Source organism: Pelobates fuscus, chromosome 10 (assembly GCF_036172605.1).
Source record: "Pelobates fuscus isolate aPelFus1 chromosome 10, aPelFus1.pri, whole genome shotgun sequence".
In the NCBI taxonomy this organism is placed as follows: domain Eukaryota; kingdom Metazoa; phylum Chordata; class Amphibia; order Anura; family Pelobatidae; genus Pelobates; species Pelobates fuscus.
Window position 1 is genome coordinate 63,224,235 of NC_086326.1, and position 72,089 is coordinate 63,296,323.

Sequence of the window (72,089 nt, forward strand, 5' to 3'; positions counted from 1 at the left end):
GAGCCTTGTTACTCGCACAGGGCATATCAGTCCTTGAGAGGACTTCTCCCCCATTATGGCTTGAATTAGAAAATGCCTGTTTTACCCATGGAATGGTGGAACATGCCCTCTGGGCTGGCTCCATAAAGACTGATAGAAATAACAATATGTTGCGCTACACTAAAATTTACTCTGCTTATGGAGACAGGTCACCCCAAAACTTATGGATGCTAATGACTTACTGTACGCAGCTTCCTTACAGATCATTGCCTCACTCACGACAGACCTGAACTTCGACCCATGGATAATACAGGGTGCCCTTTACGTAAGTTATCTATAGAACGATACAGGCATTAAGCCATTTCTAGAGCTTCACATGGCTCATTCCTTACCACCCAGGGAAATATTCACTTATCTATGCATCAGAAATATTCTGCATGAAAACAAAATTAAAGCTACGGATACCCAACTACTACCACCTTTTGTCCTAAAATGCATGGTTAAACTACCAAACACCAAAGCTCTGTCCTTCTGTTATAACCCTCTCATGACCCTAGGAGACAACTAGAAACTATATGCTGCACTGGGAGAAAGATTTGAATAAACAAATCCCACTGTCAGTTTGGAACCAAGCACAGAGGAAAACTAAAAAGGCCTCTAGAAGCTTAGCTCACTGGGAGGCATTCTGCATAATCACTATGCCATGGTACATGGTGCCCGCGAAGTTCCAACATATATCCTGGCACGTCTGCCATGTGCCGGAGGTGTTCTGGACAAGTGGGCACCCTACAACACATTTTTGAGGTTCCCTGCACATTACAACATTTTGGCAGGAACTTGAGGTCTTCCAGGATGCCTTGAAGGTTAACATCCCCATGCACCAAGAATGTGATCTCTTACACATATTTCCCACTCTGGTATCTGAAGACATCATTTATGTAGTATAGAAAGAAAGAGGCTACTGGTCGGCAACTCGAAAACGGATTGCCCTCCAAATAGACCTTATATCCTTTAATTTACAAAAAGGCTTGTGCTGCAGGTACCCACTAAAGGGAGTCTTTGCATGCAGTGAGCCAAAACAAAAAACTCTTTAATAATCCCTCTTGAGGAAAAAAGCAAAAAAAAAAAAAGTGTTATATGTACAAGTGTAAGTTAAAATTGAGGACCTAGTGGGGTACGGGTCATAGCTACGCCTGGCTATTACTATAGCGAACACAAAAACTAAGGAGATATAAGTGTGGCTTCAAACATATGCCGAATACTCCACTAGAATAGTTGTGTCAGAAAGACCAAGGTTACAGAGTATGCAGCAACAGTTGCTAAAACATCTGATTATATTTTGTATCAACTGGTAGAAGCTGCAAAATGTACACCCAAAAATGCAAAATATAAATACAATAATGTACCCAGAAACGCCAAATATATATACAATAGTACTTTAGTATATATTTAAGTAGATTTTAGACATCACTTGTTATGTGGGAAACGGGTACAATTGTAAGGGGTATGAAACTGGAGATGGCTTAAAGGCTGTAGATTACAATGCAGTTGTACCTTAAGATGCAATAAACTTTTGTCCCCTGCATAAATGCGAATCTTTCAAAAGGCTCTAATATCTCTTAAAATATATTATCGATATATATCACAATTGTGTGAGGATACCTGGAGATAATTTAAGAGCTGTTGGGTTACAAATGCAGTTCAAAATATAAATATACCTTTAAATGCCATAAATTTATTTCAGTGCAAAGAGCAAATCTTGATTTTTAAGGCAGAAGGTATATGCAAACCCATGTTAAATCATAAAGGAAAGCATAGAAATAAATTATGTAACCATATGTACAAAGATGCCTAAACAGCTAAATGTGATTTGGGGGTAGGAATCCCTAGCATCTTGTACATATCGTATACATATATTCAAATGGTCTTTAGCGTGCTCAGGATCGTAGAAATGTCACAGCCCCAGAATTGTCCAAACAAGAAAATTAAAAAGTAAAGATGAATCCGCTCATTGTGAGCTGCTCAACGCGCGTTTCGGCGATACACGTCGCCTTTGTCAAGAGCCGTTTGCAGAGTGGATGGCGCCTCGTTTTCGAGATGCCGATAAAGTTTTTTCCAACGAACTATTGGAAAATATGGAGGTTCCCTCTGATATTCATCAGAGTTTTAACAAACTTAACAAAACCTATAAACAACAAATAAGGGCCAGCTGGGAGATTTCCTCCTTGGATTTCTATTTGAAAAAGAGTATGATTCCAAGAGGGCTCAGAGTCCACACGGTTCCCTCCTCCCATGCTGAAAACCAAGAAATGGTTAAGGAATGGGAACTAGCAGCAGGACTTTGTTCCAATACATTTATGCAAATTATCTGTAAATATGAAAAACTTAAATTGGAGGCTACGGATAAACAACTTGAATCTGAATTGAGTAATATCCATCAATTTCAGTCTGACCCCACATTTAATCAATTAGAACTTAAACTGAAGCAGAACTTAGACAAATATCAACAAGTGATTAAAGTTAGAAAACATCAAAAATTTCTAAGGGATTTGAAAGATTATGAAACCGGCAACGTCTACAGTACGTTTAAACGCCGCCTAAGAACCAACTCCGAAAACGCATTAACTTCGGATTATGACTCATCCGACAATGATTCGGAGAACAGATCACGGACACAAGTCTGTCCATCAGATTCTGATTCTAACACCTCTAACCAGGGCAGCTCTAGGGGCATTTTGAAAAAAGGGGTGAATTTTTTAGAGATGGGCCACTTGGACGACCCAATACCACGCCAACCCCCATACCACACACGAAACAGGGGCAGGGGGGGGAGAAGCACCACAAGGAGACGACGGTACTAACAAATAAACTCCAAATTATCAACCTTTCCATGCACCCTCTAACCCCTCAGGAAACAAGTGTTTTATCGAAGGGCCTCTCCTTTGTGCCTGTTCCACCCTTTAATAAGTTTATATGGGTAAAAGATTTACATCTATTTGTTAGAAAACTTGCTTTATGCAAGTATCATCAAATCAAACTGGATAAAAAACTAAAAGATTTAGGCATTCTTGACAAGGACTATGATTGTCTAATGACTCTGATATCTCTCCTTGACGAGAACGATACTGACACCACTACCTATCAGACGAATTTGAAACCCCCGAGTCGATTTACACCAAATCTGGGTAGTTTCAAAAATATCGAATTTTTCCTAGAATCAGTGAAGTTTGCTATTGATAATATTCACCATAAGGATTTGGACATACAGCCAAATATGAACCTCACGAGATCGGAGAACAAAGCTCTGCAAGCACTCAAAGGAGATACTACAATCACTATCAAAACAGCCGACAAGGGAGGGAATATTGTCATTTTAAACACTACTGATTACATCAAGATGTCTCTCAAGATACTTGAAAACAGAGACACATACCAACCTCTTGAAAAAGATCCTACGAACACATTTCTTCAGGACTATCGAGTGATTTTGGATATGGGCCGCAGTAGAGGGGTGCTATCCAGGGAGGAATATGATTTTATTCTTAATAAACTACCTAGGATAGCTACCTTCTACTGCCTGCCCAAAGTCCATAAAAATCGAACTAATCCCCCCGGACGCCCCATAGTATCCGGTGTTGACAACCTCACCCAAAACGGCAGTATCTACCTTGATAGGGTTCTCCGCCCATTCGTGGAAAAATTACCCTCCTACATACAAGATACCAAGCAGACTTTGGTCCGCCTTTCAAGTTTAGAAATCCCTGAGTCTGTGTCACTCTGCAGCCTCGACGTGGAGGCTCTATACTCCTCGATTCCACACAAGGGGGGTATCCAACATGTGAAACATTTCCTGGATAAAAGGGGCCCTGCTTTCAGTGACCATTCCCTTTTTACCCTAGAGCTCCTCGAATTTATTCTTAGCCACAACTACTTCCTCTTCAACGAGAAATTCTATCATCAGGTACAGGGCACTGCGATGGGGACGGCTTGTGCCCCATCGTATGCCAACCTCCATCTGGGCTGGTGGGAGGAAGTAGTTGTGGCGACAAATTCAGCCTTTGCACCATTTAGACCCTTTATCCATCATTGGGCTTGTTATATTGACGATATTTTGATCTTGTGGACAGGCAGTGAGGATCTATTCAAAAGCTTTGTATCACTTCTCAACACTAATAACTTGAACTTATTCTTTACATCGGAATTTGGGGGAGATACACTGAACTTTTTAGACCTCACAATTACATTAAGGGGAGACTCCATCAGCCCCACATTATATAAAAAACCAACATCCTCTAATAGCCTCCTACGGTGGGAAAGCTTTCACCCCCAACCACTCAAACGGGGGATCCCCACCGGACAATATATTAGAGCCCGCAGGAATTGCAGCAATATCGAAGATTTCAAAGTACAAGCTGATGCACTACGACAGCAGTTTAGGGATAAGGGCTATCCGAACAAATGCCTCAAACAGGCTTACAAAAGAGCTCTAGAGGCAGATAGGAATAGCCTTCTATTACCCAAGAAAGTGGAGTTCTCCACTAAACCGAAACCACCACGTTTGATAGCCACATTTGATTCAGGCTGGGAGGCCGTCAGAACTGTTTTTCAAAAGTTCTGGCCGTGCCTTTTGGATGATACCCACCTCAAAAGGGTCCTGGGACCTAGAGTCGAAATGACCGCCCGTAGAGGGAAAAACCTCAGAAACATCCTCGTTCCGAGTCATTTTCACTCCCCCCCTATACGTACCTGGCTACACAATACCACGGTGGGATCATATCAATGTGGCCACTGTGTGGTTTGTAAGTTTATTAAACGTGACTCCAAAATCATCTCCGATAGCACTGGAAAAAGATCGTTTAAGATCAAATCTTTTTTCAACTGCAATACCGCAGGCCTAGTATATCTCCTCACATGTTCCTGTCATTTGCAATACGTGGGAAAAACCTTTAGACCCTTTAAGGAGCGTATCAAAGAGCATGTCAGATCACCTAAACTGCTCTTTGATACCCCCATAGGTCGTCATTTAAAAGAGGTCCATGCTGGTAATCCACAGGGACTTCGTTTCTGTGGATTAGAATTGGTCCGGAAGGATAGACGTAGGGGTAACTATGACCGCTTTCTGAGACAACTGGAAAGTTTTTGGATTTTTCAACTTAAAACATTACACCCAAAAGGTCTCAATGAAGGTTTCTCTTTCGCCCCCTTTATCTAAATATACCAATTCATATATCCTGTCAAGTCATTTTGCAAAATTTACACTGTAAATACTATGTAAATACTTTGTATATATATCTACAAGTTTATTGGTCGGTTTAAAAATTCCCTTTCTTCTTATTTATTTAAGGTTAATTTCATTAACCCTCTAACAACATCTGTCAACACAACACGTCCATTCCAACAAATTCTATATGTTTCTCTGTATGTTTGAAGCTTATTACTTCTTTTTTATCTACAATGAACATTTGCTTATGTCTTTATAAGTGTTCATTTACGCCTCTTTATATACACATTTTGAACTTCCAGTTCGGTCCCTAATCATGGCAATTGTATGCCTATTATAGAATAATATCGTCCTATATAACAATTGGATCTGATGTACTTTGGTTTATATACTGAAATTTTTCCAGCCTCCTTCAAGTACTTGATCCATCTGTTCGTAAATTCGTTTATGTTGGACGACCTGTATCTCTATAGACTTACAACAGGGTCCCAATATTGCTATCCTTACTTAGTGTCCGTGTCATCGTTTGATCCATTCCGGCACTCGGTTTCCCGATTAGGGTTAACTGCAATTCAGACCTTGTATCTATTGAAGGGATTACTCCGCCCCCTCCCGTCCGTACGGACTTACCGATTAGACAGGGAGTTTTACGTCATACTGGGGGGAAGTCCTAAGACTCATTTAAAAAGAGGCGCCATCCACTCTGCAAACGGCTCTTGACAAAGGCGACGTGTATCGCCGAAACGCGCGTTGAGCAGCTCACAATGAGCGGATTCATCTTTACTTTTTAATTTTCTTGTTTGGACAATTCTGGGGCTGTGACATTTCTACGATCCTGAGCACGCTAAAGACCATTTGAATATATGTATACGATATGTACAAGATGCTAGGGATTCCTACCCCCAAATCACATTTAGCTGTTTAGGCATCTTTGTACATATGGTTACATAATTTATTTCTATGCTTTCCTTTATGATTTAACATGGGTTTGCATATACCTTCTGCCTTAAAAATCAAGATTTGCTCTTTGCACTGAAATAAATTTATGGCATTTAAAGGTATATTTATATTTTGAACTGCATTTGTAACCCAACAGCTCTTAAATTATCTCCAGGTATCCTCACACAATTGTGATATATATCGATAATATATTTTAAGAGATATTAGAGCCTTTTGAAAGATTCGCATTTATGCAGGGGACAAAAGTTTATGGCATCTTAAGGTACAACTGCATTGTAATCTACAGCCTTTAAGCCATCTCCAGTTTCATACCCCTTACAATTGTACCCGTTTCCCACATAACAAGTGATGTCTAAAATCTACTTAAATATATACTAAAGTACTATTGTATATATATTTGGCGTTTCTGGGTACATTATTGTATTTATATTTTGCATTTTTGGGTGTACATTTTGCAGCTTCTACCAGTTGATACAAAATATAATCAGATGTTTTAGCAACTGTTGCTGCATACTCTGTAACCTTGGTCTTTCTGACACAACTATTCTAGTGGAGTATTCGGCATATGTTTGAAGCCACACTTATATCTCCTTAGTTTTTGTGTTCGCTATAGTAATAGCCAGGCGTAGCTATGACCCGTACCCCACTAGTTCCTCAATTTTAACTTACACTTGTACATATAACACTTTTTTTTTTTTTTTGCTTTTTTCCTCAAGAGGGATTATTAAAGAGTTTTTTGTTTTGGCTCACTGCATGCAAAGACTCCCTTTAGTGGGTACCTGCAGCACAAGCCTTTTTGTAAATTAAAGGATATAAGGTCTATTTGGAGGGCATTCCGTTTTCGAGTTGCCGACCAGTAGCCTCTTTCTTTCTATATATTTCAAGGGGTTAAGCCCCACTATATCCTATAACCACCACAACATTGGCGGATGGATTTAATCCATTTCCTCCCAGTGGTTGTTCTTTATATCATTTATGTAGTAGCACACTGTCTAATAGCAGAAAAAAACACAATTGTACACAGATGGAAACAAACACAGGCCCATCACTCTGACCGATGTTATTACCAGACTTGACACCTCGGGCCAATATGACTTAGCCAGGGAATACTACAATACTATTAAACCAGGACTGACCTAAAACAGACATAATTCTCTCCCTAGCAGACACCAGAGTACACCCAATGTGTTTTTACAACATGCTGTTAACCCCCTAATCCCCCCACCCTATGTTTTTTGTTGTACTTTTGTTGTTACTCATGTCGCTATAATTCCATGCTCAAGTGGTATCTTTAACACAGTGTAAAATAAAACTTATAGCTGGCACAGGCAAGACGTAATCAAACATTTAAAAAAAAAATGTTCATTCTATGAAGGAATGTTGCATATTTTTTATGTGCAACAACAGTAAATGCTCGGTTTCTAAGATGTATTAAACGTGTCACCTGTTGAAACCGAAGAGGCTTAAAACTGTATTCTGCAGTTTGGTCTTGTATTCTACAATGTAATGAATGTGATAGAACCTATGTTAATTTCGCTAAACTCCGGTCCTGTACACAGCAATATATAGCTGCTATCGATACCACGTGTTTAATCTGTTGACTTCTCTATGTGTCATGTATACCTTATAATATCATAATTAAAGAAAAAATTATACATGGACAAAAAAAAAAAAAAGAATGGTGCCGTTAAAGCAGTGCTATCTGAATGCAGAACACTTACAAAGTCACTAAAAACAAGGTAAACGTGTTGACTCACCAGTTTCATTCCACAAAATTTAACATATAGCTTTTAACCCCTTGAGGATACAATGTCAGGAATAAATGTTAATCTATTTTAGAGCAACCTTTTAGAGCAGCCGTTGCAGGGTTATCTGCTAAAGTGGAAATTCAAGGTGAAAGCAAAGTGAATTTCAAATTTAACATTAAAATAGCTTAACTAGAAAAAAAAACTACTTTATAAATCAGCTATCCTTTAAGCTCAGCTGGCCATTACTTTGAATTCTCACTTTAGTAAATTAGCTTTTGAAACAAGACATTCATTTTTAAATAATATTTGGCATTGTTTAAAATATTTTTTATGGCAAAAGAAAACTACAATACCATCAATCACTGCAAGATTTAATCCTTCATATTTAGTTGGAAAGAATGGATATAAACCACTCAATTTCTTTTGATTAATGGAAATCTTTTCAGTTGTGTAGGGGTTAAACATAGATCACTACCAGCAAATAAGTCTGTTTATGTAACAGTGTTGGAGGCCTTTGAACCTTTCTTTCAAGGCACCTTTCCATTCTTTTATTCTCTCTTTTTTTGTTTTAAAGATAATGTTTCTAATTATCATTTAATGATAATATAACATTGCTAATCATTTAGATAGAAACAAAATGAATGTATCTTCACTGAAGAATAGGAGTTCTACAAGTTAAATACGTTTTGTTTGCCAACAGGCCTCTCTACCTTTATCATCCAGCTGTAGCCTTACCACTTAGTGTTTGCTGGCTACCAAAGCCTTAAACTGTGTTAGCCTTCATCAAAAATCCCAATGCAAGTAAGCTTTGAAGCATGTCTGTTCCTCTATGTCACCTACTGTTCCTGTCAGCAAACCGAGATAAAACTGATGATCTCAAGGTGTCTCATCTAATTCTTTTATTGACAGTCTTCAAACACTTGTGTAAATGAATATGCATTGAGATAGGAAAGCCAGAAATGGCACAGCAGATAACTGGCACTGTTTATATAGTGATCCTTGTTTTGTAAGATTCTAACACCAAGCTAAAAATCCTACAAATTAACACCTCACCGAGATCAAAAAGCTCTTTGTTTTAGCAATTAAGGGCATGTATTACTGAGCAAACATGAACTACTGAGGTGTTTTCTTTTTCTATCAGTTAACCACAGGGTGTGTTCTCATTCAGCAAAGAAAAAGGGTCATTTCATGTACTGCATAGTGTAAAAAATTAAAATCAACATTCTAAGTAAGGCATCTTGTGTATTTAAAACATTTGTGCTATTTATGGCAAATAAAAAATTACAAAACCTGTGCAATTATTAGACAGAAGATTTGATCGCACCATTATGGAGACTTGCTTTCCATCTGTTTATTTATTGGTCTACAGATCTTTGACATGTGATGTATTATTTTGTTATTTTTGAGTGTATATACATTGCATTCATTTATCTGCTTTCACAGTACATTAGTGTGATGTTGAGGTTTTGGTTGCTGCCTGTTTCTATCGGCCCATGCAAGAATTTAATATCCGATTACGGTAACTTTGTTTATTTCCAATGCATTCATAGTGTTATGCCAGAATGTAGTTTAATTGAACATTTTTTTATTTTTATAGGGCTAGACAACCTTTGGTAATGTAGTTCATATACAAAAACATCTAACAGATATGTAGTCTTTTTCTGCGATAATTTACTGTAATGTTGAGACTAGAATTGGTGTCATAGATGACATTTGGGTTGCGTCTTTTGACAGAAAAAGAAAGGCAAGAGAAAATGAATTCTTGCAAGAAAACATATTAAACATAAAAAAGACTGCTCCCACACTGAAAAGTCATTAAATGCATGAAACAAATCTTTAAAAATGCAATCATTGTGTTTCATTGAAAAGTTCATTTGTATGCAGTAAATAATTGATTCAAAAGATAACCCGAGGTCCACCTCATTCAGAAATTCTGATTATATGTTTCTAGTCTCAAAAGATCTCCACACGGGGCGTGGCCGGACCGTGCATGGGAGCAGACGTGTAGTGCCTGTGCTCCATGCCCTAGGCCTAATAATTAGCAACTAACTCGCGGGAAACAACTTTACCATGGTCCGGACGAAGAAGCTCCTGCACCAGGGGGCACCCTCCAATGGCTCACCTCGCAAATATAGCGGCACGATGGACAATTATGTGTCCACGCCGGCGGACCTGCGGGGAGCCGGGCCTGCTGCCAAAATGGCACCGGCCTCCCCTGGTGCTGAAAGTGCGGGAATCTCGTCGGAGGATGGGGAACAGAGCGACGCGCTGCATTTGATCCAGCAAGAACTCACCCGGATCTCGGCGAACATGCTCATGAAGGCGGACTCCAGTGGCATGCTACAAGAATTCCGGGTAGCAGTGCGAGAGGAGATCACCACACTGCGCACGGACCTGTCCGCTGTGGAGGTGAGAGTGGACGCCTTAGAGACGGAGGCACAGGCAAGCTGCTCCCAGCATAGGGCAGCCGAGATAGCAGCCACCAGGTAAGGGAACCTTCTCCTGACACTGCGGCGACAGGTGGAGGACTTGGAGAACCGCAGTCGCCGCCAGAATATCCGGAATGCGGATTACCGGAGCCGGATGCCTCACCGCTACAGGATACGGCCCGGGCTCTATTTAAGCACATCCTGGGGCGTAACTGCCCTGAAGAGATACCATTTGACTGGATTCACAGGGCCCTGGGTCCCCCAAGACAAGATGGGAAGCCCAGGGATGTTCTCTGCTGCTTGCATGCATACCGCCTCAAGGAGGCACTGATGTCCGCCACCAGAGGCACGGACAAGATTATGTTCCGGGGAGTGGAGGTGGCGCTGTTCCAGGATCTCTCCAGCCTGACCCTGGACGCCCGAAGGGCTCTGCGGCCCATAACTGCTGCCCTCAGAGAGAAGAATGTGCCCTACCGCTGGGGGTTCCCCCTTTAGCCTGCAGATAAAGCATGGTAACACTTGGCTTCATATTAGATGGCCAGATGACGTAGCCCCGACGCTGAGGACACTCCGAATTCCCCACATACGCACCCGCAATTGGCTGCTGGAAACACCGCTGGCGCCCAGTGGGAAACAGGGATCCTGGAGCCCACAGCCGGAACAACAGCAGGAGAGGGAGCCCCCCGCAAGGATGATGGGCGGCCCGGCAGACGCTGAGGAGTAAGGAACCGACTGGACTTTCATGGAGGTACTGGGGTTGGGCATCGTGGTTGGCCATAGTGGGTATGAGTGCCTAGGTTGGGTGGTGGTTGGGGACCTCCTCAATGGGCCTTCCTCGCCCCCCTACTCCCTCCCCCAATGCGGGAAGGACTTGGAACACTATGCCGGAGAAAGATGTGCCTCCCCCTTTTCTATTTTTTCCCTGTCCCCTGTCCTCCCCCCCCCTCGGGCCAGTATTCATAGCAGAATAGGAGCTCCCTCATCAGGGGTCTTGGGTGGTGGACTTATGTGACCGGTGGACTCTGGGAAGCCTTGCAGAACTTTGTGACTCTGGTGTCGGGGGTGGTGGGACAATGCTGGTGTGCCGGCGCTTCTGCTGGGGGGCGGTGGGGGTGGGGGGGCTGGTCTGTGGTGAGGGGCTTGGCTGGGGGTGGGGGGTGGAGGCGGTGGCCCGCCATACGTAGAGGAGGTAGTGGTGGGCATAGCAGACGCTCAGGGTGACAGTTTTGAGGAATGGCCCCGGGGGCGGTCTGGGGGGATGCGGGTCTCCCTGCGCCTTATAACTCCAGTTCCGAACCTAGCTTTGTAATTCGTTTTTGTTCCATTTCATTTTAGGTAGGCCGGGGGCCGTTAGGAGTTGGTCAATTCTATCTGGGTACCTTTTCACACCTAGACCAAAAGACACGGGCCCCTCTGCACGGGCACCGCGCACGTCCCCGCGGACAGACTGAGGGGTACAGACGGGAGGCTTGCGGGAGACTGAGTCAACTAAGGGTTTGGGGACTCAGACCTGTCGAGTTCCTCCCATACAGTCACGTCCTATTTACCCCGGCTGGGGTAGACCTATAAGTCACAAACCCCTCCCTCCCTAACGGACACCACCTTTCACACTTGACAGACCCCCTTAGACAGAACCTCTCCCTTTTCCTTCCCCCCCTTTTTTTTTTTTTCTCTTTCTCCACTCCCCGCTTTCCCTCCCTTCCCCTACTTGTCGACCATAGCTGGGCCACGGGATGGGGGGTTCTGCCCGGCTCCCCTGCGGCTCTGGACCAACAACGTTAGGGGGTTGAACGCCCCGGAAAGGAGGTCACACCTGCTTCGGTCCCTGTGGGCCGCTCGAGCCTCCATAGCATTCCTCCAGGAGACCCACTTCAGGGGTGGGGCAGGACCCCTTCTTAGAGACAAGAGGTTCCCAACTGGATACTTTGCGAACCACCAGGTGGCAAAGAAGGCAGGGGTGGCGATCCTAATTGCACAACACGTGCCGTTCAGCTATGTGGAGATGAAGGCGGATCCGAATGGCCGCTATCTATTCCTTAAAGGCACGATATCTGATAGAAAATACACACTGGCGTCCATATACGCCCCGAACATGGGCCAGCACCGCTTCCTTTCCAGGACCCTCCGGCAGCTAGACCAGTTCAGGGAGGGGGTCCTCCTTGTGGCGGGTGACATCAATGTCCCTCTGGACCCGCGCATGGACACCTCAAGAGGACGCAGCTCGCACTCTGACCTATGTATTCGAACGGTGGGAAAAACGCTGCGTGCAACGGGATTGGCAGATACCTGGAGAGTATTTCACCCGGAAAACAGGGACTTCTCATTTTACTCGCAAGTGCATCACGGCCACAGCCGCTTAGACTATATCCTGATCGCGCAGGAATATCTGCACCTTCTCAAGTCCTGTGACATTCAAACGGCGGTCTGGTCAGACCACGCCCCGGTCCTGGCTACGATGCGCTCACCTCTGTTTAAACCCAGCTGTCGGCAATGGAGACTGAATGAACAAGTCCTAGAGGACTCCCTACTTCAGGCGGAGACGAGAGAGGTTCTCTCTCAATACTTCGCTGACAACCATGCTCAGGATACCTCGCCTCAGATAAGATGGGAAGCCCACAAATGCGTTCTGCGTGGTCATTTCATTAAGCTCTGCTCAAGACGCAAACGAGAACAAAACACTAGATTGAAAGACCTATACGCCCAAGCTTCGCATTTGGAACAGACGCACAGGTCAGACCCGACGGAGGACAATTACCGCTCTTTACTGGAGGCGAGGAGATAACTGAAGAGCCTGCTGTCCATACGCTCCGTAAGTCCCGCAGATTCTTCTATGAGCATTCCAACAAATGTGGGCGCCTACTCGCTAGAATGCTACAAAAGAAACGACGACTGTCCCAAATAACCATCCTGTTTTACACCAAACTATACAATCTGCCGAGGGACACTGGGGGGAACGTCTCGACAGCGATTGAGCGAGATTCGGGAATACTTAGAACAACACGTGACCCGGAAGCTTACGCAGGCTTAGGCCCAAGACCTCGATGCCCCCATCACATTGGAAGAGCTCACAGGAGCCCTCAAAGCCGCAAAGATGAACAAAGCCCCGGGACCGGATGGCTTTCCCGTGCGATACATACGAACCTTCGGGGAGATACTCCTGCCGGAGCTGCTGGTGTGCCTCAATTCCATCTTGGAGGGAGGGAGGTTCCCAGAGGATACCCTCATGGCAACAGTGGCGATGGTGCCGAAAGACGGGAAAGACCCTACATCGTGCGCCGGTTATAGACCTAACTCCCTACTCAATGCGGATATCAAGCTATTCACGAAGATTCTCGCCCGCAGAGTGGGGGAAGTTGCCCCGGACCTGGTTCACCCAGATCAGACCGGGTTCATCCCGGGGCATGAGGCGAAGGATAATACGATCAGGGCCCTCAACCTCATACATGCCACCAAGGAAACTGCACGCGGAGGCCTCCTACTCTTCACAGATGCCAAGAAGGCTTTTGATAGAGTGGATTGGAAGTTCATGAGGGAAACCCTACGGGTAATGGGCTTCGGCCCCAACATCCAGACCTGGATGGCGGCCCTGTATGCGACTCCGAGGGCCCGCCTGCGGATAAACGGTGCCATGTCCCTTGTCTTTTCAATTAACAATGGGACGCTAGAACCGTTTCTGGCGGCGGTCAGACGGGACGGGGGTATCACAGGGTTCGCTGTGGGAGGTGGAGAGCATAAGGTGGCTGCATATGCAGACAACCTGCTATTTTTCATTGCAAACCCGATGGTAACACTGCCAAACCTACTCCGGGCCTTTCAGCTCTATGGGGCGCTCTTCAACTTAAAATTGAATGTGGACAAGTCCGAGGCGATGCTGCTTTGCCTACCCCCAAGCCTGACGGCCCAACTGAGGGCGAATTTCCCCTTCAGATGGTGCTCACAGCGCATTAAATACCTCGGCATCTGGCTGACGACGGACTTGACTAGACTGTTCCCCGACAACTTTCTGCCCCTATTGGCGACACTCGGGACGGACATGAAAAGATGGGGCGCGACTTGTGTATCCTGGTTTGGGAGAATAAACGCGGTCAAAATGAACCTTTTGCCGCGGCTCCTGTATTTGTTTCAGACAATTCCCATCAACCTCCCCAGGGCCTTCTTCGGCTCCCTGACCACAGCCATCAGACAATTTGTGTGGGCCGCAGGTGCAGCTAGACTCAGACACACCCAGTTGATTCGCCCAAAATGCCAAGGCGGAGTGGCTCTCCCTTTGCTCCAAACTTACTACCAAGCGACACACCTTCTCAGAGTGGTGGACTGGCACGTACCCGACACCGATAAGCAATGGAACCACCTAGAACGTGCACAAGTCAGGGAGCGAATACCTTGGGTCGCGTGGCTACTGCGGCCCATACAGACGAGGGATATCCGGAGGCACCCGCTCATAGGGGCAACTCTGCAAGTGTGGTCCACTATTCGCTACAAGATGGAACTAACTACTAACCCTACTACGTCCCCGCTGGTCCCGGTGTTTTACAACCCTGAGATTGCGGGAGGGCTCGCGCCGAGAGACGTTTCTGGACTGGGAAGCCCGGACAAACCATACTTAGGGGACTGGTGCACGGGGAGACAACTGAAACCCCTGGGAGCCTTGGCCTCCCTGACACCCCTAACTGGGCTGACCCGATTCAGATACCAACAAGTTCGGCATTTCTACCACTCTCTACCGGGCAAGCAGCTGGTACATAGGGGGTTGACCAGCTTCGAGGCCATTTGCGCGGAGGGGAGGCGCATACCGAAGGGAGTCTCCACGCTGTACTCCATGCTACTGACTGCAACTCGGAGCCCCCCGGCACCATACCAATCTAACTGGGAACGAGCCACGGGTGTCACCCTCTCAGGCCCAGACTGGAAGAAGATACACACCCTCACGCACCAGGGTACGACCAGTACGAAACTGCAAGAGATGAACTATAAGCTCATGACTTGCTGGTATAGGACGCCCACCCGACTCTTTCGAATGGGCCTGTCACCAACGGCCAGCTGCTGGAGATGTGAGTCCGACGACGGTACGGACCTTTACATCTGGTGGTCCTGCCCTCTCATAGCACCCTTCTGGCAACAAATACACGCAAAGCTAGGAGAGCTACTGGACTCAGACATCCCGATGCAGCCTCTACCGATGCTCCTTCACCACACTGCGATGCCCCTGGGGGCCTACAAGAGATCGCTGACGAGACACTTCTTGAATGCCGCCAAGAGCTTGATCCCGGCTCGCTGAAAGAAAACTACCGTCCCCCCCTTTTTGTTTTTTTTTCCTTCTTCCTCCTCTCCCTTACCATGCATGTCTGACCTTACACCAACACAGCCCGGACATATAATGGTCACTGACTTGTTAACGCAGAGTGCGGGGCCCGGACTCCCGGGCACGCACTTGAATTGTCCACGACAACACTCAGGTCATTACCTCAAGCCAAATACACGAGCGGGACGTAGGCGGAGGAAGAGATTAGTCCCCACCCAAAAAAAAAACCCTTACCCTACCTTCCCCCATAGTGACATAAAGAACACGTTCTAAAGTTCAGTTTGCGCAGTTGCGCTCGGTTGTTCAGTTAACCACAGAGGCTGGGTGGGGAAATACAGGCGGGAAAAAAGGAGTGAGCATTACCATATGTGCGGTAATATACTTGGAGTCTGTAAACTTTCTACCTGCTTATTTTTTGTATACATGTATACTATGCTTCAATAAAAATTTGCCAAAAAAAAAACCCAAAAAAGATCTCCACACACACACGCACGCACTTCATATAAATGTGATTGTAAGTTATAATATATTTAAGTAGTGGATTATATAAAGCATTCTAATTAAAGTGATTTGGGCTACTTTTATACTGTGATTGTGTCATTTTCCTTTTTTTATTGCTTTTTTATTTTTGCATGGCATCCTATTCATCACTCCAGAGACGATCTCACAAAATAATCCTAGTTGGGGATTATACCACTCACGCCTTATTCATTGAGCGGTGTCTGCTCAATTAAATGTGAGTACATTTATTTTTGTTACTCCTGGATTAGTGTACATAGTGAACACTATTGTTGTCACTTGTTGTTATTTTTGGGCTTATGGTCCCTATACCGCTGTGAGAACTGCACTGCTTACTACACTACTACACGTATCCTACAAGTGGGGATTATACCACTGTACACCCATCATACTGGAGCTGGTCTTTGCTCTATAAAATGTGAGTAGGACCATAAGACTTGCACTTTAAAAGTACAATATACTGTTGAAATATGTTGCACTATTGTCATTCATCTTTTTTTTATTTTGTATAGAAAGGAACAAAAAGACTCCTTTATGGAATTTGGCTGCTACATTTTAAAGTTTACACACTGACTTTGAATTTTTATATTTGTTACTTGTTCTTTGTTTATTTGTTTTAGTGTTTTAAAATTCCAAAAACATTTGCTCATAATTGGCACAACCTTTTTCTGTTTTGCTGCATACAAAACACTATGAGGACATGTCCTACAGGCTTGCAGAGAACAGCCACAGATTTACATTGGATTGGGGTGGGTGGAGAATTGCTGAACAGATCCCAACCGACTAAGTGAGGGAGCCATGGCCAGGCCGATGAGAGGTAGTGACCAAAAATCGCATGCCTTGTTAAGAGGTACAGCTACCTATAAAATACCACCACAATACTCAAAGAAGCAAATATAGAGCAGTTTGGGGAAGGGAAAAATCTGACCATTTTCTTTCATTTTATTTATTTCCCACCTTAATTTTTCTGTTTAATTCTATACTGTTATTCAACATGTTATGCTCTACAGGTATATGTGCTAACTCTGGAAAACTAGCAACAGATGTTCAGGATTGCCAAATGACACGATCAGTCTATTCTAAACTGTATGAAGATGTAATGTGAATGGAATAGTCGTCACTACTCATGTTACAAATGTAAAGTGTGTATTGGTATGTGATCTCTTGTATAGTTAAACATGCACTGTTACTTCTCTATCATGTACCTGTATGGCTATGTTATGCTATGTATGACAACTGAAAAAACAATAAAATACATCCATGGAAAAAAAAATTATATTTAGGAACTATATTACAAGGGAAAATTCATAAACTTCTCTTCCCTTTTTGAATATTTTTGATTTTTAAATATTTACAGTAATTACAAAACCTAGATCTGAGTAAGATTGCAAAATATAAATGTTAGCATTCCAATATAATAACTTTCTTGTGCATTCATGGCTGTCGGGAACCTCAGCTCGCAAAACTATATATGCTCATCCAAGTTCCTGAATTGTGATTGTGTTTAGAAACCCATGAAAATATGTGGGTCCTGGATGTATCTAAAATTATATATATTATATATATATATATATATATTTTAATGTTTTTGAGTTGGAGGCTTTATAGATTTGTAGTACACGCTTAATCTTTTGCAGCCACTTAACAAGTGACTATTTTATGAAAAGTCTGCCATTTCATCATGATATCATTACTTTAGTGGTTAAGCTGAAATTACCAATTTTCTTTAAGTTCAAATCTTATAAATTTGTAGGCTGATAAAAAAAATAAAAAAAATAAAAGACCACCCAGATATCTATACGATGTTTAATGTAAGATTAATCTCATCATTACCTTTAAAACTATGTGAGTACTCATTCAACGAATAATACCCAAGCCATAAGCCACTTATGCCACTAATGCATTAACATTAAGTGACTTACAGGTATTTAGGAAGTTCCTGACTTTTGACTCATCTATTTTAATCTTTCAAGATTCTTTTCTTTCAGGAAGTGTTCCGGAGGATTGGAGGAAGGCAGATGTGGTTCCTATATTCAAAAAGGGTTCAAAATCCTTGCCTATAGACCTGTGAGCTTAACTTCTGTGGCTGGTAAAATATTTGAAAGGTTATTAAGGGATTATATTCAAGAATTCCTTGAGAAGAACATGGTTATCAGCAAACATCAGCACGGTTTTATGAAGCACAGATCGTGTCAAACTAACTTGATTGCCTTCTACGAAGAAGTAAGTAGAAGTATAGATCAGGGTGTTGCAGTGGATGTGATCTATTTGGACTTTGCCAAGGCATTTGATACAGTTCCACACAGAAGATTAGTGTTCAAACTCAAGGAAAAACAGAGTACAAAGAGTTGTCGTTAATGGTAAATTTTCAAGCTGGACAGAGGTGGCAAGTGGTGTCCCTCAGGGGACTGTTCTGGGACCCCTTCTATTTAACATGTTTATAAATGATCTTGAAGACAGCATTGAAAGTCATGTTTCAGTGTTTGCAGATGACACAAAACTTTGTAAAATAATACAATGTGAGCAATATATTACTTTGCTGCAGAGGGATTTAGATAGACTGGAGGACTGGGCACTCAAATGGCAGATTAAATTTAATGTTGAAAAATGCAAAGTTATGCACTTTGGCGTAAAGAATACACAAGCAACGTATACCCTTAATGGAAGCGAATTAGGGATAACAACACACGAAAAGGACTTGGGAAATGTTATAGACAACAAACTATGCAACAATGTGCAATGTCAATCAGCAGTGGCCAAGGCCAGTAGGGTATTGTCATGCATGAAAAAGGGCATTCATTCTCGGGACGAGAATATCATTTTGCCTCTTTATAAATCACTGGTAAGACCACACATTGAATATGCCGTGCAATTTTGGGCACCTGTTCTAAAGAAGGATATTATGGCACTAGAAAAAGTGCAGAGGCGGGCTACAAAATTAATAAAAGGAATGGAACATATCAGCTATGAAGAAAGGTTAACAAATTTAAACCTATTTAGTTTAGAAAATGTCGCCTGAGAGGGGATATGATAACATTATACAAATATATTCGAGGCCAATACAAACCATTATAAGCAAAAAAAGTATACACCTTATACACAATGTACCAGTGGATAAACACAAGTGGGTATATATACAATAAAAGAAATTACCCAAATATTAATAATAATCGAACATCAATTGGGTCTACTAGCAGTTAAAGAAGCCCTTGAGACCGATTTAGAACTCTCAGCTGATTTGTGTCAATTTTTACTTGAAAGTATCAATTTTATTCTCACTCACAATTTTTTTCTTTTTAATGAGGATTTTTATTTGCAACTCAAAGGAACAGCCATGGGCACCAAGTTCGCGCCGAGTTATGCGAATATTTTTTTAGATTTTTGGGAAAATCTTTTTATTTGGAAGAATAACCCATTCGGCGCGAACTTGGTGCTGTGGAGAAGATATATAGATGACATTTTAATTATTTGGAGAGGCGATGTTTTATCCTTGGAAAACTTTTTTACATATATCAATGCAAATCATTTTTCTCTGATTTTTACCCCCACTATGAGTCGAAAAGAGATCAATTTTTTAGATCTCACTATTTATATTGAGGATCTTAGGATCAAAACCAAAACCTTTTTTAAACCAACAGATGCAAATGGCTTCATAAATACAGAAAGTGGTCACCACCCCCCTTGGCTAAAAAGCGTTCCCCGTAGCCAATTTTCTCGACTACGGAGGAACTGTACAGATCAGCACAATTTCTTAGATCAAGCGAAAATCCTCAAAGATAAATTCTTAGAAAAAGGTTATACCGAGAATTTTATCAATAAGGAAATTATGAAGGCCCACAACTCCAAAAGGGACGACTTTTTATCTAACAAATTGACGCGCCCCACAGCTAACAAATTTGCCTTTTCTTTCAATACACAGTATAACACCCATGCAAAGAAAATTAAACATATTTTAAATAAACATTGGCCTTTGCTATTGGAAGATGAATTTTTAAAGACTGAACTTCCTAGAGCCCCACAAGTCATTTTTAAAAAAGGCAAGAACTTTAAGAACCTCTTAGCACCCAGCACTTTTAAGAATTATGCCCAACCGATTCAACAAAATGAGGGCTTTTTTACATGTGGTGCCTGTAAAAGCTGTGAAAAAATCTCAAAGAAGACTCTAAATTTCACTAGTACAGTGACAGGCCAAAGTTTTAAAATTAGGGGACACATTACGTGCAATACAAGTAACACAGTTTACCTTTTAAAATGTGGATGTGGAGTCCAATATGTGGGTAGAACTACCAGACCTGTTAAAATAAGATTTTTAGAACACAGGAACAATATCAGAAAGAAGATTACTACCCATTCAGTTCCTTTGCACTGCAACAGGTGCCCTAGTTTTAGTTTCCACAATTTTAATTGCACTCCGATCGAAAAAGTCACTTTAGACCAAAGAGGTGGTGATTTATTACTCAAATTGAGGCAAAGAGAGGGGTTTTGGATCCATACCCTCAATACTATGCAACCTGAGGGTATGAACATCGATTTTGATATAGTATGTTTTTTATGATTTGTATGACACAATTTTTTATGATATGAAGGTAGTTTTATCATGACGAAACTATATACATATATATCTTTTGTTTTTATGTTTTTCTCTTATATTGTATACAGCATCTTTTATTTAAGTTTAGGTTTTATATGGATAACATGTCCCGATGATAATTAACTCTTGTTTTATCCCATTTTTTCTTAATGAATTGTGCTATCCATTTCCTCCGCGAGGCCACTCCTACCCGAGCACTGGAACGCATTTGCGTTCCAACAGAGTGTGAGGAGAGGAGTTTCCCGCGAGAGACTGGTTCTGAGCAGCCTATTGGCCCTACAGATGCACTTTCGATAGGCGGCCGTGAAGCACGTGACCGCCTCTGATTGGCCGACGGAAAAGACTTGTTTCTCGGCGGGACATTTAAAAGAACGGAAGATCATGGAGTGTACTTCACCAGCCGGATGCCCCTGACGAAGTCTAAGGACGAAACGCGTAGGGCGGCAGGAATACTTTACATTACGGACTTTTAATTTGTATTTTAAAGTTTTTATTTTGTTCGTGCTTCTTCCACTTGAGTTCCTGAATTTCCACCTTGGGATCCATTGAGAAGTTGACAACGATATTTGATGGGCTTTTAACTTTCTGGCATTTTGTAAGTGCATACAAATAAAGTGTTTCCTCTATCCTTAAAGTGGTACACTATGTTCTTTTATTTTTCCCTTTAAGCGAAATCCTTGGGAAAAAGAGATTCCATTGATCCTCCTGTCTACGCTCAATGTGATTATACTGGGAGATTTTGTATTATACAATACAAACCATTGTGTGGAAATCTATTCACAAACCGGACTTTACATAGGACACGAGGTCATACGTTTAGACTAGAAGAAAGAAGATTTTGTCTGAGGCAAAGGAAAGGTTTTTTTTACTGTAAGAACAATCAGGATGTGGAATTCTCTGCATGAAGAAGTGGTTTTATCAGAGTCCATACAGATGTTCAAACAGCTACTAGATGCATACTTGCAAAAACAGAATATTCAAGGATATAATCTTTCAATGTAGGGTAATAACTGCTTGATCCAAGGATAAATCTGACTGCCATTCTGGGGTCAAGAAGGAATTTTTTCCTAGCTTGTTGCAAAATTGGAAGTACTTCAGACTGGGTTTTTTGCCTTTTTGGATCAACAGCAAAAAACATATGTGAGGAAGGCTGAACTTGATGGACGCAAGTCTCTTTTCAGCTATGTAACTATTGGGTTGTTTTATACCTTTTGCAACCTTATCACTAATAAATATGGTTTAACAATGAATGTGACTGGAACTAAATATATACTCCATGACCAACTCTTTCCTTGAACCTCAACCATCTTTCTTCCACTATCAATTGGAAACAGCTGTACCGAAAGTGACTAAATCCAATTGTTTCCAAAACTTTCTTTGAATTTTACCCCAACTTTTTGCTGCCTTTAATAATGCTCACCACATGTTCTCCCGTCATACCCTTTAGAACCTTGATATTTGTAAAATCATGCTTTCCTGGTTTTCTCTTTACCCCTCCCCTCTACCTATTTTAGCTGCTGTCCTCCTAAAGTCAGTTCTTGACCTCATTCTGCTCTCACTTGGCAACAGTATTCATTCCTTTTGTTTCAAAACCATCTATATACTGATTATTATTATTGGTATTTATATAGCGCCAACTAATTCCGCAGTGCTTTACAATATTCTGAAAGGGGGGAAATTTACAATACACGAGACATTTACACAGTGACACAGGAACAATAGGTAAATGATTACCCTGCTGAAACAAGCTTACAGTCTAGATGAGGTGGGGTACAAATACACAACAGGGCAGCAAGGGTGGCAGCCGCCAAACAAGGTGGAAAAGTAGCAGAGCTGGAGGAGACAGTGGAGCATGGCTCTTTAGGAGAGCAAGAGACAGACTTGGGTAAGTATAGATAAGTTACTCTGGGATTCCATAAGCATTTCTAAACAGATGTGTTTCAAGGGACTTCTTAAACAATTGAAGACTAGGGGAGAGTCTGATGGGGGTAGGCAGGCTTTTCCAAAAGAAAGGAGCCTCCCACGAGAAGTCCTGCAATCATGAGTAAGCAGCGGACAGGAGAAGGTCACTGGCAGAGCGGAGAGACAGAGAAAGGGCATATCTATGAATCAGGGAAGAAATGTAAGAGGGGCTAGAGTTGGTTAGAGCTTTATAGGTAAGGGTTAGTAATTTGAATTGACACCTATATGATAGAGAAAGCCAGTGTAAGGATCGACAGAGGGGCGAGGTATGGGAGGAACGATGGGTACGAACGATCAGCCTGGCGGCAGCATTCATTACCAATTGTAGCAGGGCAGTTCGGCTAATGACCCCAGATATACCTCTCAACCATTGATCATTGTCCTACCTTCCTGATATTTGTTTACGAACTGTCACTCTTCCACCTCTAACTGGATAACTACCTGTTTCTTGCTCTTTCTTTCCAGAATTGATCTGTTTATCTCTCCTCTTTTGTAAATCAGGGTTTCATTGTTACTCTCGGTCCAGCTCAATGAAAGACCTGTTAAACCAATCCCACAATCTCAGTGCATGATAAGGCACTACATAAATATAATAATTACATAACAGAATATTGTACAAAACATTTCAACAAGGTCTCATTTTTTTTTTTATCTTGTGCTACCTTATTTACGATCTGTAAACACTGTTCTTTATTTATATTCCTACCATGACCATTCAGGTTTTTTCTTAATAATTTCTCCTCTGTCTAAATAATGAGGATAAATGAGACCTAATTTTAAGATTACAAACACATTTTCCAAGACTCCATTCAAAGTACAGACAGAGAGATATGATCATTGTTGATACATTCTATTATTAATGAAAACATGTAAGTACTATATATCTTTTCCTTGGAATAGTTGGACTTCTTTTATGTATGGATTAACATATATTACACAACTGGAACCAGCAAAATGAGCTCTTAGCAATATGGTTATCATTCATCAAGAAATAAAGGCATTTCAATGTAACCCACATTAGTAATATATGTAATACACTTGATATATAATCACTGTATTTTCCACGTCAATTTATAAGCGGTGGTAATTTACTTTTGTTTTCAAAGTATCCCCCTGAAGATTTCACGATAAAGTATATTTTAAAGAGACCGTTCTATTGAAAACCCATGTGCTGGTCTTACAGTAAAGTCCTCCCCTTAACCCTTATTCAATGCACATTACAGTAACACTATGCGACTACAAACAATTACCATCTACACCAACACCAAACAAAATTCCCTATTGTACACTATCAACCCCTATACTACCTTGACACAAATCCCAACCTATATATCATGTGATATAACTGATACTACTCTAGGTTGCATTAATGATTGGGACGCACAGGTTAGAAACAGGGAGTGGTGAAAGAAAACATGCTTAAAAAAGAAAAAGCTGCTCTCCTCTCCACACTCCAGGCATCCCTCACACACAAATACACTGCATCCACTATACACACACACACAGACACACACACACACACTACATCCTCTATACACACACACAAAACATAGGATTCCCTATACACTACAGTCCATAAACACACACTAACACACATTACATCCTCTATACACATACATTCCACTCCATGTGAGCATAATTAGAGGTGGGTTATGTGGGTGGCTTATCTAGTTCGGAGCAACCTAATGCATGCAAAAAATAAAAATGCAAACAAATGCTCAGAATGTCATACATATTGTTATGAGGGGGCTAAAAAGCACAATATTGTGACAGGGGACTGGCTATCCCTCAACATTATATTGGTGTAGGCCCTGTAAGTATGTAGTACATGTAATTAAACAATTAAACACATTCTAAAACAATTAAACAATTCATAGCAAAGAACATTGCATGAAGTATATTAGGACTTTTAGTGATGGAAGGAAACAGAACATTCCCTGTCATGGTATTAGAGAGAGACTGAGGTTCTCTCTTTTTAGTTAAGGAGTCTTTGAACCTACACAATCATATTAGAACACATCTCCAATCAGTCATACACTCATGGAAAAAAGACCCCAATTGTAGCAGATACCATTTGAGTGCTGTGTACTCTAAACCACAAAGTAAATTAATCCACCCCTTACCCCCCTTATATTTAAGGGAATAGAGAATGGAGCCATTTATGCCTGTCCACAAAGTATATTATAAGCCATTCACAATTCACACACCAAATGAGAGGAAGGAGAAAGCCATTGACAAACTATTGTAGAGAAGGATCTGAACATGAGAGGTTGGGCTTTAAATCCCAGGAAACACTTTTTTTGCTAACAGCTTAAGGGGAAGAAAAAACCCAGAAAGACAGAGGGAATGTGTCCTGGTTCCTACCACCATTACCTTTACATTTAGTGTAGATGCCAATGACTTCCTCAAGTCACATGGCTGACTCATATCAAGTGTAGTTTCCACATTATTAGTATTGCTGGAGGGGAGCAGTAATATTTGGCTGCAGGAGAGAGCCAACTATGGCTGCAGGAGAGAGCAGTAATATTTGCCAAACTGCACCAAAATTGTTTGACAAAAAAAATAAAAATGGGTGAATGCACGGATAGTATAATTTGTTGCATAACAACTTCCAGCTAGACTTCCTCTTGTATTGTTTCATCAAGCTCTGATTTCTGTTAATCCAAACATTGTCTGCAACAAAAGCCCACATCGTGGTCTTCCTCTCACTGGACTTGTGCACAGCTAGAAAACTTGGCTTGGCTGAACCATTTTTTCTGTTAATGTAAAATTTTTCAAGATGCCTGAATTTCGTCCATATGCAGGTTCGACAGGGCAGAATTTGCAGTGCCGAAAAACTGATTCAGGAAAAAAAAATCAGATGAACACACAGGGTGCAAAAAATGTCCAATCAGGTTACTGCAAAATGTATACACAATGATATTGTGTATATATTTTGCAGTTAATTGATAGAAACATTTTCCTAATATTTGGTTTACCGACCAAATGAGAAAAAGTAAGCAATACAGTTAAGAGCAGGAGGAGCAGTACAAATATCCATATATAAAGAGAGAGAGTTTTTTTACTTTACTTTTTCCCCCTTCTACTGCTCACTTCATCTGTGAACAAAATCTACATTTAGCGACGGTCCTATAGTTAATCTATTTTTTTTTTCAATCATATATATTTTTGGTGACACAAACACAATTCAGAATCATGAATGAAAACAAACATGCTTGGCCATTACATGTTTTATTTGGCTTGTGATTCATCTACATTGCAGCTTGGAGTTCAGCAATTCTACAGATCGCCCTGTTGGCCCTAAATCGGATCAATTGCAGTTCATAACAAAATTAATCTCCAAGACTAGAGGCTTTAGAATTAAGAAACTTGTACCTATTTTTTTAAATTATTTTCCTTTTTATATATTTTCTCGAATGCAATGTTTTCTTTTTTTTTTTTAACAATGCAAGGACTGTGCATGCTATATCTCCATGACCTTTTCATGACATAGGAATGGAACTTACCAAAAGATAATTTTCATCCATGCTCTCATATTAAATTTTCAGAATGCTAACAAGTCTGTATAAGGCTTATGTTGACAGATAAAAGCTCTGTATGATCTCATTGTCTATTATAATTGTAAAAAGCTTTTGAAGTTAATTAACGCTTTTCTTTAAAAAAGAAAAAAAAAAAAGGAACTTCAATTTACATTAATAATCCATTCATCTTTGTAACACAAATGTGGATAACCCAAACAGCATAGTCAGTAATTGTCTTGATTTAAAACACTCAGTAGTACAATTTACCATTATATTATTCATTTTCAAAATGTTGAATGTAGTGACAAAACTGATATTAGGAAACTTAGAAAGAAAAAACAAAAATAAACAAAAATGTCATGGTTTATGAATTACATTTAGTCATGTTTCTCACTTTAAAACAAGGCTACCCAAAATGTAGATCCCCAGATGTTTAAAAACTACAACTCCCATGATACTGTGCAGGCCTTTAGAATGCTTTAGAATTACAAAGCATCATGAAAGCTGTAGTTCTATAACATCTGGTAATCTACCTTTTGGGCACCACTGCTTTAAATGGTTACTCAAATCCCGTCACCACATCAATGAGTTGAATTGGCCATGGTGCCTGGAGTTTGAAAGTGCAATATGTCACTATGAAATGCTATATATACAGAGATTAACCCCTCTGTGCAGGAGATACAATGAGAGTTCCGGGCATATTTCTATGCACAGAATTTACAAGATGACCAATCTGGGCAACATTTTCAGAATACTAGCTGCAATATTTTTAATAACGTCTATTTGGACAAAATACGTTGATGGTTCTCAAGTTAAAAATGTGCAGGTATGCAGTAAGTTAAAAATGTACAGGTATTCGGTCTTGCGGAATACCTGTGCATTTTTAACTTGGGAACTAAAAGTTGAGTGTTCACCTTTATATTATTTATATCTTTTTTTTTCACCTTGGGTTCCTGTGTCATCTCTTTATCCCTTGAACAACAGGATTTTGTTCACCAGACCCTAGTTTGTCTGACTCATGGTGGGCTCCCAGTCTGACAACAGCAAAGTATTCATCTCAATTATAGTTTTAAGTCGAGTTTTTCAGCACATTTTTTGTGCTGAAAAACCCCAACTCGACTTATAATCGAGTCAATGTCTGTATTATGGCAACTTACATTGCCATAATACAGACAAGGGGCTGGCAGGAAGCGTTTACTTACCTTTCCTGCAGCTCCTGTCAGCTCCCTTCTCCTCCGCGCCGGTCCGGTCAGCTCCCCTGTCAGCTCACACTGTAAGTCTGGCGAGAGCCGCGGGGTCAGAGCGTTGCCACGGATTACCGTGGCAACGCTCCACGCGGCTGCGAGACTTACACTGTGAGCTGACAGGGGAGCTGACCGGACCGGCGCGGAGGAGAAGGGAGCTGACAGGAGCTGCAGGAAAGGTAAGTAAATGCTTCCTGCCAGCCCCCCTCCTACACAGCCCATCCACTGGACCACCAGGGAGTGAGAGCCCCCCATCCTGCCATGTATCAAGCAGGGAGGGGGGACGAAAATCAAATTCAATAATAAAAATAAAAAAATATTAATAATAATAAATAACCCCTTAAGACCGGAGGGCGTACTATTACGTCCTTTTAAAAGCGGCTCTAAACGCCGCCGGACGTAATAGTACGCCCTCCGGTTTTTAGTAACTTACCCGGTCGCTGGCGGTCCCACGCCGGCGATCGCGGTTCGGGGGACTCCCAGGGAGCCCCCCGCGGCACGTCAGCCCTCCAGGAGCCCTCCCGGCCATGTGAGAGAGTGAGGTCCTTGCGAGGACCTCACAATCACATGGCCGGGTTAGCTGCCTGCTGCATTGCCAGCAGGGGGACCAACTGTAATGACAGTTGGTCCCCCTGCTGGCTGAAAATCAAATAAAAATGTTTTAAAACAGTGTAAAAATAAATAAATTATATACTTAGATCATATATATATATTATATATATATGATCTAAGTATATATATACACATATACACACATACACATACACCGTCTAGGTGTATTTTAATATTAATATATATATAATTATATATATATATTAATATCAAATTACACGTAGACTGATACTGATTAAATATATATATAATTATTGTTATATATATATTTATAAATAATATAAAAAAAATTAATATGTAAATACGTAAAAAAAATTAAATAAAAAAAATAATTAAAAATAAAATATTAACAAATATATAGATGTGTTTTATTTCGTTCTAACTGTATTCTGATATTAATATATATATATATTTATATCAAAATACACTTATAACGAAATAATATATATATCTATATACATAAATATAGGAAACATGGGGGGATGGTTGCACTCACCTAAACATGCTTAAATGGGGTGCTGCTGGGGGCCATATTATACAATAAATACACAAGATCCAGCGCACTCTCCTATCTACTAAACAACAACTTCAATGTTGACAGATTTGATTAGTTTGTAAACGTTTTTTTTAAAAACACCTAATCTAGGCAAAAAAATGGGGATTTAGTTACATTATATGATCATACATTGCATAAGCCTGCCACAACGTCAATGTACCCCATCTTTGGCAGGTCCTACTCTCACAGTCTAATGTCTGCTCTTATGAGATTAACCACTTACTTGGGAAAAATTTCCATCTGAGGCTCTCTGCAGTACAAGGCTAAATAGGGACCTGAGATGAGGCACCTGTAACAGGGAGGGGTGCAGAACCAAGGAGTTGGCTAGACTCCGAAATATATATAGGAAACATGGGGGGATGGTTGCACTCACCTAAACATGCTTAAATGGGGTGCTGCTGGGGGCCATATTATACAATAAATACACAAGATCCAGCGCACTCTCCTATCTACTAAACAACAACTTCAATGTTGACAGATTTGATTAGTTTGTAAACGTTTTTTTTAAAAACACCTAATCTAGGCAAAAAAATGGGGATTTAGTTACATTATATGATCATACATTGCATAAGCCTGCCACAACGTCAATGTACCCCATCTTTGGCAGGTCCTACTCTCACAGTCTAATGTCTGCTCTTATGAGATTAACCACTTACTTGGGAAAAATTTCCATCTGAGGCTCTCTGCAGTACAAGGCTAAATAGGGACCTGAGATGAGGCACCTGTAACAGGGAGGGGTGCAGAACCAAGGAGTTGGCTAGACTCCGAAATATATATAGGAAACATGGGGGGATGGTTGCACTCACCTAAACATGCTTAAATGGGGTGCTGCTGGGGGCCATATTATACAATAAATACACAAGATCCAGCGCACTCTCCTATCTACTAAACAACAACTTCAATGTTGACAGATTTGATTAGTTTGTAAACGTTTTTTTTTATAAGAGCAGACATTAGACTGTGAGAGTAGGACCTGCCAAAGATGGGGTACATTGACGTTGTGGCAGGCTTATGCAATGTATGATCATATAATGTAACTAAATCCCCATTTTTTTGCCTAGATTAGGTGTTTTTAAAAAAAACGTTTACAAACTAATCAAATCTGTCAACATTGAAGTTGTTGTTTAGTAGATAGGAGAGTGCGCTGGATCTTGTGTATTTATTGTATAATATGGCCCCCAGCAGCACCCCATTTAAGCATGTTTAGGTGAGTGCAACCATACCCCCATGTTTCCTATATATATTTCGGAGTCTAGCCAACTCCTTGGTTCTGCACCCCTCCCTGTTACAGGTGCCTCATCTCAGGTCCCTATTTAGCCTTGTACTGCAGAGAGCCTCAGATGGAAATTTTTCCCAAGTAAGTGGTTAATCTCATAAGAGCAGACATTAGACTGTGAGAGTAGGACCTGCCAAAGATGGGGTACATTGACGTTGTGGCAGGCTTATGCAATGTATGATCATATAATGTAACTAAATCCCCATTTTTTTGCCTAGATTAGGTGTTTTTAAAAAAAACGTTTACAAACTAATCAAATCTGTCAGCATTGAAGTTGTTGTTTAGTAGATAGGAGAGTGCGCTGGATCTTGTGTATTTATTGTATATACATAAATATATACGTATATATCACTATATATATACCTATATATAAATAAAAATATAAAAAAAATATATATATATACGTATATATACACATATGTATATTTATACATATATTAATTCTACACATATATTTATGTAATAATTTTACATAATTAGGTATCCTAATTAATTACAATTAGCGGGACCTGCCTGACAACCCATGCCGAAAGTATAGGGAATTTAATTTGCTAGCACTATATTTAACCCTATAACTTTCCAAGACACCATAAAACCTGTACATGGGGGGTACTGTTTTACTCGGGAGACTTCGCTGAACACAAATATTAGTGTTTCAAAACAGTAAAATGTATTACAACCATGATATCGCCAGTAAAAGTGACGTTTTTTGCATTTTTCACGCACAAACAGCACTTACAGGGACGATATTATTGCTGCAATACTTTTTACTGTTTTGAAACACAAATATTTGTGTTCAGCGAAGTCTCCCGAGTACAACAGTACCCCTCATGTACAGGTTTTATGGTGTTTTCAAAAATTACAGCGTCAAATATAAGGCTTGTGTTTAATTTTTTTCACATTAAAATTCGCCAGATTGCTTACGTTGCCTTTATGACCCTATGGTAGCCCAAGAATGAAAATTACCCCTATGATGGCATACCATTTGCAATAGTAGACAACCAAAGGTATTGCAAATGGGGTATGTCCAGTCTTTTTTAGTAGCCACTTAGTCACAAACACTGGCCAAAATTGGCGTTTTTTGCATTTTTCACACACAAACAAATACAAACGCTAACTTTGGCCAGTGTTTGTGACCAAATGGCTACTAAAAAAGACTGGACATCGCTTATTTGCAATACCTTGGGTCGTCTACTATTGCAAATGGTATGCCATTATGGGTGTAAATTTATTTTCTGGGCTACTATACAGTCTCAAAGGCAACGTAACCAATCTGGCGAATTTCAATTTCAAATGTAACACGCTATATTTGACCCTGTAACTTCCCAAAACACCATAAAACCTGTACATAGGGGGTACTGTTTTACACGTGAGACTTTGCTGAATACAAATATGTGTATTTTATTGCAGTAAAAGCAAACAGTATTATGACATTGACAGTTAAAATGTCATGAAGAACGAAAAAAATCGTATTTTCTCCCATTTTTTTCATATTAAATTATGTTTCATAGCTAAATATTTGATACTAAATGAAAGCCCTGTTTCCCCTGAATAAAATGATATATAATAAGGGGGGGTGCATTTAATATGAAAGAGGTGAATTACGGTTGGACAGACATATAGCGCAAATGCCAGGTTTTGTTTACGTTTTGTTTCGTTCACAACTTGTACATTTGGCTGCGGTGTTAAGGGGATAAATAAATATTACTAATAAAACAAAAAAAATAATATTAAAATAATAGTAAAAATGCCCACCCCACCACCAAGGCTCTGCAATCATACACACACTGCACACACACACACACTGCACTCATACACACACACACTGCATTCAGACACACACTGCATTCATTATATACACACACTGTAAATAAATATTCAATTAATATAATTTTTTTAGGATCTAATTTTATTTAGAAATTTACCAGTAGCTTCTGCATTTCCCACCCTAGTCTTATACTCGAGTCAATAAGTTTTCCCAGTTTTTTGGGGTAAATTTAGGGGCCTCGGCTTATATTCGGGTCGGCTTATACTCGAGTATATACGGTATATATTTTGTATATCGACAAAAAATACCTGCACTCAGAAGGTTTTAATTCAGGTAGGTTCTTTCTTTGATGAATTCCAGCAAGTCAACATTTCAGTCCCTCTAGGGAGCTTTCATCAAGACATCACCTTGCCGGTTTATTTTAGTAGATATTTATTAATTTGTGACTGGGCACCAGGTATTTATTTTTCACTGTTGGAGTGCAAAAGTTTGTAATATATATATACACACACATATACATATTTTGTCATCTCCCATTGATATTAAAGGTGTTGTATTCTAAAGTTATAGATCGGAACAAAAATATATTTTATTATTTATTTTTCTTCCATGCGGTTGGGAGTAGGTGGGAAAAAGGGGATAATGCGAGTGTGATGGGAAGGTGGGAGTTTGTGGGCAGGTTGGGAAAATCCTTTCCACAGCTAGGTTTGGAAGCCAAACAAGGCTGGTGAGAAATCATCTACTCCACTGATGTTTGTTGGAGCCATTGATTAGTGGCTCTCCTCTTTGGTGGGCTAGCAGGTGCAGTCATGTCTCTGCATGTTGCTGGTCTTTTCCGTGAAGCTTGCTGCCATCTCGGGCATTGTTGGAGAGAAACACAATTGTTGAGTGTCTGTGGCCCAAACCATTATCAATATGCTGCTAGCAATGCTGGAAAGTCTTCTAGTAAGTGAATGGTGTGTGATGTCCCATGTTGATTAACTGTGAGGTTCTTGAGTTATGCACATCGATACCCGATTGTTTTTGTCCCAAAGGAGCCCAGTTAGGGGCAACAGAATCCCATGTGCCTGAAGGGTTGACCAAGACAGGACAGGTAGTAGTTGTATCCTTCCAGGTCTTCCTGGAATGCTTGTATATTTATTGACTTCCGCATGAGTTCTTCTTGGAGTGAATATGGTGTAGGCAACATATTACATTGCATGGTTTGTCTCCCACAACGGAGTTTGAGTGCTCTGTGGATTCTGTTGAAGTGGATGGGAGCCCCCTAAGCCTCAAATTGCTGCACCTGTCCCTATTGTCCAGATCATCCATCATTTTGTGGAGAAGAGTGATATGTCATAGCATACCTTTAACTTCCCTTGAAGGCTGATGTGTAGTTATTATGGGCACCATGGTCTTCCTCCAGCTTGTTCTTCTGCATATTACCCAACTTTGTAAATTAATTCTTCAATTGAACCTGCATGATGGGGATATATGCTTTTGAAAGGAGCTGTTTTACCAATTAATTTAGCTGTACATCTCCAGCCAAGACCTCAAACAATGCAGGCCCCTGTGTATGCAGGGGCAAATCCAGAAACTAATCTCAGCAGGGGCACTAGTAGATTATAAAATATATAATCCAGACACATTAACCACAACAGCTCTCTGTAGTGGTTATGGGGCCAGGAGTGCCGTGGTGCCCTTCTAGAGTAAATAGTCAAACCAATTAAGAACAGTTTGACAACTTACTTGTCTGCCGGGATAGGAGCTTTAGAAGGGGATAGGGCAGTAGTGTGTGTGCAAAGTGGATGCAAAGTGTGTGTGTGTGTGTGTGTGAGGTGTGCAAAGTGTGTGTGAGGTGTGCATGAGGTGGTAGTGCGTATGGGGCAGGCAGGCAGTGTGTGTGTATTAGGGGGCAGTGTGTGAGGGCGGTATGTGTGAGAATGTGTAGGGAGGAGGGGTAGGAGGGCAGATTAAAACAAATATTTATCCTTTTTTTTATTAAAATCAATATACTTTATATCCCCCCTCCCTTCTTACCTTTGCCCAAGGAGGGGGTAAATATTACTTCCAAGCCCTGGTGGTCCTAGTGGGGAGTGAACTCTAACACTCAGTTCCTGGGGCTAGAGATTACTCATATGAGATCCGGACCTTTGCCATTGTAACTGCAGCAATGCTCCAAGCTCGAAAGAGGATTACCCAGTGGAGATGCAGATAAGAGCTCCTGGGTCCTCTCCTTCCCCTGTCGGCTGACGCATTTCAGTGCCAGCTGGCCGGTGAGGGCGATCTCTGATCTCCCCTTCTGTCCGTAAAGTCACACAGCAGGGAGAACCTCATCCTGCACTAATTTCCTGTTGCCCCCCGCCCCGGATCTGCCAGTGTGTGCGTGCCCTGCGCCATGTTGAATGTAGATGGTTTTAACTGTTTAACGGTTAAATATTTCACAATTCCGCCTGTTTTGCGGTTTGGCAGGGATCTTCCAATCTGGGGAGCTTTAAGATTCTTTTTCCCCATAAGGTATATATAGTGCAGATGGAAGCAGATTGTTAAGTCCATTGTGATTAAGCTTTTCTGGAATGGTAGTATGATGTTGCTACTTAAGCTTAGGTTTCTTTGTGGGGATTGTTACCAATTCCTGACACCATTATTCACAAAAGTGAAATTTGCTGGGAATTCAAAGTGAATTCAAAATTAATTTAAAAAGAATTGACATTTCTTAATTTGCTATTGTAACGGATCCACTGGCACCCCGACTGGGTACCTCCGTTGAAAGGATGCTCCTAGCGCTTCCAGAGGACTCCAAGCACTCCACCAGACACCATAAGCACCGCAGGCTGCAGCTATCTCCCTTCAGAACGAAGCAGGAACAAGCTCTTACAAGAGCTCAGTGATTATAGCAAGGGAATATGCCTAGCATAGCAATCCCTTGTAGCAGATTCCCCCAATAAGAGACAGGACTCAAGTTGAGGGTAAAAATAGAACTCCCTGGCTGCTAGCTTGCAGCCCTTTTTATTAGGTGCTCCCATGAAGGGGAGGGACACACACAGTAACGTACATTAACCAATCACACAATAGTTACATCCCACACATAGCCCTCCCCTCTACCTGTAAACTAATTATCTGTACACACAGGAAAATACAATTATCATAGGTAGGGAAAATACAGTTTTTACACAACATTCATAACTCCCAAAATATACATCACATTCGCATAAAAATACATATTCACAATCAATCCATTCGGGGGAACAACATACTCAAAAATCATACGAATTGGACCAGGGGTTCAAAAGTTAGTACAAATGTGCATTTGACCTTCTGGAAGCATGTTTTTTCCAGCTCAAACTAGTTCCCCAGAATCCTCTATCCTGGAGACAATGGAGAAGCTGATTTAATTATATCCAGGGACAAACACAGCCTCCATTAAGCACATGTTACCAGCAACCACCAAAAGACATAAAAATACATAACTCCTGTTATACTAAACAGAACCCCCACATTCAACCCATCCCCAGATAGCTTGGATCTGAGCGCTCAACATATCCAAACAGCGCTCAGATGCCACAAACACAGTTCAAACGCCATGGGGTTTAAGTATCGTATGGGCTGATGAGAGGGCCCATAATCCTGGGGCAGCCCAATAACCCATAGTATGCCCAAATACCGTGCATAAAGGGCCAAATCGCCCAGGGACCGTAGTCACAGGGTAAGAGGCGGGCAAGCAGCCCCCTCCAAAACACAGTGGCGAAGTGGCTTTCGCTACAGCTATTTTGGCCTAAATTTTGAAATTCAGTTGAGTTCACTTTTTTCACTTTTGTGAGTAACTGTATTGGTGTAAACATCATACCATGTTTTCATATCAGGACCAGGCTTGGCCAGGAATTGCGACTATTCAAACTTTGAGATCTGCAACCCATGAGGGACTTTCAAGTGAACTCTGCTATGTGCAATGTTCAACAGTGTTTATATGTGTGCACATACACACAAGCACAAAGCTTCACCTTTGCAAAGGAAATGGGATATCATCATCACCGGTTAGGGGAGGTAAAGGGGTAGGCCAATTAAGAGATGCATCTGACTCGACCCAAAACTGTGAACTAGCCAGGAAAGGGGTATGTCTGTCTGAATCACTGGCAGGTAAGCCTGACGTGAATGGATTCCATGCTGCCTGCCAATCATGTAAGGCTAGTCCACTGAGGGCCAACCTCTTCAAAGGACCACTCTAGTGCCAGGAAAACATACTCGTTTTCCTGGCACTAGAGTGCCCTGAGGGTGCCCCCACCCTCAGGGACCCACTCCCGCCGGGCTCTGGGGGGAGGAAGGGGTTAAACTTAGCTCTTTCTCCAGCGCCGTGCGGGGAGCTTTCCTCCTCCTCTCCTTCTTCCTTGCGAAGTCATCGGCTGAATGCGTATGCGCAGCAGGAGCCGCGCTCGCATTCAGCCGGTCGCATAGGAAAGCATTTACAATGCTTTCCTATGGACGCTTGCGTGCTCTCACTGTGATTTTCACAGTGAGAAGCACGCAAGCGCCTCTAGCAGCTGTCAATGAGACAGCCACTAGAGGTTTTGGAGGCTGGATTAACCCTCAGTATAAACATAGCAGTTTCTCTGAAACTGCTATGTTTATAAAAAAAGGGTTAATCCTAGAGGGACCTGGCACCCAGACCACCTCATTAAGCTGAAGTGGTCTGGGTGCCTAGAGTGGTCCTTTAAGTGCTTTCGGCAGGATCCTAGTGGTTGGAAGAAAGAACAAGCGCATGTAATGATGCACTCATACTATGCTTGTTGGGGATAGTCCCCTAGTTCTCCCCAAAGTCTGACACCAGGTATCTAAGTTGGGGCTTGACCTAATTACCAGGATTGTCTAGCCAAAATTAGGAAGGTTGGGAGGCCTGTCAAAGCATTTGCTTACTCACTCTTACTAAAAGGGCTATGAAGACTATTATTGAATATCACTAATCCAACAATCTACTTTCCCGTTACATCAGCAGACTAACCAGGAAATAGTATTTAAGTAATGCATTTTCCTGTTACACCACTGAACATTTGAATAAGAAAATAGAACTAATAGTACTAATCCAACAAACCGCTTTCCTGTTACATCAGTGAAAAGATTACCAATAGTAAAAATCCATTAACCTTTTTTTTTTAAATCACATTAACTTTCTGTATTGTCTAAGAGAAAGGTGAACTGAAATTTGCAGGTTTTCTTGCAGCTGAAATAAACATTTGGAGAGTGATAGGATAATTAGCTAGGAGTCATTTCTTTTAATTGTCAGGAGCTTCTTACAACATGCATCATCCTGTAACCATCTATGTTATCTCGCCGCACATAGTGACATTGATTCTTCACAAGGTCAACAATCTGATATGCATCATTAATCTAGTACTTCAAAAGAAGTATTGGGACATTACATAGGAAGATTTCACATCTGCTAGTCTACTTGTTGATGAGTTTGGTTAAAAAAGCCTCAGATAAAGGATTATTTTGAGATAATCCATATGCCAAACTCACATAGCACTACAGTAGCAAAGCCCAAACATTATTTGTCACTTCAAATAACTTTGTGTTATCTCTTCTACCCACTCAAAGAATGTATTCTTCTAGCTTCTTGCATGCTGGTGAATAATTAGTATTTAAAGCAAATACTTCACATTTCTGGACCTCATTACTTATGGTCTACTGTTTGTGCCTTCTGTGTTTCCTTTTCATTCTTTTAATTTTTCCGTAGTATGCCTTTATCATTAGATGCTTTATTCAAATGTTAATATTTTATAATACTGTCAACAGCACACCAGTTCCTTAGTTGATAAATGAACACAAAAAAAAATTACATTTAGCTGGGTTTCATTAATGCAAATAGCATGTTGTACATATCCAGGTGTTCTGTACTAAATTAGTTCTGATATCCTTGAACATATTAATCCTTAGCATATACAATTCCTTTATAGTTGTGACATCTTGTTCAAACTAGTCATTTTTGTCTATTCACAAAAGGTCATCTCCCTGTCTGTGAGACAAGAAGCACTTGGTAGATTTACAAACTATCTCCATGTTTCCATTAGTTTCCCTAAGCTTTTCACTGTTTACTTTAAAGCGAATAATGCATTAAACGTGTGGTTCAATTAAAAGGGGTTTCATTGGGTTTTGATCCTCCTTTTGTGAAGAATGCCACATACAATAAGCTTCTTAGAGTGCTCAGGCAACCTCTGATCCTGCACAAAAGACAAAGGGAGAAGGACACGTGTGACATCATATGTATGCAATGTTTGCCCATAGGGAATCAACTGGGACGCAAATTACAGCTGTGCTCAATGATATACCAAAAGTGGTATTACCATCAGACTAGAAAAGTGGGTCAGAAAAAAATAAGTTCATATTTTGCAAACAGTTCCAAATGTTACAGTTGAGTCCCTTTATTCAGATCAGGAGTTTAAAAAGAGAAAATCTAGCCAAGTATGAATAAGTAAGCTCATTTAAGAAGGACCCTCTTCATCTTTTCGATCAGCAATTATTTTGACTTTAACTTTGTTGTGAGCATTGTGGTAGACATTTAGGGCAGTTTTTTTGAAAGTCGATATGATGCCACTCTGCTGTCAAGTGTGCTGCTTAATAATATTTTTTTTAAAAAAAGGGAATGCCCAGGGTACCCAGCGGTTTAGGAAGAACTAGCTAATCAACCAGCAATCCCTCCACACATAGTGAATTAAAGCTGACTATAAAGAGGAAAAAAAGGCCTCATGCAAATGTAATGGAATTGTCTGAAAGAGGTAAAGCAGACTGGGTAAGAGATTCTTCTTAACCAAATTTATTCAGCCAAACCACCAAAGGTATTGAAACATCCAGGCCTTCATGTCGACTCTGAATCTATTCAAAATTAGAAGGAAGTTAGTTATGTTTGTATAGTTTAGTAAGGTTGCATGTGATCAGAATCCCACTGTATTTAAGGTACTCTGTAAACTATTAAAAAGGGAATTGAGCCTACAAACTGGAGACTTCCCGAGCTGGTAATGGTAAACTTATGATAGGTTACTTAATTTTAGGTTACCTAGGTCACGACACTATTTGAATTTACAAAATTCTTTGAATGCGTATTGCGGTCAGTTACCATTGTATGATTTTGAGTCGGAACAATGTGGAGAGACATGCTAATGACAACCCAAATGCATAACATTCTAATCCTTTCCCCAAATGAATCAGCTTTATTTAATCAATCAATCATTACAAAACACAAGATAATGCTAATAGCTTACACAGCTGTGAAATCCCAGCATTACCAAACTGGTGGAGAGAATAGAGAACTTTCTTGCCCTTCATAATCTAGTTTAGGAGAAAGAGGTTACCCTCTACAAAAAATGTTATCCCAATATATATTTTTGTTGCATTAGAACATCGTATAAAGCACTATTAGAAAGGAAGTTAAAAACTTTATGCCACCCTTCTCAATGTTTGGCAATATATCAAACAACATCTCCTTCCCATAGCATCTGTAAAGTTTAATTTTTGTGCTACATGTCTTCTATTTGGCTACAAAAAGTAGATATTTATTTTAAACAATATTACATGTTCTGGGATTTTTTAATGTTGGGTTGGAATGCTTGTTTAAAATGGAGGCATTAATTACACTAGGGTGGTTGCAATGGTATCAAGAAGTACTTTCTATTTGGCGTAATGATTGATTGTAGCCTTCTGAAGACAGGAGACTCATGATGACATCAAAGGACTGGTGTCCATAGACAGTCCACAGACTTGGGTTCTGAAGTAAGTCAATCCACTCATGGGCTCTTTTAAAGACTACCAAGCACATTTTTGAAGGGGTATGTTGATGCCCAACATATGGGTTCAATCAATAGAAAGAAAACCCATAGGATTGACAGTGCTTTAATGCCAGAGACATAGAACTATGTTCTACTATACACATAGAAATATCATATACTAAATAACAAAAGCATGCAGACAGCAAGCAAGGGACAAGTGAGTCTATATTACTGTTTTGTTTACATAAAAGTCAATCTTGATGTATTAGTGGAATAGTAATCTCAGGGTTTAAAAAAATAAAAATGAAATAACAGACAGACATGCTTCTAAAGTATATTCTGCCATTCTCAACTAGAAAATAAAACAAACAAATAAAAGATGGCAAATAAAATTAGTTGAATGTAAACCAGAGATTATATACAAAGGGCATGTTTCAAACAAAGCTACAAATCCTAATCTTACTAGGTCTTATAAAAAAAAAAAAAAAAAATCCTAAAATTAAAAAAATGTGCAAAGACATTACAATTCAGGTTTGTAAAACATGCTTTTCATTTTAAATAGCGATGAGGATATAGTTGTATTAATGAATACCTTGCTAAACATATGTAGTAAGCATCGTCAGGATTGCACACATAAATTCCAAAACCGATTAAACTCATTGTGTAATTTTTATATATATATATATATATCTATCTATATATATATATATAGATATATATATATATATAAAAAAACACATACATACATACATACATACATACATACATACACACACACAATACTGGAAGGGAAAGGTTTAAAAGGTACAGGTTAACAAGCCTCATAAGCAAATCAAGTGTTGCTTGGCTCAACATAGATTCTGATGTACATAACCAGTCAATTGTGATGTCCCAAATGTTTTGTTTGAGCTGTTTACCGATGATGGGTTTAAATTGCAAACTAAAAGCACAAAATGAAATATAATATGGTTAATATTAAAATATGAATTAATGTGGTTACTTTTTTTTTTAAATATAATAGTTATGTTAAAAAAGGTAATGCATATTTACACTTGTTTAGACTAAAGTGTTTTGTTTCCATAAACAATCATTAAAGCTTTATTTGACATCTCTGCACAAAGTAGGAGGTAATAATGAATGATTAAGTTCCTGATAAACCTAACACTGACAGTTTTATGTTCACTGACCTGGAAATTGACTGTAGACACTGCTAGGGGCATGTATCCTTTCTAGGGACAACACCTCTAGCTGTCTTATCTCCAGATGTAAATGGTCATAGTCTTAGGTTCAAGAGTGCACTTGCTAGATAAAGGCAGACCTTTCTCTTACTGCAAAAACACTAGTTAACATTTATCTGCAAACTGATGGAGACCAGGAATTCACTTTGACAAAAAAAAAAAAGTGTGTTGTTGTCCTTATCATGACTTTTCAATGACTATGATATATCTTTGGAGAGAGCAGATATTTGACTTTTTCATTCAAAGTTAACAGCTGGAGGATCAGTGTTCTTATGGAGGCAGACAAAAGGAAGAAGTAAAATCTTCTATATCCACAAGGAAATTGAAGTATTTCCCTTTGTCATTATTGCATTCTGAGTCTTAAAGGTTTTTATGTGGATTTTAAGATATGTGATACAACATGCTTTGTTAGTTTGAAACGGAGAAAATGTTTTTTGGAGTATTGAAAGCTGCAATATCTTACTTTTTCAATGGTAGAAAAATGTGGCAAAAAAAGATTTACTTACCATATAATCTTTCCATATGTGTGAATTAATGTTGCACCTCGACTAGAAATTAGAGACGATATAAAACATGTGGATGGTGTTGGGCAAAGAGATGTGACAGCATTGGCTGAAAGTTGCTTCTTATCAACATAAGGGTCATTTTCAACATACTGACAAATTGGTATAATTTGTTATCCTTTTCCAAAGAGTTATGCTCGGAGGCTGTTTTATATACCAGAATAAGGCATACAACTGCAGTTCTTTGAATATTTGTGGACTTGTGTCACAACTCAGAACTGTAGGCTGGTTTGTAAAACAGAGAACACAAGTGGCCTTTACAGCTCCACTCTAGAACTTAGTTATAACCCTCTGATTACATTTTCATTGTACCTCTGCATGGTGGCTGGTGAAGCTTTCAGATGGGTTTTAAAAATGGTCCCAGACTTCTTCCCCAGAATGTTACGTCTCCCTAAACAATTAACCCCTTAAGGACCAAACTTATGGAATAAAATGTCATTTGTCCTTAAGGGGTTAAGAGATACTCATACAATACAGACAGCTAAGCATAATACAGAGTTGCTCGTACAATAAAACAAGCTGAGCACAACATAAAGATATCTAAAAAATACACAGAGCAGAGTATAATACAGATATAACTGTACCGCAAACAGAGCTGAGAAAAATATATAAGCAATTCAGAGCTGGCACAATAAGGAGATACTCATAACTGCCCCACATAGCCAGGGTCACTGTGATGGATTGCACAGAGCTGCAATACAAAGATCCCACACAATACATGTATCTGTAAAATGTTTAAGCGCTCTGTCTATATCTATGTTCCTAGCCCTCTCTTTGCTCCCCCTCATATCATCTCCTCTTCGGTAGTGCTCCTGCTACAATAACTTCAGATTTCTATTCAATATTGCTGGTGTTAAACATGCCAGCTACTCCATTAGCTCTCAGCACACAGTGTGTACATGAATAAAGCATCAAAATACTGATAAACTCCAACCATTTCAGCTACCCCTGACTCACTATTATCTCTCAGCACACAGTGTTAAAAAGATACTGATAGACTTATTACCTTTGCAGTTGGCAATATAATTGATCAGTGGTAATATGGAGCTAAAAAGTAGCTGGCATAGTTAACAGAAGCAACCATCAATACAGATTAAAACAGATTGAAATCAGAATCAGATCAGTCCTCAGAGTTACAGCCCCAGTCCTGCAGTTTGAAGCTTTGCAACTTTTAAACTAGCCACAGCATGAGTGTCTCAAGGTCTCCGCTGTAGAGTCACTGAACACTTTAAAGTAGATGGTGGGTATGTGCAGTAGAAGTTATTAAAACTATTAGTAACAGGCAAATCAGTGCTCTATGTCCATCTCTGAACTTCAAGGTATATATATAGCTACAATACCATGCACTCAAGCTGCAAAAAATATGTTCTTAGCCGGGTGCACTACCAGGGCTCCAAGATAGATAGCAGAAAGTAGATGGCTGCACTCACGGTCTTCAAAATAAAAATTTGCTTTTATTAGAACATTTTAAAATCAGGATCAACGTTTCAGTCCTCTCCAAGTACTTTCATCAGGATCATAAATTTATAATCCCCAGTTTCTCCAGCAACATTTCTGACACTGCATGCGAGCGTGCAGCAGGCTTAAATAGGTGTCTGAGTCAGTCACATGATTATCACAGGTCAAAGTGGAAGGCCCAAATACCTTCCATGTGTCATAATTCCAATTGAAAGTTAGCCAATCAGGAGCCATATTTAAACCTACCTCTTCCATGTCTTGTTGCCCTGTTGTGGTCTTCTGATAGCTCAATAGCACGTATACTCTCTCCGTTTGTCTGATTTCTGAATTTTGACTTGTCTCACCGTTTATCCTGTTTTCTCTGACCCTTGACCTCAGCTTGTCTCATCGATTATTCTGTCTCTCTGGTTCCCTCAGACTTTGGCTTGTATTCAGACTTCTTTCTGTGTGCACAGCCCGGCCACTCTAAGGAATGGTACTGCATTTCCAGTTTCTGTGTTCTGTCAGCATGTTTGGTTCCAGTGTTCGTGACACTTTCAAGATGGTTTTGTGTGTCTCTCCTGTAGGGACTGTAACCTTATGTTCCGGTGCTATCAGCCAATGATGGCCCTGATGCAACAGTAAAGCACTGCTTGATGTCACACTTCAGGACATTGTATTGAGTACCCATGGGATAAATTATACTCATGAACCATGTAGTGTACATGGTTGAGGCATGAAACATGCTGCTAGACCATAAAGTTACACAGTATGGCTCCTAAGAACTATACATCTACTTTGGTATTTGAGCACAGCACAAAAACACAGTGGTCTTTAAAAACTACACAGTTGCACAGTATGATCTTCAAGAACCATACAGTTACCAAACATGGTCCTTAGACATCACAGAACTACAAAGCATGGTTTATAAAAACTGCAATAATTACACTTGCAGGGTTAAGGATGATGGGAGTTGGCACCCAGACCATTTCAATGAGCTGGAGTGGTCTGGGTGCCTACAGTGCCCCTTTAAAGTCCCTGATCAGTTTACTGCAATCCTAAGTTTAGTGACTAATCCAGCTTGGTTACATTAGTAGGGTTATACATTAATGAGAGAACTGTCATCAATTCAAAGTGAATTTTAAATTCCTCAGTATCTGAATTGGAAAAAAAATCCAGGTCAGCTATGATTTTATTTAAGCTATTAAAATAAACATGTTAATATTTATGTCATCGCCTCTAGTTTTTTGGTAAAATGTGTATTTTATTTCTAGGCTATTTTCTCAAAATCTAAACATATTATTCCATATCATCTTTAGTGCTAAAACTCTCTATTTCTGTAAAGAAGTAATACATTAAAAAAACATAAAGTGTTGGCTATCCAAAACAAATTACAAATCATCAAACAGAAATACAAAAATGCTAAATTGAGGATATTATTTGATTTGTTACATATATACTATTTCAAAGGAATGCATTTGTAACAAAAATAACTCAGCAATGTAACAGTTAAAGCAGATTAAAATAGACTACACATTTCTTTGGGCTCGGTTTTAAGCACTTGATCTGATTAGGTGTTCAGTGTCACCTGTAGATTTCCTAACACACAATCATTGGTGTTAGAGGCATATATAGAATTCAATGCATTTTATACAATAAAACATACTGGCACTATAATTGTATTTAAATTATTAAATACAACACTTGACTGCTAAATGGATTTTATAATATAACAAAAATGTATATTTTTTGTTATAGGAAACGAACAGCAAAAAAAAAGCAACTTTGCTATATTATCAAATTCTATTCAATTCAGGCTCACCATTTGTAATTTTTTGCTCAGAAATGCTAATTTAATTTATTTACTTCTTGCATCATTTGACTACGGCGGCTATAATCTTTACTCTAACTTCAGCAGAGTAGGTAGGTTATATTTTAATTCTGGGTTAATGCAAATTAGGAAACATTACCTTGCTTCTACTGCTTATAGAGGGAAAGTAAAAAAAAAAAAAAAGGCACATTTAGAAATGTACTGGTATACTGAATTTTGTTACATATGTTCAAATAGTTAACAGTAAAACATGTGATTTATAAAATTAACCATCCATCCTAAGTATGCTGAAATAATATATTGATGTTTAAAATCTTATTTCAAATAATGTAAGAGTAACACAGTAGCAAATTGTTCAAAGCCATGTACAATCTTGTAACTTCTATTTTTGAAGCCTATTATTGTAGAATGTTGTAAAGATAGACATTTAGATGTTCTGAAAACATGAGTCAAACCTAAGAATTGCAATATACTTTTGAACTGCGTTCCTTAAAAAAATAAACACTTTAATAAACTCTAAATGGATAGTATAAATATATAACTTACTATTCCATAAATCTAGGTTTCAACCAGTGTATCTGCAGCAGTGTCCACATGGCTAGTACATATGTCATTAAAATAGACAGCCTTTTTGCTGTGCTGTAGTGCAGTCTGTCCATTTTGTGTATTTAAAACATTCAGCAGATTTCGACTTAGTTTTTATTTTTCCTTTTTAAATAGCTAGATGTTGAGAATTCCTCTATATCAAGTACAGTACCTTGGTAACTGTTATATATCCAAGGGCCCAAGATTAATAGTTGGATATCAGATATCTAGTAAATGAATTGATTTGGAGGAAAGTTTGGGCATGCAAAGAGATCAGTTATTTGATCAATTAGCTATCACAATAGATTTCCCTGATTGTCTGAAATCACTCCTTAAAGGGACACTCCAGGCACTCAGACCACGTCAGGCCATTTCTGACTTCTGATGTTCGGGGGAGGAGCATGGGCGGAGCCTGACCCAGCGCCGAGGGATGTCGGCGCTGGATTCTGGTAAGTCACTGAATGGATTGTAACTGCTTCAGCAACATGGGATGGGGGCACTGCAAGATCCTGCAGTGCCAGGAAACAGGTTTGTTTTCCTGGCACTGGAGAGTCTCTTTAAGCAAATTCATAATCTCACAGGAAAGCACATATGTGCCTCCAGGAAGAACTGAAATGCACCTGAAATATGTGTATATCTATGTGAAACATTTACAGGGGTATTCACTTCAGTGTGAATTTCAAATCTAAGGTCTAACTAACCAAACTTTAAAAGTTCTCCAATCATGCTTTCAATTTGCATAGGTTTGCCTTTATTTTGTAACTCACTTTGAATACTCACTTTAGTAAACAGCACAGTTGGAGATAACCACATCCATCCTGCAATCATGACGCTCATAACCATGGTGTTCCTACTTCCCATACCCAGAAGAGGAGGTTGCCCATCTCAATTCCTTTTATGTGTCAAAGTAATGCAAGAGGGTTATATTTGACATTTAATGGTGAAATGTGAATACGGTTATTTACTAATATGTGATTTGCCAAGTATCCAAAGTGAAATTAAAATTTTAGGGCCAAATAGTGGGATATATTCTCTAAATGATCATGTGAGGGTTGGGGGTGGCTTGACAGAGGGAGAAGCTATAGTGCCAGGAAAATAAGTTTGTTTTTCTGGCATTATAATTTCCCTTTTCCCTTTACGCATACATAGTAAATTAAAAGCTATGGAAAGAACTGAGATACTTTTTGTTATTATTATTTCTAGCTCTGGGAAAGGAGATAGTTGCATGCATTTCTGCAGTGGCGTTACTATGGGGCAGGGGGAGGGGGTGGGGTACTGGAAGGTGCCATGGTCCCTCCAACACCTTTGGAATTTTTCCAATGAGCCAGGGAGGAGAGCGTAGATGTTTAGAGAATGTTTCACTGTCCATGTGTATATGTGCCTGCATATGTGTGTGTAAACGAGTACATGTATATCTACATTGGTAGAGATACCATATCACACCTAACTTTGAATGTACTTTTTGTCCTACCCAGAAAGTAAATCCTTCTTGGAGAGAACAGAGAGGATGCTGGAATCGGCACTTACAGGATTCGTTATGGCAATATCTGAACTCAACCTGAAATTGTAAGTGAAGTGGTCATTTTATTTATACCTTTAAATCTCTAATTACACACACAATATATATATGAAATAATTTTCAGATTTAAATGTTTATGTCATATAATGCAGAAGTAATTTTAAGAAATGTTTGGATTTTTATAGTGAATGAACTAAGGGAATCTGTTAGCGAGAGAGGCAAGTAAAAAAAAAAAAAAAAAAAAAAAATACTTTGTTGAGCATATTAACGTAGACTGTAAATGTACAGCTGAAAGGAGCATAAGCTTCTATAAAGAAATAGAAAACATTTTTCTGCAGTTCTAGTTAGTAAAGATGTGTTCTCTTAAAGTTCCTCTCCACACTCATAAAGCACTGCAGCTTACTGAACTGCTTTATGTGCAAGGAATATGCTATTGAAATGCCAGTTTATAAAAGTCAGATTTCTAAAAAAAAAAAAAAAAAAGAAATCAGCACTTTTCTAAGTACAATTTAAAACCCCTTCCTGGCTGTTGGGGAGGTTCACTTCCTCCTTCTATTAGCTCAGTGCAGAAGCACTCTACTATTTCTGCCAGTATTGGATTGTGGTCCCTGATGCCCACCAATACACAATGCAAGCCAATATGTGCATATCATGGTGCATGCACAGACCACCATTTTCTTGAGCATCGCTTCCTCCTTAGGTGGTCTTACCTTTGGCAGACTGAGAACACTGCACTTTCAAACGTTTGACCTGCTTTGACTTCTCATTGAGCCGTATAACATACAGCATAGATGACTAAGATTCTGAGACTTCTCAATGAGAGCCTCTGATTGATTACTTCCCCATGAAGAGATTGAAAGTTTCCTCTTGGGGAGAGCTTGCAAAGCAAGCTTGAATATATATATATATATATATATATATATATATATATATATATATATATATATATATATATATATATATATATATATATATATATATATATATATATACTCCTAATGACAACATGCATAAATAAATGCATGTATTTATTTATTCATTGGGAGTATTTGCTCTAAATTGATATATATTTATTTTATTTTACTGTGGAGTGGTCCTTTAAAGGAAAAAGAACTATGAATGCAAATCTGTATTCCTAATGCTTTAGTGTTCTTGTCCCTATATATTTTCAAGTCCCCCCCCCCACCCCCATTAAAATTAAGTAGAGTAAAGTTTGACATACCCTTTTCCAGTACATAGGCTCTCTCAACACTATTTACCTCTCTTCCCCCATAGGCATGGACTCCTACATAATTGTTCTAATACATTGAGACATCCATAGAGACATGATGCGCATGCATGGAGCTCATCCTAGCTTCCCTATAAGATAGCAATTTCCTATGGGGGCTTCTGCGGCAAGTGACTAGGTTTTACTTGAGATGGACTGTAGAATTGCAGTCCTGTGCCCCCTTGTCATTTAGGCTCCCCCGTGTGTCAGAAACTAAAAAAAATACTCAAACATTTGTCTTCTTCAATAATTAAATATTGCTTTGTTAAAGGTTCATCCAAGAACCATGACGACATCAGTGTTTTAAAGTGGTAATGGTGATTTGAGTCTGTGTGTACATTGCTTCAGTTTGAACGTGCTGGACATGGAAAGATGATTGATTCCAGAGGTGTAATTTCGCCTCATTGGCATCATTAGCCACCTGCGTATGAGAGTTCCGGGCTGCCTAATGTTAACAGAGCTTAATTAAAAAGAAAGAAAATCACTATTTAGTAGATGTGTGAGTGTTTATAACTTTGCAGCCTTTGCAAGTCCATCTTTTTTCCCAGCACAGTCTTCAGTCTGTGCCAGGGAATATGCCAATTGGAGGCTTTTCATTGGAAGCCTCTGTGCTGAAGCCAGAAGTGTGGCTCCTGCTTATAGTACAATTTATTGGAAAGTGTTGTCTCCCAGTATAGAATAAAACAACATAGAGAACTTGGCCTAGGCAAAGGATCTAAGTTCTTTTATCACTTATTCATTTTATTTTTTTTATTATGGGGGAAACAATGCCAGCAAGAGTTGCTACAACCAAAAACAGTGTCTTATTTAATTAACAGTGTTTTTGGTTGGAGTAAAAAATAAAAAAAATGTTCAGTACACGAATAAAGAATATATTTATAACCTGCCCACCACTACTATTAAAACAAAGTTAAACATTTTTTCTATATGCTTGACTATAGTACAGGAAATTCTTAGCATTGAAGTCAAACAAACTTGTGTTTTTTTTTTTGTTTTTTTTTTTATATATTCTGCATTCACATGTTCAGCATACATTCCAGGAATTAAGTGAAAAAAACTTTACAAAAAAATCATTAAAATTAGATGTTGAGCAGCTGTTGTACATAACATATTGCTACACAATAGAATAGTTCCCCTTTCTAATAGAGAAAGATCTCGTAAATGTTTAAGCTAAACATGGACACTTGTTTGAAGCTGAAATATCTTAAATTCTTCTGCTCCGCTGATTTACAATTACAAATGGTTGATGTATTGTTGATAGTTTTCCACTAGACGGTCATACACACTTGTTTTAATAGAGGCACCAGCATTTTACGTGTCAATATTTGAAACATGTAATCAACAGTTGTAACAGTCTTTTTTCCACATTGCAACATTAAGTACTTACTACTAAATACTATACTCAACCCTTGAGATTACACAATAGCCTTCTACTAGGCAGACATAATACTTAACGGCTGTCACCAGTCTTACTCCCTTAAGGAAACCCTTATCTGACATAATACATCATTGAGAAATGACTAATTTAGTTTCCTCAGAAGAATGAATATTTTGGAACTAACTGTGATTAGGTAAGAGAAGAAGAATGTCAAGCTTCCTGTTACTTAACACTCAAGAACGTCTTTTAAGTGATCAATGTCGGAAGCATGTGCGACACAATTATGGTCTTAAATTTCTGTTCTATGCTTGCCCCTTTGCTTTACAAAAATGTTTCTTAGATGATCCATTTCTAAACACTTTACCGCTGGAACCTCAAAGAAAAAGACTACATACCTTTTTTGCATACAAGCTTTTTTTCAGTTGGTTATAGGATGATTGCAGGGTTATTTTATTTATTCATTTTATTTATTTTGCACAAAGAAAATTAAAATGAAAACCATGACAATTGAAAAATGTACTATTAGAAAGCACAATCTGATATCAAATGTGAACCATTTTTCTGCAGTCAATGAAATGATGAGATAAGATGCCATAATAAACTCAATATTTGTGTTTCCTAATCAGTACATGATTTATTTCTGTCTCTTTGAGCGTCGTTTTACCCACATTCAGCATAATTTAGGGCTTGTTTACAAAACTGTCACTATTAATAGTAGGTAGCTTGTAGGAACACTAGGTCGTCAAGCCACAAAAAGCAGGAAACAAGACATTTATTAGTGGGCCACAATGCAAAAATAATATTGTCTAAATACCTCTCCAAGGAGCTATATGAAACCAGGGGGCTGCAGTCACCTGAACATGCATAAATTGGGTGCTGTTGGGGACCAGTTTATACAATACACAAGATCCAGCGCACTCACTTATCCACGAAACAGCAACTTCAATGTTGACAGATTTTTTTTTTTTTTTTAAACACCTAATCTAGGCAAAAACAATGGGGGTTTAGTTATATTATATTATATAGGGCCCTATTTAGCCTTGTACTGCAGAGAGCCCCAGATGGATTTTTTTCCCAAAAAATTAAGTAAGTGGGTTAATCTCATAAGAGCAGACATTAACGTTGTGGCAGGTTTATGCAATGTATGGTCATATAATGTAACTAAACCCTTATTATTTTTGCCTAGATTAGGTGTTTTTTATTTTAAATAAACTAATGTAATCTGTAAACATTGAAGTTGCTGTTTAGTGGATAAGTGAGTGCACTGGATCTTCCGTATTGTATAAATTGGCCCCCAGCAGCACCCCAATTATGCATGTTCAGGTGAGTGCAGCCCCCTGGTTATATATATATATATATATATATATATATATATATATATATATATTATTATAGCCAACTCCTTGGTTTTACACCCCTCCCTCTCACAGGTGCCTCATCCCAGGGTCCTATTTAGCCTTGTACTGCAGAGAGCCCGAGATGGAATTTTTTCCTTAAGTAAGTGGGTTCATCTCATAAGAGCAGACATTAGGCTGTTAGAGTAGGACCTGCCAAAGATTGGGTACATTGACATTGTGGCAAGCTTATGCAATGTATATTCATATAATGTAACTAAACCCCCGTTATTTTTGCCTAGATTAGGTATTTAAAAAAAAAAAAAAAAAAACATACAATCTGTCAACATTGAAGTTGCTGTTTAGTGAATAAGTGAGTGCGTTGGATCTTGTGTATCCTAGTAGCTAGGCAAAATTAGATTATTATATATCTGAATAAAAAAAAAAAACTGAGAACTTAGGCCTTAATTTAAGATTGTTGGATAAGCTTCCAAAATAATTGATTTTTTTTAATAAATGTTTACAAAAAAAAAAATCAACATAATAAAATATCAAATAATTTATCTTATATAAAAATATCAATATATAAAAATATTACAGAATTAAAAATTTTCAGAATATTAAATAATTGTAATATTTTATGCAAAATGTTAAATAACTTTAAAAGTTTATTCAACAGTATTAAATACAGTCCTTAATTCTATAATGAGTGATTGTAATATTTTTTTTTTTAACTTTTACTATCTTGCATTAATGAAAGATGAGGAAGAGGAGACATTTCAAGTTAAAAAAAGATGAAAGGGACACTATAGTCACCAGAACAACTATAGCTTAATGTAGTTGTTCTGGTGAGTATAAATGCTCCCTTCAGGCATTTTCATGTAAACACTGCCTTTTCTGAGAAAAGGCAGTGTTTACATTGCAACTAGGGACACCTCCAAGTGGCCACTCCTCAGATGGCCACTGGAGAGGCTTCCTGGCTCAGGGCTGCACAGTAAGTACCCCTGTTGTTCAGTGCCCCCACACTCTGCATGGAGACGCTGAAATGATTAAATGCATCTCTATTAGGAGGTCCTGATTGACCAAAATGGCATTTGGCCGAGGCCCCATGCCGATTTTAGCCCTATGGGAAAGCATTGGATTGGCTAAAAACTGGCCATTTTGATGTCACAAAGGGTTAGGAGTAGGGTTAGGTTAGGGATGGTGGTAGGGGTAGGGTTAGTAATAGGGTTAGGGTTACCCTATGCCTACCCCTAACCCTACCCCAACCACTAACCCTACCCTAACCCCAACCCTCTCCTGTTTTTCCACTTTTCAGAAATCCAAAGTAGTTTGGTTTGGCATTCCGAAATTCGCCCCTTTGGCATTTTGGTTCGGCAATTCAATTCGGTTCGGCATTCCAAAATTTGGCACTTTGGAAATTCGGCAATTCGACACTTCGGCACTTTTTACATTCCAAAGCATCCGAATGTCCAAAATTCGGCCAAATTTGTATTTGGAACAAAACAAATTGCACATGTCTACTGTTCGCTAACACCAGTGGGTTATCAAGGAAAGAAATACATACTAGTCACTAAGAGCAATCCTGTTATCAATGATTGGTTGTCTCAATCAATAAGTATGGGGATTCAGGTGAGAGATTTTGTTGGCCTGACCTTGTAGCATGGCCCTGAAATGAAATCCAACAAAATGTTCAAGAGTGGGCTGGTAGACACTTCCTTGGGATGATGAAGAGTACAATATACCCCCTGCTCTGCTTAAGGGTAGTAGTGGAGGAGATACTGCTGTTGTTTCTCCCCCTCCTTCAAAATGCCTGTCATTTTAGTGCTTTCACCCTGCCTTATGATTGTATTGAAACATGGATCACCTATACCTCCTGAGGAAGTCCCGAATAATGCGGGACAAAATGCGTAGAGCCATCCAGCTAGCAGTCCAGAGACCTCACTACCACCACCTTTACATCCGCAAGTATCCCCTAGCCCCCAGGAGTCGGGACCAAGGGCTTTGTGTATACCTTTTTTGTTTGTTTAGTGGTTGGTGCCGGACATCTGTATCCTGGTCTCATAATATACTGCTACATTATTTTATTGTATCTTTTACTGACTTTTTACTTGGAATTGACTATTTTATTAGAATAAAGTCTAATGATATCTTCATCATATATTTGACTATCTAAGCATCACTGCATCTCACGTGTTTAGCGCCCTCATTTGGTGGGTTGTATACCCATTTTTTTGTCCACAAGTAACGTAAACAGCAAGGTTGTAATAATAAAATGAGAATTTGGTATTGAAACCAATATGCTCTAGAGGTGTCTTGTCATTGTTATTGCGGCCTAAGGATGTGTCCTGGCTGTGCAATTGGCAGTATAGTCTGTCCATTTGAATGGAAGCCGTAAATTCCTTCATCTTTTTAATTTCCTCCACTCTGTTTCTCCATTCAGTAATGGAGGGTATTTTAGGGGATCTCAAATGGAGGGGTAGTATTTCTGCTGGATTTGATGTAAGTCAATGTCCGCTAGTTTTGCATACGAGGGGGAATAAGTCATCTCAAAATTGTTTAATTGGGGAGCAATGCCTCCATATTTGCAAGAATGGGCCCTTATCAGCTCTGAAGTGCCAGCAGGTGTCAGAGATAGCGGTGTTCTATTTATGTAACTTGTCTGGTGTATGATACAATCTTGTGAGAGGTTTAGACCCTCTTCCAAGTATTTGGAGCTTGTCGCTAAAATGCATGTAACCTGAAAAACCTTGTACCATTGGGGGCTCAAGGGTTTTTATGTGGAAAGAAGTATATTTGCAAGAGTTTATATTATGATTCCTTTTTTCGAGGAGGAAGGTAGGTCGTAAACCAAAATATATAGGAGAAAATAAGCAGATTAACATACTCCATCCTACCACTCCCTCAACTCCCCCCCCCCCCCATCCCTCCCCCCCTGCCCATCCCAACCCTCCCATCGGTAGCTGTCTGGAGAAGATTTCTTTAAGAAGGAAATTCAGTTGCTTACAATTTTGTTGCCATTCAGGCAGCAGGTGCCATAATTGCCTCATAGCACCAGATGGTGGGGTTACAATGCCAACAGGAAAGAAAAGCAAAATGCCATCTAGTTGGAAAGCTCCACATGGCAGCACTGGGGCTGTGACTTTAAGAGTTGATTTTAATTTCACTCTATTTCATTCTGTGATTGATACGTCTGCAAACTGTGTCAGCTAATTAATGTCTCCTAATGAGATGGCAGATTATTAATGATCTTTTGGATCAACGTCAAAAAAAACATATGTGAGGAAGGCTGAACTTGATGGACGCAAGTCTCTTTTCAGCTATGTAACTGTGTAATAACTATGTAATCATATTGTCAATATTGCCAGCTGCATAAAAATCAATCTATCAGTATTCTCCTGCTATAGCGCTGTGGACATTGTCTGTGGAGAGCTCATAGTGAGACGGGAGTCAATGGCATGTTTCATAACAACGGATAAAATTAATTAGAAAATGAAGGTTTTCATAGTAGGAGCACTACTGAATATGAGATAATGAAATGGAGAGCTATGAAAGCATTATAGAGCAAAAGTTCAACACAGAGAGAGAGCTGGAGCATTAATTATAGACACAGTGGTGGTACAACTGCAGTCGCAGGGGTCACAGCTGTGACCGGGCTCATCACTACACTCCACACTCTGCACCCTCCCAGAACCTCTCTAACATCTTGTGCCAGGAAAAGTTGGAGATGTGTCCTCTGGGGGCAGGGTCTCAGGCCCTGAACTGCTGCTTTCACTCACATTCACTGACACACATATTCACTGACACACACTCACTCACATTCGCTAACACTCACTAACATTCACTGACACACACATTTCCCCACACTCACAATTATTTTTATTATTACTATTTTTTTTAATTTAAATCCACCCAGCCTCCCTACATTTGGGATAGCTGGGTGGATTTCTCACCTGGGGTCCAGTGGGGCTGCTGGGCAGGGAGGTGGCTGGACAGGCAGGACAGGCAGGCAGACGGCAAGGGAGCACTTTCCCCTGAGCACTCTGCTCAGCTCCCTTGCGCACCGCAGAGTAATGCCGGGAGCTGGAATAAGATGTCCTATTCCAGCTCCCTCGCCACCCGCCCAGGAAACCACTGCCCGCCTGCCCCGGGGGAGCCCAAAGGTTGCCAGTAGTGTTGTCGCAAACCCGAAATTTTCAGTTCGCGAACGGCGAACGCGAACTTCCGCAAATGTTTGCGAACCGGCGAACCGCGCGAACCGCCATTGACTTCAATGGGCAGGCGAATTTTAAAACCAACAGGGACTCTTTCTGGCCACAAAAGTGATGGAAAAGTTGTTTCAAGGGGACTAACACCTGGACTGTGGCATGCCGGAGGGGGATCCATGGCAAAACTCCCATGGAAAATTACACAGTTGATGCAGAGTCTGCTTTTAATCCATAAAGGGCAGAAATCACCTAACATTGACACCTGTCCTCAAAGCCCCTGATACACACTGACACAGAGCAGAATAGAGACTGTTCCCCGTCCTCAGAGACCATGATACACACTGACACAGAGCAGAATAGAGACCGGGGGTCTAGTAGCGTGGACACCCAGCACAGGTCGTTCTCCTTCAGCCATTTTATACCAGGGTCCCTCAACAGGCACGACAGCATGAAAGACCCCATTTGCACAAGGTTGGATGCCGAGCTACTCATTTCCCGTTCCTCCTCCTCACACAGAGCAGAATAGGGACTGTTCCCCCTACATAGGGTCACTTGGCAGATATGGATTGCCACCTATCCTAATGATCCCTGATACACACTGACACAGAGCATAATAGGGACTGTTCACCCTACATAGGGTCACTTGGCAGATATGGATTGACACCTGTCCTCAAAACCCCTGATACACACTGACACAGAGCAGAATAGGGACTGTTCCTCCTACATAGGGTCACTTGGCAGATATGGATTGACACCTGTCCTCAAAACCCCTGATACACACTGACACAGAGCAGAATAGAGACTGTTCACCGTCCACAGAGACCATGATACACACTGACACCGAGCAGAATAGAGACTGTTCCCCCTACATAGGGTCACTTGGCAGGTATGGATTGACACCTGTCCTCAAAGCCCCTGATACACACGGACACAGAGCAGAATAGAGACTGTTCCCCGTCCACAGAGACCATGATACACACTGACAAAGAGCAGAATAGAGACTGTTCCCCCTACATAGTGTCACTTGGCAGGTATGGATTGACACCTGTCCTCAAAGCCCATGATACACACTGGGGGCAGCTACTGTCCTCCCCAACCCCTGCGCGGTGGGTGGGGGCCATAAATCACAATGGGGGGACCTACTGCCCTCCCCCCTCGGCCCTCACCCCTGCACGGTGGGTGGGGGCCATAAATCACAATGGGGGGGCCTACTTTCCTCCCCCACGGCCCCCATCCCTGCGCGGTGGGTGGGGGGCATAAATCACAATGGGACGGACCTACTGATAGGAGTGGAGTATTGTTCATATCAGTTTAATACCTTCCGCATCTCCTATCAGTGGACGTGTATATGGCAGCCATTTTAGGAACCGCACACCTGGGACCCGAGCAAGGTCACCTCGTTCAAGCTGCTCTGGTTCCTTGATGAGCCAGCTGCCCGTGAGTTAACATGTCCCGTGGAGAAGTACTCTGTCCTGTAAAGCCTCACCACAAAAAAATTAAATAAATAACAGCACTCGGAGTGGTGAGTTTAGTAAATGTTCATATCAGTTTAATACCTTCCGCGTTTCCTATCAGTGGACATGTATATGGCAGCCATTTTAGGAACCGCACACCTGGGACCCGAGCAAGGTCACCTCTTTCAACAGGCGACATGATTTGGCCCTGTAAAACTATCTTGGATATTATGTACAATTTCTATGGATATGGCAGTGATTTCTGTAACAGGGAGATGGAAGAAGATGCTTGGTCGGTCCTCTTACTTGAAATTTGGGGCACTGCGCGGGCAAGCTAATGTGCCACCAGATAGGAGTGGTGAGTTTAGTATTGTTCATATCAGTTTAATACCTTCCGCGTCTCCTATCAGTGGACATGTATATGGCAGCCATTTTAGGAACCGCACACCTGGGACCCGAGCAAGGTCACCTCTTTCAACAGGCGACATGATTTGGCCCTGTAAAACTATTCTGGATATTCTCTACAATTTCTATGGATATGGCATTGATTTATGTAACAGGGAGATGGAAGAAGATGCTTGGTCGGTCCTCTTACTTGAAATTTGGGGCACTGCGCGGGCAAGCTAATGTGCCACCAGATAGGAGTGGTGAGTTTAGTATTGTTCATATCAGTTTAATACCTTCCGCGTCTCCTATCAGTGGACGTGTAAATGGCAGCGATTTTTAATTGTTGAATCACCTCCCCTTTTTAGGCCAAGGTGGGAAGATGCTTAGACCACTGGTATATTGGTGCCATCTTGGAGGATTTTTTTTTGGTTTGGTTTTTGAAGCCACAGTGCTGCACCAGTGGGCCTAAAAATTAGGCATGTACACATGCCTGAAAAATTTGGTATTGTTGCAGCCGCTGCTGTAGCAACGGCCAGAAAAATTGATGTTTCTTTCACAGGCAGAAAGTGCCCTAAAACATGGTGGCTTGAACCCTAGTTGGTGGCGGATAAGTCACGCAAGTCAAACGTCATTCAGAGCTAAAATACAGCAGCGTGTGGACTATTTTTAGCCCAAGGCAGCTCATCTCATCAGGCCTTTTTTAATCGAATGTATCGCCCAGTGTCAGTCCCTTCGGGATCCATCCCTCATTCATCTTAATAAAGGTGAGGTAATCTAGACTTTTTTGACCTAGGCGACTTCTCTTCTCAGTGACAATACCTCCTGCTGCACTGAAGGTCCTTTCTGACAGGACACTTGAAGCGGGGCAGGCCAGAAGTTCTATCGCAAATTGGGATAGCTCAGGCCACAGGTCAAGCCTGCACACCCAGTAGTCAAGGGGTTCATCGCTCCTCAGAGTGTTGATATCTGCAGTTAAGGCGAGATAGTCTGCTACCTGTTGGTCGAGTCGCTCTCTGAGGGTGGATCCCGAAGGGCTGTGGCGATGCGTAGGACTTAAAAAGGTCCGCATGTCCTCCATCAACAAGACGTCTTTAAAGCGTCCTGTCCTTGCCAGCGTGGTCGTGGGAGGAGGAGGATGACTTCCACCTTTCCCCCTGTTAGATTCCCGTTGTGCTGTGACATCACCCTTATACGCTGTGTAAAGCATACTTTTTAATTTATTTTGCAAATGCTGCATCCTTTCCGACTTGTTGTAATTCGGTAACATTTCCGCCACTTTCTGCTTATACCAGGGGTCTAGTAGCGTGGACACCCAGTACAGGTCGTTCTCCTTCAGCCTTTTTATACGAGGGTCCCTCAACAGGCAGGACAGCATGAAAGACCCCATTTGCACAAGGTTGGATGCCGAGGTACTCATTTCCCGTTCCTCCTCCTCACTGATGTCATTGAAGGTATGTTCTTCCCCCCAGCCACGTACAACACCACGGGTATCAGGTGACAACGAGCACCCTGGGATGCCTGTTGTGTTTGGTCTTGCTCCTCCTCCTTCTCCTCAAAGCTAAATTCCTCCTCTGACTCCTCTTCCTCACAATCCTCTTCCAGCGTTGCCGCAGGTCCAGCAAGCAATGCTGATAAGGCTGTTTCTGGTAGTGATGGTGACCACAACTCTTCCTCTTCCTCTTCACGCTCATCTACGGCCTGATCCAGCACTCTTCACAGGGCACGCTCCAGGAAGAAAACAAATGGTATGATGTCGCTGATGGTGCCTTCGTTGCGACTGACTAGGTTTGTCACCTCCTCAAAAGGACGCATGAGCCTACAGGCATTGCGCATGAGCGTCCAGTAACGTGGCAAAAAAATTCCCAGCTCCCCAGAGGCTGTCCTAGCACCCCGGTCATACAAATATTCATTAACAGCTGTTTCTTGTTGGAGCAGGCGGTCGAACATTAGGAGTGTTGAATTACAACGTGTAAAACTGTCGCAAATCAAGCGCCTCACTGGCATGTTGTTTCGCCGCTGGATATCGGCAAAGTGAGCCATGGCCATGTAGGAACGCCTGAAATGGCCACACACCTTCCTGGCCTGCTTCAGGACATCCTGTAAACCTGTGTACTTATGCACAAAGCGTTGTACGATCAGATTACACACAGGTGCCATGCACGGCACATGTGTCAACTTGCCCAACTTCAATGCCGCTATCAAATTTTTTCCGTTGTCACACACCACTTTGCCAATATCCAGTTGCTGCGGAGTCAGCCACTTTTCCACCTGTGCGTTCAGGGCGGACAGGAGTGCTTGTCCGGTGTGACTCTCTGCTTTCAAGCAAGTCAAACCCAAGACGGCGTGACACTGCCGTATCCGGGATGTGGAATAGTACCTGGGGAGCTGGGGGGGTGCCGTTGATGTGGAGCAAGACGCAGCAGCACAAGAGGACTCAGCTGAGGAGGTTATGGAAGAGGATGGAGTAGGAGGAGAAGAGGAGGTGGCAGCAGGACTGCCTGCAAGTCGTGGCAGTGTCACCAACTCCTCTGCAATGCCACACATTCCTTGCTTGTCAGCCATCAGCAGGTTTACCCAATGCGCAGTGTAGGTGATATACCTGCCCTGACCATGCTTTGCAGACCAGGTATCAGTGGTCAGATGGACCCTTGCCCCAACACTGTGTGCCAGACATGCCATGACTTTCTTTTGCACAATCGAGTACAGGTTGGGGATTGCCTTTTGTGAAAAGAAATTCCGTCCGGGTACCTTCCACTGCGGTGTCCCTATAGCTACAAATTTTTTGAACGCCTCAGACTCAACCAGATTGTATGGTAAAAGCTGGCGGGCTAATAGTTCGGACAAGCCAGCTGTCAGACGCTGGGCAAGGGAGTGACTTGGTGACATTGGCTTCTTACGCTCAAACATGTCCTTGACAGACACATGACTGTGGGCAGATGAGCGGGAACTGCTCAAGGCGGGAGACAGAGTGGCGGATGGTTGAGAGGGGGCAAGGAGGACAGCAGTGGTTGACATGGCTGAAGATGCTGGACCAGGAGGAGGATGGCGGCTTATAGTAGGCGTGCTGCTTGTACTCATGTGTTGATCCCATAGGCGTTTGTGATGTGAGATCATGTGCCTACGCAAAGCAGTTGTACCTAGGTGGGTGTTGGACCTCCCACGACTCAGTTTCCTTTGGCACAGGTTGCAAATGGCATCGCTGTTGTCAGAGGCAGACACACAAAAAAAATGCCACACTGCTGAGCTCTGCAATGACGGCATTCTGGTGGTGGACACAGCATGCGTTGATTGGCGTGCTGTCGGGCTGACCCCGGGTGCCGATGCATGCTGTCTGACTGTGCCACTAGCTCCTTGCGACAACCCCCCCTGCTTCCAACTCGTCTCCTCCTCCTCCTTTCTGTCTCCCCATCTGAACTTTCGCCCTGTTCTTCTTCTTGCCGAGCGGGCACCCACGTGACATCCATGGACGCATCGTCATCATCAACCGCTTCGCTTGTATCTGACAACTCAGAAAAGGAAGCAGCAGCGGGTACAACATCATCATCATCACACCGTACCTCCATATGTTTAATGCTGCCTGCCTGAGACATATCCCTGTTATCTACATCCTCTAGCAATAATGGTTGTGCATCACTCATTTCTTCAAACGGGTTTGTGAATAACTCCTCTGACATACCAAGTAAAGCGGCTGTGGTGCTAGTTTTGGTGGTGGCGGCAGGCGGGTGAGTGGTATCTTGAGATGTGCCTGAAGCTAAGCTGGAGGAGGATGGTGCGTCAAGGTTCCGAGCGGAGGCTGTGCAAGATTGGGTGTCCTGTGTTAGCCAGTCAACTATGTCCTCAGAACTTTTCAAGTTCAGGGTACGTGGCTTCTGAAAACTGGGCATTATTCTAGGGCAAAAGGGAATCACAGCACCACGACCACGACGGCCCCTGCGGGGTGGCCTGCCTCTGCCTGTCATTTTTTGGGGGATTAGTGGTACTATGCGTGCAAGCTACTGTGAGACCAGATATGATTGGCAATGTGAACTGTAACCGTTCTGCAGAGCACACACTGTAGGCCTGACACAACCGCTTGAAGACAAGTAACTGCTATTCAATCTATAACAGTGAAAAACAAATTTTGGTTTTAAAAGCACGCTATAGAGACACCAGATACGATTGGCAATGTGCACTGGAACAGTTCTGGAGAGCACACGCTGAAGGAAGGACTGACAGAGCCGCTTGAAGGACACTGACTGGCTGCTATTAGCTTACACTGGAAACCTTTTTTCTTTGTAAAAGCACGCTATAGAGACACCAGATATGATTGGCAGCTGTCAAAGCACACTGGCACAGGTCTACAGAGCACACGCTGAAGGAGGCCTGACACCAAGACGCTTGCAGACAACTAACTGCTCTTCTATTACAGTGAAAAAAAAATATTTTTTTTTAATCTAAAGCTTAAGCTATTGTAAAAACAGATATGAGTGGTGGCACTGGGCAAGAGGGCACCGTATCCACTGTGAACCTCAACAGAAGCTGGCAGGCAGGCAACTGCTCTTCTATTACAGTGGGAAAAAAATTTTGGTTTTAAAAGCACGCTATAGAGACACCAGATATGATTGGCAATGTGCACTTGAACAGTTCTGGAGAGCACACACTGTAGGCCTGACAGAGCCGCTTGAAGGACACTGACTGGCTGCTATTAGCTTACACTGGAAACCTTTTTTCTTTGTAAAAGCACACTATAGAGACACCAGATATGATTGGCAATCTGCACTGTAACAGTTCTGCAGAGTACACACTGTAGGCTTGACAGAGCCGCTTGAAGGACACTGACTGGCTGCTATTAGCTTACACTGGAAACCTTTTTGATTTGTAAAAGCATGCTATAGAGACACCAGATATGATTGGCAATCTGCACTGTAACAGTTCTGCAGAGCACACACTGTAGGCCTGACAGAGCCGCTTGAAGGACACTGACTGGCTGCTATTAGCTTACACTGGAAACCTTTTTTCTTTGTAAAAGCACGCTATAGAGACACCAGATATGATTGTCAACTGTCAAAGTACGCTGGCACAGGTCTACAGAGCACACGCTGAAGGAGGCCTGACACCAAGACGCTTGCAGACAACTAACTGCTCTTCTATTACAGTGAAAAAAATATATATTTTTTTAATCTAAAACATAAGCTATTGTAAAAACAAATATGAGTGGTGGCACTGGGCAAGAGGGCACAGTATCCACTGTGAACCTCACACAGAAGCTGGCAGGCAGGCAACTGCTCTTCTATTACAGTGGGAAAAAAAAATTGATTTTAAAAGCACGCTATAGAGACACCAGATATGAGTGGCAACTGTCAAAGTACGCTGGCACAGGTCTGCAGAGCACACGCTGAAGGAGGCCTGACACCCAGATGCTTGAAGACAACTAACTGCTATTCTATTAAAGTGAAAATTTTTTTTTTTTTTTTTTTTAATCTAAAGCTTAAGCTATTGTAAAAACAGATATGAGTGGTGGCACTGACTGTGCAAATGGGCAAGGCATCCAGCCTGACACAGAAGCTGTCAGGCAGGCAACTGCTCTTCTATTACAGTGAAAACAAATATTTTTTTTTTTTTTAATCTAAAGCTTAAGCTATTGTAAAAACAGATATGAGTGGTGGCACTGGGCAAGTGGGCAATTCAATTACATTACACAGAAAAAAAAAAGCAGCCTGATGTTCTAGCCCTAAAAAGGGCTTTTTGGGGTGCTGTCCTTACAGCAGAGATCAGATGAGTCCTTCAGGATTGTAGTGGACACTGAATACCCTGGCCTAGCTATCAATTTCCCTATCTAATCAGCAGCAGCTAAAATTTCCCTCCTCTCACTAAGCATGCAGCTTCAGAATGAATCGAAAATGGATGCTGGGAGGGAGGTTGGAGGGTGTGGAAGGGAGGGAGTGCTGCTGATTGGCTGGAATGTGTCTGCTGACCGAGAGGCACAGGGTCAAAGTTTGCCCAATGATGACGAATAGGGGGCGGATCGAACTGCGCATGTGTCCGCCCACCGCGGCGAACGCGAACACGCTAAGTTCGCCGGCGGACAGTTCGGTACATCACTAGTTGCCAGCCGACCAACTCTTGGGCTCCCATAAAACAATGCAAACCAGATATTTGCCTGGGCATTTGGGGTGGCATTTTTTGCTTTTTTTGGGGGTGGCCATTGTAAAATTGATAACATATGCATTATGGAAAACTCTACACAGTGTCAAGGTGTAAAAGCACTTGAGATGCACTGGTGATACATAGTATACGATGTGTATACAAACAGAACAAGAGTAAAAGTAGAGGCAGATAAGCTACAATACTGCAAAAATGTCATCATAAAGAGTATTTTCGTTTGACGTTACCTTCACATATGGCAGTGGTAATATAATGATTCTGTTGTGTTTAATGGCAATCTGAGATGCATCTCATAGCACTTGTTCCCAGTTATTGCACTGTGTGGGTATATCTGTATTGCAGCTCTGTTTAATCACGCACAGTGATCCTGGCTGTGTGGGATAGTTAAAGGTACTTCCTGATTGTGCCCAGCTCTGTGTGCTAAATCTTTGTATTTTACTCAGTTCTACCTTTTGTATGGGTATCTCTGTATTCTACCCAGCTCTGTGTATTGTATAAAGCCGTACAGTTTTCACTGTATTGTATACAACTCTGTATATTTTATAGGTATTTTTGTGGTATGACCAGCTCTGTTTATTGTGGGTGTCTCTGTATTTAGCTCAGCTCTGTGTATTGTAAAAATATCTCTGTATTATGTTCAGTCCAATGTATTGCACTGATATCTTCTTAATGTAATAGGTTCTTTGTATTATACGGAGATCTCAGTTTTGTTCTGCGCAGTATATAAAATATATATATATATATATATATATATATATATATATTTAATAGTGCAATACATTGTACTGAACATAATACATGATATAATAAAGCTTTATATAATATATATATATATATAATATAATAAAGCTTTATTTATACAATTCCAGGTTTGTGGATGTGATCATATATGAGAAGCTGGTGGCTTCTATATTTAGCTAACTATTTTTGTACTGTTCTTTGTATGAATATTATCTCAAACTCTGTATTTTTTTTTCATGTTGGGTGATTTTTTTTTCTTTTGGCACAGAATTAAATGTAAGCATTGTTACAATTCACCATATAAAATACTCCTTCATAGAAAATGTCTATTTACTAATTATTATATAATTACTAGAATGAAAGCCGATTTCTGTCTTAATTCTATAGCTGGCATTGAGCAGGTTTCAAACAACCTTGATTCACCTTTTGGCTTAATTCTACCCTGAGGGTATGATGTCATTTTACAATAATAATTATCTGTTTTGAAACATTCTAGACTGCCAAGTCAGATAGTCATATACAGGTCATCTGATGGTTTCTACTTGGTAAAAATGTCACTATTCAAAATGGATTCAAATAAATGTTTTACTTTTTTTTATCTTTTTGTCAAAATATTGCTATAAACCATTTTTAGAGCAATTTAGTTGTTTTGTAATTTCTAGTAATATGTTAATTTCTTTTTAATTTTATGAGTAGAGGTATATTACGGTTAAGCTTAATCTTGCTATTTCGGTTCAATGTTTACTAATAGCTGATGAGTTTAGTTTTGTAAGCTTCAGCACTTAATTTCATTTTAACATCAGCAAGGGTACCACGAAAATACATTTAAAAGGAAATTGTAGTCCATTAATTAATTTATGAGTTCTAGCTAAATTTCATGCACTTTGGCAAATTAAGAGAACAGATCAAGGAAGACTATATCAAAAGGCTCCCTCCCCAATTATTTATAGAAAATCAGGACTGATATATTTTGTGGACAGAGATATAAGTAGGAGGAACATGCATAAAATTGACTGTACATCCCGAATATTGGATACAGTACAAAAATGAGTTTGTGGCTGAAAGAGGCTTATGTTTACTGTAAAATGGGCAAAGCCCTTTAACCATTTAGACAAGGGCCTACTTTGTCTTTGGAAATAAACAGACCTGGAAGATGTGCAGCCTAATACATACTCACTTTGCCAAGGTATTTTGCTGAAATAAATAATAAAACAAAACACAATTTGAAGTTATAAACATGGGTATAACTTGGGTCACTGCCCTATGTTTCTGTTCTGCATGGAATGCACGCCCACCACTCCATATCTTTTAGCCATCTCTCATTACTCCCGTCATATATTTGCTTGCAATGCATACCAGCTATTTCACTTTTTCTATGCAACTGCTTTACAATATAAACACTAGTAGTAGTAGTTATTGCTGGACTAGGGAGCTATAACTTGTAAGCCAGTGATCTACTGATATACGCAGTGTTTCTTAAACCCCAGGCCAAGACCCTCAAAGTTGGGCCTCTATCCAAATTTAATGGGACCCTTCTAGTTAGAATAGAAGCATAATTTTATGAAAAAATTATTTGTGGTTATTAATGCCATAGGTGCAAATACATGTTATTTTTTTTTCTCTTCCTCCTGCAGTAAGATCAATAAATGAATTACAACATCAAAAGCAAACCTAAGCACCTTAGCCGCAACAGCTGACTATAGTAGTTATGGTGCCAGTATGCTACGGTACTAACTCCTGACTATGTGTCACTGTTCAAACAATTTAAGACAAACTGAGTAACCTCTTGCTGGCCATACTATTAATGCAGATGTAAAACTTATGCAGTAGCAATATCAGTTTTGTCCAAGTTTGGACTGATTGGCTTGAGTGTGTCATCTGTGCACACCTAGAGAGTCCCTTTATAATTGTGATTTTATTTAAACCACGCATAGTTTATTTATTAACGCAAAATTAGTTTTAGATGCTGATTAACTGGTATATCTGAGAATGTGAGCTTCAAATTCACATAGATGTGTTTTCTTGCAGGCTCTCCATGCATACCATATGGATAGGTAGATCACAAATAGATTTACAATATTAGACTAGATGTAGATTGTTTTTGATATTGTGAATACAAACTGGCATTTTTCTGAATAGCAATGGAGATATATGCTGTTTTTTGATGAACATTAATAGATTTAATTTGACTTCTCATTACTAAAAATGCACTATAACCACTACAGGTATTTTTTTTTTTTTGTGGTTGCAGGGTTAAGAGTGTTTTTCACTCTGTACCTGAAGAGTGACCTCTTTGTTGCAGCTCGATAATGCAACTGCAATTATTTAGTTAGTCAGTCAAATAATGTGTAGCATAAAAACAGTCAACTACCCTTTTTTTTCTTCAGTTTTCTGTTATACATCATTTAGAGTCCAAACCAAATTTTTTTTATTTTTTTTTCATACTGTCGGTAAAAAGAAAAATAAGCAGTGTGTGATTTTTGACAGTCTGCAAGCATTTGGACCACACAGATAAAGCTGAAATTTTTAGCACCTCAAGGTACAAACCACAGTCTGGCAGCGAAGTTCCATTTAGAAATAAACTTGTCAGTGTGGTATTTTTTTTTGCAAAATAGATTGTTATTTAATACAGTAGTTTATCAAAACATAACAAAAATCCTTAAACTAATGTAACCAGATCTATATATTATATTTATTATATTGTACCGAATTATAAGATCTAGAAAACAAGTTTAGTAAGCACGAAAAATTTAGGGAAAAAGCCACATTACTAATTTTCTTTAAAGAAGAAAAAAAAAGAAGAAAAATACAAGAAATGGATAAACTTTCACTTAATTTGTAAATTACATTATAGAAGCATGATGGAATTGACATCTAGTGGTAAAATAGAGCATTTGTGGTATTTGCTGATGGAGAATTAAATTGCTCTTCAGCAGCAAAACAGAGCCCAGAAGTATGCTTGTGCAACAGTGCGTTAGAAAGATGCCCTCTGTAGTCTGGAAGCAAATTCTAGTGTTTCACCCTGCACTACATCTTCTGGATTGTAGTATGCACTTCTTTATTTCTCTCATACAAAAAGCAGCTCAGTGTAAGCAGTTGCACATTTGTCTGGTTACCCTTTTCTTCTTTACAGCAGACATTTAGAAACTCTAATATATCCCTTCTAAAGCCACTTGTCTATATCATTATTTGAGTTGAAGTATGGCACGACTTACTGAATTGTCTTGATAAATTACGCATCATCTCTAAAAAAAAAATAGTATATCCATGATGACACTTTTGGTGCAATGGTTCCGAGGCATTTCTGTTAAACTGTGTGTTTGTGGATTTTTAAATCTAACGTAAGGTGCCCAATTAATTGTCTTTATGGTGGCAGCTTAGATAGGTGTGGGTGGTGGCAAAAAAAATAAAAAGTCATTATTTTTGGAATAGTGCAGACAAATAGTGATAATGAAGCTTTTTTGTTTGGAATTAGTTAAACCCACTAAAGCAAGTCACATGCCTGTCTGAGAGTAGTGGTGTTTGGGACTCTGAGGCACTCCTGGCACCATAACCCCTACAGTAGTAGCAATAGTGCTTGGAGGGTTAACTTGGATACGTACCTTTTTTGTAATTATTTTGTTCAAAGTGTCCAGGACGTGCGTAAGAATTAATTTTATTCTGTCATCTGAATTAATTTTAACGTAAAACTGTTTCCAGTATCGATTTCATCACTTGACATTTCAGCGCCCTCTGTTTTCCTCTGATATCGATTGTGGTTACTTACATTTTATATGTTTACACTCAATATAGTGTCTTATTCTATCATGGTGTTAATAAAAATTGCTGTTAGTATTCACACAATAATAGAAACATAGAATGTGACGGCAGATAAGAACCATTAGGCCCATTTAGTCTGCCCAAATTTTCTAAATACTTTTTAAGTCCCTTATTACAGATGTCACGAACATAAAGTTTTCCGTTCGCGAACGGCGAACGCGAATTTCCGCAAATGTTTGCAAAATGGCGAACCGGGTGAACCGCCATAGACTTCAATAGGTAGGCGAATTTAAAAACCCACAGGGACTCTTTCTGGCCACAATAGTGATGGGAAAGTTATTTCAAGGGGACTAACACCTGGACTGTGGCATGCCGGAGGGGGATCCATGGCAAAACTCCCATGGAAAATTACATAGTTGATGCAGAGTCTGGTTTTAATCCATAAAGGGCATAAATCACCTAACATTCCTAAATTGTTTGGAATAACATGCTTTAAAACATCAGGTATGATGTTGTATCGATCAGGTAGTGTAAGGGTTACGGCCGCTTCACAGTGACAGACCAAACTCCCCATTTAACGCACCGCAAACAACCGCAAACAGTCCATTTGCACAACCGCAAACTCCCCATTTGCACAAGGTTGGATACCAAGCTAGCCATGTGCCGTTCCTTGTCCTCACTGATGTCATTGAAGGTCTCTTCCTCCACCCAGCCACGTACAACACCAAGGGTCCCCGAAAGGTGACAACAAGCCCCCTGGGACGCCTGCTGTGTTTGGTCTTCCACCTCCTCAAAGCCACCTTCCTCCTCTGACTCCTCTTCTTCAGACTCCTCTCTCTGCATTGCCTCTCTCTACGTTATTATAAGGTGTGTTAAGTAGTACTATTCCTATCAGTTTAATCCCTGTTACATCCCCTATCAGGGGACGTGCATATGGCATCGATTTTAGGAACTGGGAGATGGAAAAAGATGCTTGGTCGGTCCTCCTACTTCAAATTTGGGGCACTGCGGGTGCAATCTAATGTGCCACCAGATAGGAGTGGTGTGTTAAGTAGTACTATTCTTATCAGTTTAATCCCTGTTACGTCCCCCTCATCAGGCCTTTTTTAGTCAAATGTATTGCCAACTGTCAGTCCCTTCAGGATCCATCCCTCATTCATCTTAATGAAGGTGAGGTAATCTAGACTTTTTTGACCTAGGCGACTTCTCTTCTCAGTGACAATACCTCCTACTGCACTTAAGGTCCTTTCTGACAGGACACTTGAAGCGGGGCAGGCCAGAAGTTCTATCGCAAATTGGGATAGCTCAGGCCACAGGTCAAGCCTGCACACCCAGTAGTCACACCCAGTAGAAGACACTGCCGTATCCGGGATGTGGAATAGTACCTGGGGAGCTGGGGGGTGCCGTTGATGTGGAGCAAGACGCAGCAGCACAAGAGGACTCAGCCGAGGAGGTTATGGAAGAGGATGGAGTAGGAGGAGTAGAGGAGGTGGCAGCAGGCCTGCCTGCAAGTCATGGCGGTGTCACCAACTCCTCTGCATTGCCACGCCTTCCATGCTTGGCAGCCGTCAGCAGGTTTACCCAATGCGCAATGTAGGTGATATACCTGTCCTGACCATGCTTTGCAGACCAGGTATCAGTGGTTAGATGGACCCTTGCCCCAACACTGTGTGCCAGACATGCCATTATTTCCTTTTGCACAATCGAGTACAGGTTGGGGATTGCCTTTTGTGCAAAGAAATTTCCACTGCGGTGTCCCAATAGCTACAAATTTTTGGAACGCCTCAGACTCCACCAGCTTGTATGGAAAAAGCTGGAGGGCTAAGAGTTCAGACAAGCCAGCTGTCAGATGCCGGGCAAGGGGGTGACTTTTTGACATTGGCTTCTTACGCTCAAACATGTCCTTGACAGACACTTGACTGTGGGCAGATGAGCAGGAACTGCTTAAGGCGAGAGACGGAGTGGCAGATGGTTGAGAGGGGGCAAGGAGGACAGCAGTGGTTGACGTGGCTGAAGATGCTGGACCAGGAGGAGGATGGCGGCATTGAGTTTGTGTGCTGCTTGTATTCATGTGTTGATCCCATAGGTGTTTGTGATGTGCGATCATGTGCCTTCGCAAAGCAGTTGTACCTAGGTGGGTGTTGGACCTCCCACGACTCAGTTTATTTTGGCACAGGTTGCAAATGGCATCGCTGTTGTCAGAGGCAGACAAACCAAAAAAATGCCACACTGCTGAGCTCTGCAATGATGGCATTCTGGTGGTGGCAACAGCATGCGTTGATTGGCGTGCTGTTTGGCTGACCCGGGTGCCGATGCATGCTGTCTGACTGTGCCACTAGCTCCTTGCGACGACCTCCCCCTGCTTCCAACTTGTCTCCTCCTCCTCCTCTCTGTCTCCCCATCTGAACTTTCACCCTGTTCTTCTTCTTGCCGAGGGGGCACCCACGTGACATCCATGGACGCATCGTCATCATCAACCGCTTCACTTGTATCTGACAACTCAGCAAAGGAAGCAGCAGCGGGTACAACATCATCATCATCACACCGTACATCCATGTGTGTAATGCTGCCTGACTGAGACATATCCCTGTTATCTACATCCTCTGGCAATAATGGCTGTGCATCACTCATTTCTTCCAACTGATGTGTAAATAACTCCTCTGACAGATCAAGTGAAGAGGCTGTGGTGCTAGTGTTGGTGGTGGCGGCAGGCGGGCGAGTGGTAACTTGAGAGGTGCCCAAAGCTAAGCTGGAGGAGGATGGTGCGTCAAGGTTCCGAGCGGAAGCTGTAGAAGATTGGGTGTCCTGTGTCAGCCAGACAACTATGTCCTCAGAACTTTTCGAGTTCAGGGTACGTGGCCTCTGAACATTGGGCATTATTCTAAGGCCAAAGGGAATCACAGCACCACGACCACGACGTCCCCTGCGGGCTGGCCTGCCTCTGCCTGTCATTTTTTTTTCGATTAGTGGTACTATGCGTGCAATCTACTGTGACAACAGATATGAGTGGCACTGTACACTGGCAGAAGTTGGCAGAGTAGACGCTGTAGGCCTGACACACACGCTTGCAGACAACTAACTGCTATTCAATCTATTACAGTCAATTTTTTTTTTTTTTTAAATGTACACTACTGTTACACCAGATATGAGTTGCACTGGTGTGACACTGTGCCCTGGCAGACCCTGAAACGCACACGTGTGAAGGAAACTGACACACACGCTGGCAGGCAGGCAATTGCAATTAGATTACACAGAAAAAAAAAAAAAAAGCAGACTGATGTTCTAGCCCTAAAAAGAGCTTTTTGGGGTGCTGTCCTTACAGCAGAGATCAGATGAGTCCTTCAGGACTGTAGTGGACACTGAATACACTAGCCTAGCTATCGATTTCCCTATTAAATCAGCAGCAGCTACACTGTCCCTCCTCTCACTAAGAATGCAGCTTCCGGGGGGGGCGGGGCCTAGCTGTCATGGAGGAAAGACACACTTCGTGTGAGCTCCCTCAATATCTCACCTTAAGCAGCTATCAACAAGCGAATTTCACCCCAGAAGGGGATGACCCAGCAATGTTGCTCCTACCTGACCGACCCGACATACTTAATAACAGTCAGCAACTCGACAGAGTCTTACTTCCGCGTGGCAAGTGTGGCCTGGTGCTCACCGGGCGGGAGAGGCAGCCGATCTCCCGATCCTGGGATGCCCAGGAGCAGCTACTTCCCAGCAAGAGCTCCATTACCCCCCCCCCCCCCCTTGGACCGGTGGGGGTTATCCCGGTCCACCCCTGAGAGGCTGTCTGGAGCTAATGGACGCACAGAGCACAGCCGCCCAGGCTGACATACTCATCTGCAACTCTCCCTATATGGCAGCAGCCGCGTATCCTGGTACCAGCAAAGCATGGCAGGATATTGAGTATAAGCTGGACAGACTCTTTAATCAATTTTGGAAGCAAATAACAATCAGGAAGCCCCAACAAGCTCCACCACAGCCCCAACAAGCTCCACCACAGCTAAGCGAAGCAGTCCCCATTAAAATCCACCAACGCAAAAGGCGTCGAAGACGGGACCGGAGGCACAAACAGAAATGCAGAGCCTGCCCCACGTCAAGCACTCGCCTCCACCTTAAGCCACCACAATCCCACACCGGACGTGAAGCACCACCGGGACAGATCCGACCACCCGACAAAACAAGATTCCACCACCTCAAGCCGCGAACCCGGCACTCAGCCAGAGACTTGCCTTTGTTGTTCCAGGTATCAGGGACTCCCAGGGTCTGCACCTGGCGCCCAGAAGGGATCGGATGAGCACAAGCAGTAAACATCAGCCTGCCAAGCATGTCCCACTATAGCCGATCCTCCACACCATGCCTTTGATCACACAAACTGCTCTCTGCACATTATCTAATTGTAAAGTAGCAAGCGTTTAAACATGTCATTATTACACCTCCTAAAGAGTTTATTGTCGTAGTTCCTTACATGCCTTTACCTTAACCGTTCATGTATTATGTTATTCACTAGTCTCATCTCATGGGGCGACTCACACTTGATTTATAACTAGTGGTGGAGCTGCTGATAAAAATACACAGTTGATAACATGCAAGCTACACCCTAAACATGACAGCCATCTTTCACAACAATGTACTGCTATATACTCATACCCTCAGTGCAACTAGCCATGATATACGCACGTTCAGCCTAGCATGCTCAAATATAACACACTTCTTTCTAAAAAAAAAAAAAAATACAAAAAAGAATGCAGCTTACGAATGAATCTAAAATGGATGCTGTTCAGGAAGTGGGAGGGTCTGGGAGGGAGGGTCTGCTGCTG